General features: G+C 41.9%; 2 protein-coding genes across 2 annotated transcripts in view; one reads left to right on the forward strand and one right to left on the reverse strand.

The window, feature by feature from the left end:
* The first annotated feature begins 3609 nt into the window (after positions 1-3609).
* Positions 3610-34855, forward strand: LOC138650928 (sialic acid-binding Ig-like lectin 13). The gene is made up of 10 exons (XM_069740811.1): positions 3610-3737; positions 8680-9042; positions 14255-14617; positions 18632-18925; positions 21203-21445; positions 24106-24211; positions 28156-28213; positions 30977-31056; positions 31388-31445; positions 33349-34855. The coding sequence occupies exons 1-10, from the start codon at positions 3683-3685 to the stop codon at positions 33454-33456; spliced, it is 1728 nt and encodes a 575-aa protein (XP_069596912.1). The 5' UTR covers positions 3610-3682; the 3' UTR covers positions 33457-34855.
* Positions 34856-66272: 31417 nt separating this feature from the next.
* LOC138652005 (phospholipase A2 inhibitor and Ly6/PLAUR domain-containing protein-like) overlaps positions 66273-72089 on the reverse strand; it is a 36548-nt gene continuing 30731 nt past the window's right edge. Inside the window, exon 5 of the mRNA XM_069742683.1 lies at positions 66273-67192. Coding sequence (XP_069598784.1) covers positions 67002-67192 — 191 coding nt within the window. The 3' untranslated portion in view covers positions 66273-67001. The remainder of the gene's footprint in view (positions 67193-72089) is intronic.

The following is a 72089-nucleotide window of genomic DNA, read 5'->3' on the forward strand; positions in this document are numbered from 1 at the left end:
AATTCTGTCTGGGGGAAATAGTAGACAGGCTTCCCTGGACGTGTAGATGTTAATTTTGGAGCTGTTCTGCAGTACTTGGCAGCGACTACTACACATTGAGTAGAGTGTGTGTGCATCCGTTCAATGTGTTTACGTCTCACCACCATCGGCGCTAATAATAGATGATCGTTATTGGTACAAGGTGTAAGATTCCCACCGATCTGATATTAATGACTTATTCTAAGGCTATGGTCACACCAGCGTATATTTCCTCATCTGAGAGAATCGGGTCAATTATGCAAGTCACACTCTGATCAGTGTGTAGTCATAGCGTAATCCGACTCTTTCAGATGAGTAGAAGAGGGAGAACATTTTTTTTCCATCTTTTACATTGTCAGTCCATGGAAATAGGATTTTATTTGAGTGTTGTCTATTGTTTTCCACAGAATATTGACTTCTGAATATTGGATCAAAGTTGGGCATGGTGGAATTTTTTGCTCAATGGAAAAAATCCGACATGTACATGGCCCCGTAGCATAACATGGCCCCAATGTTTTATCGGACCGGAGATGTGTATCAAGTGCACGAGCCCTAAGTAAAGGTCATTCATATCTTCTGACCTTGACCATCCCATTAGGATATTCTAATTGTAGATGGTGATTAGGAATCACCACTGAGTCCGGAGATTGGGTGCAGATGTTATGTGTACTGACTTCACCTCAAAAATATTTCACAAATCCGTACATTCTTCAACAAAGAATCTGCAAAAACCCTAGTCCATGCCCTCATCATCTCTCGCCTTGACTACTGCAACCTCCTGCTCTGTGGCCTTCCCTCTAACACTCTCGCACCCCTCCAATCTATTCTAAACTCTGCTGCCCGACTAATCCACTTGTCCCCCCGCTATTCCCCGGCCTCTCCCCTCTGTCAATCCTTTCACTGGCTCCCCACTGCCCAGAGACTTCAGTACAAAACCCTAACCATGACATACAAAGCCATCCACAACCTGTCTCCTCCATACATCTGTGACCTCGTCTCCCGGTACTTACCTACACGCAACCTCCGATCCTCACAAGATCTCCTTCTCTACTCCCCTCTTATCTCCTCTTCCCACAATCGTATACAAGATTTCTCTCGCGTATCATCCCTACTCTGGAACCCTCTACCACAACACATCAGACTCTCGCCTACCATCAAAACCTTCAAAAAGAACCTGAAGACCCACCTCTTCCGACAAGCCTACAACCTGCAGTAACCACCGATCGACCAAACCGCTGCATGACCAGCTCTATCCTCACCTACTGTATCCTCACCCATCCCTTGTAGATTGTGAACCCTCGCGGGCAGGGTCCTCATTCCTCCTGTACCAGTTATGACTTGTATTGTTTAAGATTACTGTACTTGTTTTTATTATGTATACCCCTCCTCACATGTAAAGCGCCATGGCATCTCTGATTTTATTTTTATTTCTCTTTAGGATCATGCGTGAGGGCAGCATATAATAGAGGGGACACTGAGCTGGACAAATTATCATTTATTTAGGATTCCTTTTTATGAAAAGTACTGCCCATAGAGAAGAAAATCTGTAAGTTCTGTTTTCTCCTCCTATCCACATTGATTGACAAATTACTTTTATGTGAGAGTGATAAGCGGGACGCACAGGATTATTCCATAAGTCCTGGGGGCAGATAATACTGTATCAAATTATAAATGGTTACCTATTTCCGAGATCAGAGCATCCCCCTTTTATCTTAGGGGGCATTCATAGAGGAGATGAACGATTTATTTGGGCCCATTTTAAATACAATATTCAGACAAATGATGTTGTTTCGAGGTTTTTATCATTGGCTATGGTTTTTTTTTGCTTTTTACAGCAGAAGAATAAATTAACAACTTTATGAAAGTTCCGTGAAATGTTTCAAGAAATCTTCATGTTTTTAGCAGTTTCTTATTTGCATTTGCAAATAAGGAAATCGGAGATGTTCTGAGATATCCTGTAACCACTTCTCTAAAGTGAACACAGGAAGGTTTATGTGGATATTGCAGCTATTTTTCAGTGTTAGAAAGAGCAGAGGAGTAAGAGGACGTGAGTATGAGCTGAATTTTATGATTTTATGGACAGCTATAGTATTTAGAGGATAGACTTGTTACTGTCTGCAAATGACGAAGAAATAGAGACAAGTATGGAGCATGTGCTATAGACAGAAATCCCCACACTTTCAGCCTCAACTGCTATAAATGAGGTTATTCATGGTCATCTGAGGACCTTTCTGCCATGCTAAATGCACTTGTGCAAATCATCAATATTGGCTGCCGACAGATCCCTGTTCCATTGTCTACCAATAATAACCCAGATATTCACTATCGGAGATAAGTCCAGAGAAGCAGCAGGGCACTCAGGCTGCTCACAGTCTGGCAATGTCATGTTGAAAAATGTCTCCTGGGACACTTTCACAATCTTCATAGAGTTGCCCATGTGGTCTCCAGGCCTATCGTAAGCTATCATTGCATTCAAGACAAAAGTGGGGCTCATCGCTGAAGAGGATAGACCTCTATTCCAGCCTCCATTGCTGTCTTGCTCTGCACCATGATAGTCTTTGAGAGTTGTTGTGTAAGGTCAAAGGAGCATCTGAAGGTGAACGCCCAACCTCGTAGCCCAATGTCATGCCAAACCTTCTAATGGTTTGTATAGATACTGATTTTTGCTCTAGGCTTGGTGTGTACTGTTTAATTTTGCATGGTGTACAGAATGGATCCCTATCAACCATTCTTTGGTTCTGGAAAGACCACATGGGCATTTCCTCAAAAAGGTCTTCATGAGAGAACGTCACAATGGTTCTTCTCCCATGATTATGGTGTGGCATAAGGTACAGTAGTCACGCCTCTCTAATCTTCATTTCAGTACACTAATATCTGAGCATACGTTCATTTGGTGGTGCAATCAATGTAATGGCCATTTCTTCAAAGTGATTCTTCCCACATTCTGGCATAGAACAGTTGTTCGATAGGACTCAGCAAATATTTTGCAACACAACACACCTGGTGGCCACAAACACTCTCTGAAGAGCAGTGATTCCACAGGTGATCTGTTAATGAGGCATAGTTCTTCATTGGAAGCCATTCCAAGTGAAACCTGAAGAAGCTGTTGGAAGGAATAGGAAGTGGGGGTAAAACCGTCATCAGAGCAAACGGGAGAAACTTTAAGGTGTACTCACATTCTAGTTTCTTTCACACATGTTTCTTCACTGCTTGTTTCTGTATTTGTTCCTTTGTGGTTTCCTGCCTTCAATCTGAATCAACAATATGTGCATTCTAATAAGAACAAGGAAAGCTATTGCCTAAACTGGTGGGTCAAAACTTGTCTCTGGTCCAACCCTCCTTGTGTCCCCTACCATTTTCCTGACCTGGTAAGTGACCAGTGGCTCATGCTTTAGTCATTGATTGGTAGCAGTACTGAATGTCGAAGAATTAATGCTACCGACTATGGTGGGTCCAGATTTAAAGAATAAAATGATTAGACAAGTGGACAACCACTTTAAGTCAGATAATCGGGTAAAATTAAGTTGGTACGTAGCATTTATATGTGTTCTTCACCCTTGAGTTAAATTTGGTTTTCATTTTTAGTTTCTCTATAAGAAACAAAGCAGAAGAGATCAATTTCAAACAAGGAAAGAAGATTAAAGGCTTCATTAATTTTGGAAGTATGACCCATCATTTCTTCTTTCTAGGAGGGTTGTTTCTGCTATTACTTACTTCGGGTATGTGAATTTTTATTGTTTCATTATTATGTCTGTGTTTCCTGTTACAATGTACTTAACTTCAGATAAGTGACTCCTTTATAAAATATATAGGCTTCGTTTCATTAACACCATTTGCAATTGTTTTTTTCTTCATTTGAAAAAGATGCCATTCCGGCATCAAAACGCGTTGTGAAGTAAAAAAGCATTTAGCTCATCCTAGTATTTTATCGCGGCATTGTCCTTATTTGATCAGAAAAACATTCCAGTCGGACTGGAGTATATTCAGTATCTGAAGGATACATCAAACTTGTTAATAAACACAGACAGTCACTTACGAAGTTGACGTATCTTCTTCCAATGCACACTTCATTAAGACTGATGTGAAAAGCATCGGTCTTTATGATTCAGTGCCTATGTGTCTAAAATATCTAGCAAGATGGACCAAATTTATCACAAAGACTGTGCCACTGTGATAAATTTGTCAGGATGGAGCATGCATTTTCTATTTAATGTTAAACCATGTACCAAGTAGAACACTGATGATCAGTTTATCTGGAAATTCCCTTTATTAACCCCCTTACGACCAATGACGTATATATTTACTGCCTTTGATGCAGGCTCCAGCACTGAAGCCCATATCTTTTCCCGCACTTGATGGCTGATTTAATTAGCCACCAAGTCCCTCTAAGAGCCGAGTCTCAAACCCTTCCCATCGGCGCTCTATCCAGAAGTGAGTCATAAAGCCTGCCCATCAGCGCCCCGTCCAGAAGCGAGTCACAAACCCTTCCCATCGGCGCCCTATCCAGAAGTGAGTCATAAAGCCTGCCCATCAGCGCCCCATCCAGAAGGGTTTCACTGTTAGGGTTGGCGGAATGCACCGAGTATATACAGTGGGGCAAAAAAGTATTTAGTCAGTCAGCAATAGTGCAAGTTCCACCATTTAAAAAGATGAGAGGCGTCTGTAATTTACAACATAGGTAGACCTCAACTATGGGACACGAACTGAGAAAAAAAAATCCAGAAAATCACATTGTCTGTTTTTTTAACATTTTATTTGCATATTATGGTGGAAAATAAGTATTTGGTCAGAAACAAACAATCAAGATTTCTGGCTCTCACAGACCTGTAACTTCTTCTTTAAGAGTCTCCTCTTTCCTCCACTCATTACCTGTAGTAATGGCACCTGTTTAAACTTGTTATCAGTATAAAAAGACACCTGTGCACACCTTCAAACAGTCTGACTCCAAACTCCACTATGGTGAAGACCAAAGAGCTGTCAAAGGACACCAGAAACAAAATTGTAGCCCTGCACCAGGCTGGGAAGACTGAATCTGCAATAGCCAACCAGCTTGGAGTGAAGAAATCAACAGTGGGAGCAATAATTAGAAAATGGAAGACATACAAGACCACTGATAATCTCCCTCGATCTGGGGCTCCACGCAAAATCCCACCCCGTGGGGTCAGAATGATCACAAGAACGGTGAGCAAAAAGCCCAGAACCACGCGGGGGGACCTAGTGAATGAACTGCAGAGAGCTGGGACCAATGTAACAAGGCCTACCATAAGTAACACACTACGCCACCATGGACTCAGATCCTGCAGTGTCCCACTGCTTAAGCCAGTACATGTCCGGGCCCGTCTGAAGTTTGCTAGAGAGCATTTGAATGATCCAGAGGAGTTTTGGGAGAATGTCCTATGGCCTGATGAAACCAAACTGGAACTGTTTGGTAGAAACACAACTTGTCGTGTTTGGAGGAAAAAGAATACTGAGTTGCATCCATCAAACACCATACCTACTGTAAAGCATGGTGGTGGAAACATCATGCTTTGGGGCTGTTTCTCTGCAAAGGGGCCAGGACGACTGATCCGGGTACATGAAAGAATGAATGGGACCATGTATCGTGAGATTTTGAGTGCAAACCTCCTTCCATCAGCAAGGGCATTGAAGATGAAACGTGGCTGGGTCTTTCAACATGACAATGATCCAAAGCACACCGCCAGGGCAACGAAGGAGTGGCTTCGTAAGAAGCATTTCAAGGTCCTGGAGTGGCCTAGCCAGTCTCCAGATCTCAACCCTATAGAAAATCTTTGGAGGGAGTTGAAAGTCCGTGTTGCCAAGCGAAAAGCCAAAAACATCACTGCTCTAGAGGAGATCTGCATGGATGAATGGGCCAACATACCAACAACAGTGTGTGGCAACCATGTGAAGACTTACAGAAAACGTTTGACCTCTGTCATTGCCAACAAAGGATATATTACAAAGTATTGAGATGAAATTTTGTTTCTGACCAAATACTTATTTTCCACCATAATATGCAAATAAAATGTTAAAAAAACTGACAATGTGATTTTCTGGATTTTTTTTTCTCAGTTTGTCTCCCATAGTTGAGGTCTACCTATGATGTAAATTACAGACGCCTCTCATCTTTTTAAGTGGTGGAACTTGCACTATTGCTGACTGACTAAATACTTTTTTGCCCCACTGTATATATATATATATGTATTAATAGGTGCGTTCGCAACCCGGGGTCCACCGTGCAGGAGAGGAACCTGCTGCTGGTAAATGGCGGCACTATATGGTGGTATAAGCGAACTCTGTTAACTCCACAGATTCACTAGAAACAAGATGCTGTACCCTGTTAACCTCACAGAGGTACACAGCTACCAAACAGAGCAAAACTGTGGTCATGCAGTCAGAGAAACAGGCAAACAACTCCTCACCGGAGGGGCCGGTATTCTAGCAGCTTATTTCAGCCAAGGCCCTGAATACACACATACAAACTCCTCACCGGAGGTGCCGGTATTCTAGGGGCTTATTTCAGCCAAACCCTAACCACATCCAGACATGACCACACTGGTGCTGAGCTCATACACTTTGGTTTGATACTAGCACATGGCCGTGCGGCCATGTGAACCTATTATAGCTGTAGCAGACAAGGACCTTCCAAGTGGTCCAATAGGAGTTGCTACAGGGCCTGAGTGTGTGACCCCCGACCTCCAATGAGAGGTCCTCCCTTGGGCATGCTCAGTGTGTGCAAAGCAGTCCCAGAAAAGCCTGCACACCGCTGACCAGTGCTGGCTACAAAACCAGAACCTGGAAAGGCAGCAGTAACCCTTTGCACAGTATCAAGCTGAGTGAGATGCTCGGACCGACGTCTTCACTGAGCAGGCTCCACTGCGGCTGAAGCAGAATGGGAGACCGCAGCAGACATGGCTCCAGATGCCCCATGTGCACCGGCGGGAACTCGACTCCTAGCAGTCACAAACCCTGCACATCGGCGCCTCATCCAGAAGCAAGTCACAAACCCTGCCCATCGGCACCCCTATCACATGATCACATGGTTTCGATGGGTTGTCATGACAGCCAGGGGTATGCAGAAGAACCATGTGGCTGTCATCATGGCTTCTGTGAATGCCGGCTCCTGGCCGACGTTCACAGGCAATTGAGATTGTTGCAATATATAGCAGGGCTTAGGCACCACTACGTATAGCACAGGTGATCGGATGATCCCTGCTTCAAGTCTCCTAAGCCGATTGCTCAATAAATTAAAAAGTTAAAAAAGTTTTACAAAATATTAAAATGATTAAGAAAACATAACATTTCAAATTACACCTTTTTTTGCCCAATTAAAAATAAAACAACAAAAAATACACATATTTGGTGTCACTGCATTTAGAAATGTCTGATCTAGCAAAATATTTTGTAAATTGGTCAGATTGGTAAATGGCGTAAAAAGAAAAAAAAATTGAAACGCCAGAATTAAATTTTTGGGTTGCCGCAACATTGCAATCAAATGCGATAACAGGCAATCAAAGCATTATATCTACCCCTTAAATGGTATTAATAAACATATCAGCTCATCCCTAAAAAAATAAGCCTACACCCAGCCATAAATTTTGAAAACTGGAAAGGTTATGGTTTCAGAAAATGGCATCAAAAATACAAAAACTTTTTTCATAACAATTTTTTTAAGTTTTTTCACCACTGAAATAAAAAAGAACCTATACATGTTTGGTATCTACGTGCTCATACTGACCTGGGGAATCATACTACCAGTTTAGAGTTACCAAATAATGAACTTGTTAAATAAAAAAAACAAAAAAAAAACCAATTGTTGAATTGCACTTTTTTTGCAATTTCACTTTACTTAGCATTTTTTTTTCACATTTTGCAGTACACTATGTGGCAAAATAAATGCTGTTATTCGAAAGTACACCTTGTATCGCAAAAAACAAGCCCTCATCTAAGTTGAAGAAAAAATAAAAAAAAAACTTATTGCTCTTGGACGAAGGGGAGGAAAAAAACAAAAAGTTAAAAGCAGAAAATTGAGAAAGGGTTAAATATCATTGTTCAAAATGTTTCTGATCATTCTTTCTTCTCAGTCCTTTTGCTTAACAAATATGAATTTGCTGACTAGTGTCCAATCAGAAATTCTTCCAAGGACTGCCTCCAAGGAGCATAAAAAAGTAATATTTGACGTAATACTAACATCTTCAATACTTGTTTGTTGTTTGGATTAAAATAATCAATGGGAAGAGGCTCCTTTACATTTTTTTCTGTTATATATTTCTTATTTTAAATATTTTGATTCAAATGCTTAGCTACTAGTGATGAGTGAGTATGCTCGGTACTCGGGTTTTCCGAGTATGTTTGGGTGGTCTCCGAGTATTTTGGCGTGCTCGGAGATTATGTTTGAGTCGCAGCTGCATGATTTGAGGCTGCTAGACAGCCTGAATACATGTGGTGATTCCTTAGCAAACAGGCAACCCCCACATGTATTCAGGCTCTCTAGCAGCCTCAAATCATGAAGCTTCGGTGACTCAAACATAATCTCTGAGCATGCCCAAAATACCCAGAGATCACCCGAGCATGCTCGGAAAACCCAAGTACCGAGTACACTCGCTCATCACTAGTAGCTACATTTCAGGATTTTTTTTTTTAATTACTTTCAATATCCAGAGAGTTTTGCAGAAGAATATGAAGTTGATTGGACATTTACTTTCCCGCAAATCATAAAAGCAAGAAAACATTCTGATGTGGAGATTCCCTGCACGTTCACCGCCCCCGCTGACTACGGAGAGGTCCGTATTGTGTGGTTTAAGTACAAGGAATTCTCATACCCGAAAGTCTACAGTGATGACTCATCGGAAGTTCTCCCGGAATACGATAATCGCACCTCACTGATAAGAAATGGAACAAACGGCTGCTCTCTAAGAATCAAAGATGTGAGATATACAGCGTGGTACTACCCAGGAATAAATAAGAAGATCAATTCCTACGATTTAAAGAAAGAGGAGAAAACAATTAAAGTCCTCATCTCAGGTATGCCATAGATTTCGGAAAATTTTAAAATTGTCTGTTTTATGGTAATTTTTTTTTTTTTAAACAATAAATTTTTATTGAAAGTTTTCGGTTTACATATAAGAGATAATCAAGATAATCAAGAAAAATCAGAATAAATCTTTACATACATTCAGAACAATAGTGCATGTGATTAACTAACATGCAATCATACAACCTAACCAAAGTAAGGGAAAGGGGGAGTGGGGGGGAGCCCGAGTGAAAAGGTGTATAACGTCTGAAGAGTATGGTAGGTTATTCTGAATCCGACTGAATGTAGTTGGTTGCGTATAGTACCGGTGTGGCAAAAGGTGTATGGTTGGTGTATTCCGCCCAGGGGAGCCATATTTTCTCGAATTTACCAACTTTGTCCATTAGTATAGCCGACAATTTCTCATTGATCATGTACCAAGTGAGGCGTGTTTTGACCACGGAAAAGTCTAAGTTTGTTTTATTCCATGCCAAAGCAATGGTTTGTTTCGCTGCCAAAAATATAAATACGATAAGGGATCGGGTATGATTAGGGATGTTGGGGATGCGTTTGTTAAGTAGTGCCTCCCATGGGTTTTTTTTAAGGTTAATGTTTGCTATGGAAAAAAACAAATGGTATATCCTAATCCAGAACCTTCTGACAATCGGGCAAAGCCACCATATATGGAACATGTCTCCTGTTGAATTGCAACCTCTGAAGCAATTTGGGGAGTGGTTAGCCACTGCTTTAGCTACTCTAGCGGGGGTCAGATACCATCGGGTTAACACTTTGTAGTTGGTTTCTAGCATGAGTGTATTTAATATTCCTCCAGTAGAAGAGGACCAAATTTGGGACCATTCCGAATCTGTCAGGGTAGATCCGATGTCCGACTCCCAACGAACGGTATATTTCAAACAATGCCTATGAGAAGGGGCATTGATATATGAGTAGAGGAGAGAAATAATTCCCGAGGCATGTGGGTTTTGACGACACTTTTGTTCAAAAGGGGTCATGGAGTAGGGAGGGGTAGAATTTTTTAATAAGGAGTTGACAAAGTTTTTTAATTGTAGGTAACGAAAGATTTCTCCGGAGGAAAGTGGTACTTTTCCTATAGGGCCGAGAATGGGATTATCCCGTCAATATTGAACAGCTGGTGAACCCTGGTTATGCCCACTTCGACCCATCAATAAAAACTTTTGATAGATCCCACGCCTTGGGGGAATAGGGTATTACCCCAAATGGGAGCGAGGGGTAAAAAAGGTGAGATCAGTTGTGAGGAATATTTTAAAGTGTCCCAGATTGTAAGAGAATGCTTTATAATGGGGTTCGAGATATGTTTGCGTTGAGTTGGGAGGATCCATAGTACTGTGTCTAGAGTACTGGGTTGCATTTCGAATGCTTCTAAGGATAGCCATAATGGGGGTTCGTTATAAGCATGGTATAAAGTCAGTTGGCCTAATTGGGCTGCGCGGTAATATTTCAAGAGGTTGGGGACTCCCAAACCCCCCTTTAGACGATGGCGGTATAAAGTAGTCTTGTTAACCCTCGGGATGCCTCCCCTCCATACGAAGGTGTCTATAAATCTTTGGGCCATTTTAAGGAAGTGTGAGGGGATAGGTATAGGCAGAACGCGAAATAGATAGAGCAGTTTGGGGAGGATTGTCATTTTTAGCGCACGTATTCGGCCCAACCAAGAGAGATGCAGTTTCTCCCATGATTGGAGCAGAAGGCGAAGTTTCCAAAGCATAGGAGGATAATTAGCCGCGTAAAGGGAGTCCAGGTTAGCTGTTAGTTTAACCCCCAAATAGTCCAAGTGGTCAGTGACCCATTGGAACGGAAAGTTGTGCTGAAGTAGTGATACAGTAGGTCTTGAAAAGGATATGTTCATAGCGTAGGATTTGCTGGTGTTTAAGTGAAGGCCGGATATAGTTTCGAAGCTTTCTAGGGTATGTAAGAGGGCCGGCAAAGATGTCTTAGGAGACGACAAAAGTAATAGCATGTCGTCGGCAAATAAAAGAAGTTTGTGAGAAACTGACGCCATTTCCACTCCCTGAATTCCAGAATTAAGGCGCATATAGATAGCTACAGGTTCAAGCGCCAAAAGAGACAACAGGGGTGAAAGGGGGCATCCCTGCCTGGTCCCCCTACTAATAGGGAAATATGTGGAAGAAAAGCCATTATAACGTACGTAGGCCGATGGGGCGCTATAGAGAGCGTAAATCCAAGAGAGAAAGTGGTCGGGAAACTTCCATCTCCGCAGCACCGCAAACAAATATGGCCATGAGATAGAGTCAAAGGCTTTCTTGAAGTCTAGTGACAGTAGCATACTTGGTATGTCACGGTGTTTGCAGAGGTGCAACAGATGGGAGACCCTCCGTATATTGTCTGAAGCTTGTCTCCGAGGGACAAACCCCACTTGATCTTTATGAATTAGGGTGCCTAGGCCAGAGTTCAATTTTTGGTATAGTATTTTGGCTAAAATTTTGAGATCTATGTTGATAAGGGATATTGGTCTATAATTAGACCAGAGTAGATGGTCTGTGTTGGGTTTAGGTATCATAGATATTGCAGCAATTAGAGAAGCTGCACCTGGTTTGTTGCCTTCTCGCAAAGAGTTAAAGTAATTAGTGAGGTGGGGGATCAGAATTGGAGCATATTTTTTGTAGTAGAGAGCCGTAAAACCATCGGTGCCAGGTTTTTTATTGGTTTTCAGGTGTTGAATGGCTAGTTCGATATCACTTAGAGTTACGGCTTGGTTGAGGAGTTCAATCAAATCGGAGCTAAGAGCCAGAAGGGGAATAGAGTCTAAAAATGTCTATCGTTTCCGAGTTCGAGGTAATAGGGGCCTTGTACAGCTGCCTAAGTTTTTGTTGGAAAAAGTGGGAAATTTGTTGTGGATTAGATGTGGTACCAGCAGGTGTGCGTAATCGAATAGGGGGTCTAGGTAAGGGTAGGTATTTTAAGGATCGAGCTAAATTAGAGTTATTTTTGTTGTTGAGGGCGTAAAAGCGTTGCTGTGACCATCGTATGGCCCGGTCTGCGATCTCAGTGAGACTAAGATCTAATTCAGTACGAGCATGGAGAAGGTCGACTCGCGATACATAGTTGGTGAAGGAGTGTTCTTCATCTGAGACTCTAAGGCTGACACCCTGCCCTCCAGTTCAGCTATCTTCGCGTTCCTGTCTTTTTTTTGCGGGAGGCCTCTTGAATGCAGAGACCTCTAAGCACTGCTTTATGTGCTTCCCAAAGGGAGATTGGCGATGAAGCTGAATGTTGATTCTAGGAGAAATAATCATCAATGTGATTTTTCAGCCTTTGAGAAATATCGGGATAAGAGAGCAGTGAGTCATTTAGAGCCCAGTTGAATGAACGGGGCCGTGGGTGGAGCGTCGAGCATGTGAGAAGACTTGGGGAGTGATCCGACCAGGGTGTAGAAAGAATGGATATATTAGAGATGTTTGGGAGGAAGGATGGATTAGCGAATATGTGGTCGATTCTAGTGTACACTAAGTGGCATGCGGAGAAGTATGTGTAGTCTCTATTGGAGGGGTGGATCTCTCTCCATAAATCCACCCACTGGTGTTGGGCGAGAAGCTTATTAAGAGCGGTTGAATCCGCAGAAGGGTAAGGCTGCGGGGGATTAGGGGAATTGGGGCTTGAGACTTATCAAGGCTAGCTTTAAGTATACAATTGGAGTCTCCACATAGTATTGTGGTGCCTTGGGCATGTTCCGAGACTAATTCCAGTAACTGGGAAAAGAAGGCAGCTTGGTGGGAGTTGGGAGCATAATAGGAGACAAAAGTGACCAGTTCATCTGATATATCGTCCTTCCTTATCAGCCACTGACGACTTAAAAACGAAGGGGACAGATTTTTTAAAACAGACCGCGACTCCTTTGGTTTTGTTTGGGGCATTCACCATGTAGAAAAGTGGATAAGAAGTGGACATAAATCTGGGTTAGGAGCTGGTTGAGAAGTGCATCTCTTGGAGGCAAACCACGTCTGCCTGTTGGGATCTATAATAACAGAAGGCCTTAGTGCGTTTGTGGGGGGAATTTAGGCCCCTCACATTGTGTGATAAGATCGTTAATGGCATGATAGATGGTTGTTAAGCTTGCTTATGTTGACAGTTAGTTTTGGGTCGTTGGCGGAGTTAGAGAAATTATTGTTAGATGGACCAAATTGGTAGAGTATACTCGGGCGAGTAGTGGGGATGGAAGAGAGGGTAAGTTGAACAATAACTATAATTAGGAGAGGGTAGGAAGAACTCGTTGGGGAGGAAAGGGTGAGACTGTTGTTGGCTAAGCACATAGTGCGAAGCATCAGTTTACAAGGACACTGTGGGGTCATGAGTGTCCGCTAGGGGCGCAATTAAGCATATTTAAATGTCGTGAAGAACGGGAATGTGAACTAGATAGTGGGTTAAGTTAAACTGGAAATTCAATTCCGCAGGTTAGGAGTGGGCTTTTCATAGCGCCGGGGAAATTAGGGATAGAGGGCGTAGTGCGAGACCAGAAAATAACCACTATATTTAACATAGTTAATTAACGCCTTAATATGGCCTAGTGAAATATTTGAAACCTGGCTGCCCAGTTAAAGGCTTGACAGAATTCTACAACTTAACACTCTGTAAAGAGGAGAAAAGAGAGAAAAAAAAAAAACCACTGTATAAACTCGTATAATAAACATAGTCACTTGTCTGAAGTGAAGAGCAAGTCGAATGGTGCTGTCGGTCCGGAAATTCGGTTGAAGCGAAAGCTATAACGGCTTCTGAAGGGTAGATAGTGGAGCTGTACGCTCCAAGAACGCCTGTAACAATAAACTGGAAAAAAACACATATGAACAGTTTGTCCCATTGAACATTATAAAGTATAGGCTAGCGTGTTGTATCTGGGACTACGCTATGAGGTTGTCTTAAAGAGAAGCCTATGGAGTAGTATAGGCATGAAATAAAGTTAGTGGATATCCGGCACATCATGGGGGGGGCAGAGGATCTCGTGGTCTGGGACGGAGGGTCGCAAGTTGAGGCCTCGAGGAAGAAGGTGGGGGGGATGATGGGAGGTCCATGAGTTGTAGTTTAGACAAGCAACGGCTCGCTCCTTCAGGGGAGAGAACTGTGTGGACCATATCGAGATGTTTTATGGTAATTTTAAGTTTATTGTTTTTTACAGGATCAAGATTACAAATAAAATATTAATACATATTTCCTTTTTTTAATTTTTAGGTTGCAATGAAGAAACCCCATGCAAGGATTGGGGCTTCTTCTTCCCTCGCTATATAGATGTTTTAAAGGGATCTTGCGTGGAAATTCCCTGTAGACTCACTTATCCAAACGATGCTCATAATTTTAGCTTGTTTTGGTTCCAGAATGTATTGATAAGATATCCACAGATATTCAATAGTAGAAACCCGACCAATGTGGAAAAGAAATACAAAGGAAGAACGTCTCTAGTGGGAAATTCAATGGACAACTGCTCCCTAAGAATTAATAATGTGCAAGAACCAGTGGAGATCTATCCCGGGATCAATGAAGATATAAACTCCTATCACATCAATAATGAAAGATTCTGCAGACTCTATATCATAGGTAAATTGGGCATTCTTTAAAACCTGGGCATAAATTCCTTCTCTGAAACACTGATAGCCAAATAGGTTATGTTCACACGTTGCTTTTTTTCTGCAGACAAAACCTGATCTCTTGGCAGTAAAAAAAAAAATAGCTGCAGACAAAAAGCAGGTTTTGCTGCCTTTTTGCTGCATTTTGTTGTTGCATTTTTCAGTATCCCAAAATTCAGCTTTGTTTCCACCATGCAAGCTTGAGCAATACAAACTGTAAGGCCAGATGCAAGGTGTATGTGAAACCATAAAACATTTTTTGGAAAAAAAAGGCAATTTGATGAAACTATTTACAGGAAGAAAAAAAAATGTCTGAAAAAAATAGTGACTATTCTGACCAAAAAGGCTCGTATGAGTTCATGAAATAAATACACAACTGCATATGTAAAAACAGTGGGGGGAGTTGAATTGGTTAGGCATTACTTTTACACATTGATCCAGCATTGAGTTGGTAGGGCTTTGTTTACTTTCATACATTGATTGAGCATTGTGTTTGTGGGGCATGGTTTACTTTTCCACATTTATCAGGTATTGAGTTGGTAGGACATTGTTTGCTTTCACACATTGATTGGGCATTGAGTTGGTAAGACATTGTTCACTTTTACACAAAGATCAGGTATTGAGTAGGTAGTGTATTGTTTACTTTTATACATTGATCAAGCATTGAGTTGGTAGGGCTTTGTTTACTTTTATACATTGATTGGGCCTTGAGTTGGTAGGGCATTGTTTAGTTTTATACCTAGATCGGGCATTGAGGTGGTAGCACATTGTTTACTTTTACACATAGATCAGGCATTGAGTTGGTAGGGCATTGTTTACTTTACACACTTATGGAGCATTGAGTTGCTAGGGCATTGTTTACTTTTACACATTGATCGAGCATTGAGTTGGTAGGGCTTTGTTTACTTTTATACATTGATCAAGCATTGAGTTGGTAGGGCTTTGTTTACTTTTATACATTGATTAGGCATTTAGTTAGTAGGGCTTTGTTTACATTTATACATTGATCACGCATTGAGTTGGTAGGACATTGTTTACTTTACACGCTGATCAAGCATTGAGTTGGTAGGGCTTTGTTTACTTTTATACATTGATCAAGCATTAATTTGGTGGGGCATTGTTTAGTTTACACACTGATGGAGCATTGAGTTGGTAGGTATTTGTTTACTTTTATACATTGATTGGGCATTGAGTTGGTAGGGCTTTGTTTACTTTTATATATTGATCAAGCATTGAGTTGCTAGGGCTTTGTTTACTTTTATATATTGATTAGGCATTGAGTTGGTAGGGCTTTGTTTACTTTTATACATTGATTGGGCCTTGAGTTGGTAGGGCATTGTTTAGTTTTATACCTAGATCGGGCATTGAGGTGGTAGCACATTGTTTACTTTTACACATAGATCAGGCATTGAGTTGGTAGGGCATTGTTTACTTTACACACTTATGGAGCATTGAGTTGGTAGGGCTTTGCTTACTTTTATACATTGATCAAGCATTGAGTTGGTAGGGCTTTGTTTACTTTTATACATTGATTGGGCCGTGAGTTGGTAGGGCTTTGTTTACTTTTATACATTGATCGAGCATTGATTTGTTAGGGCTTTGTTTACTTTTATACATTGATCAAGCATTGAGTTGGTAGGGCTTTGTTTACTTTTATACATTGATTAGGCATTGAGTTAGTAGGGCTTTGTTTACATTTATACATTGATCACGCATTGAGTTTGTAGGACATTGTTTACTTTACACACTGATCGAGCATTGAGTTGGTAGGGCTTTGTTTACTTTTATAAATTGATCAAGCATTGAGTTGCTAGGGTATTGTTTACTTTTACACATTGATCGAGCGTTGAGTTGGTAGGGCTTTGTTTACTTTTATACATTGATTGGGTATTGAGTTGGTAGGGCTTTGTTTACTTTTATACATTGATCACGCATTGATTTGGTAGGGCATTGTTTAGTTTACACACTGATGGAGCATTGAGTTGGTAGGTCTTTGTTTACTTTTATATATTGATCAAGCATTGAGTTGCTAGGGCTTTGCTTACTTTTATATATTGATCATGCATTGAGTTGGTACGGCGTTGTTTACTTTACACACCGATCGAGCAATGAGTTGGTAAAGCTTTGTTTACTTTTATACATTGATTGGGCATTGAGTTGGTAGGGCTTTGTTTACTTTTATACATTGATCAAGCATTGAGTTGCTAGGGCATTGTTTACTTTTATACCTTGATTGAGCATTGAGTTGGTAGGGCTTTGTTTAGTGATGAGCGAATATACTCGTTACTTGAGATTTCTCGAGCATGCTCGGGGATCCTCCGAGTATGTTTTAGTGCTCGGAGTTTTAGTTTTTAGTGCCGCAGCTGAATGATTTACATCTGTTAGCCAGCATAAGTGCGTGTGGGGGTTGCCTGGTTGCTAGGGAATCCCCACATGTACTTATGCTGGCTAACAGATGTAAATCATTCAGCTGCAGTGCTAAAAACAAAAACTCCAAGAACTAAAAAACACTCATAGAACACCCAAGCATGCTCGAGAAATCTCGAGTAACGAGTGTATTCGCTCATCACTAGCTTTATTTACTTTTATTCATTGATTGGGCATTGAGTTGGTAGGGCTTTGTTTACTTTTACACATTGATCTAACATTGAGTTGGTAGGGCATTGTTTACTTTTATGCATTGATCGAGCATTGAGTTGGTAGGGCATTGTTTACTTTTACACATTGATCTAACATTGAGTTGGTAGGGCATTGTTTACTTTTATGCATTGATCGAGCATTGAGTTGGTAGGGCTTTGTTTACTTTTACACATTGATCTAACATTGAGTTGGTAGGGCATTGTTTACTTTTACACGTTGATCGCGCATTGAGTTGGTAGGGCATTATTTACTTTAACATATATGACTGATTAAACTGTAATAATACTAACATCCATGCTCATGTAAGCATATCAAGACATTACGGGTTAAACTTGGTAAAATGTTAAAAATAAATGGGTTTCATATCCTGCTCTAACAGTGTTTTTTCACCAAAAACCGATTGCTTCAAAATCTAATGGCAATGTTTTTGCTGCGTTTTCGCTCGTCGCTTTCTATCTGTGAAAAAAATGCTAAAAGAATTGACGTGCTGCAGATTTAAAAAATGCAGCAGTCTTTTCAAATCAGTCAGGATAAAAAAAAACAAGCACATGCATGAGATTTTAGAAATCTCTTAGCTTGTGCTGGTGCGGTTAAAAGCAGCTTTCAATTTGCATAAAAACGCAAAAGAAAAAAAAAAGCTTAGCAAAAATGCACCTTGTGAACTTAACCTAAAGGGTGGCTCTGAATCGTTTTATAATTACTATTCTTTATGACCGGTAGAGAGAACTGAATTGAATCTGTCTCAAATTTTACAAAAATTTGGAATCTTATTTTCTTTTTATTTGCTTTTCGGAATGTAGCAAAATGGTGCCAGCTGTGAAAGGGGTTAATAATCAAAATTCTGTAGTTTCATCACATCACCACTCTTCTGTCTTGTTCTGCAGCTTCCTTACTGGTCCTACCCTGGCTTCCTCTGGTTCCAGGATCTTCTGGTCTTTCTCCACTCTGCATAGGTGCGTCCTGCAATGAGTAAGCTCTAGCAATGCACAGCAGGACGCTGTGATGTCAGAACGTGGCAAGGTCCATTGATCAAGGCTCACTCAATGCAAAAAGTGCAAGATTAGAGGAAGTGCAAGTGCAAGATTAGAGGAAAACAAATAAGAGACTGGAGCTGGAGGAAGCCATCTTAGACCAGCCATAAAGCTATGGGACAAGTGAGTGACAAAGTGAGTATACTATTTTGTAAACTTTTTAACTGCTACTGTTCTCATATTATGGGCTTTGGAGGGACCCCAGAGCACATTAAGGTAAGTTCAATACACAGTTAAGATATTTGCCCAAGGTCAGACCATAAATCACTCTTTACTGGACTCATGTTTACTTTGTCTCAACCCGTTTCTTTCAGAAGCTCCACCTAGTCCAATAATTAATGGACCTGACCACATGAAAGAGGAGGAATCAGTCAGCATCATATGTTCAGTAACTCACACCTGTGCTTCAAGCCCCCCAAATATTACATGGAATAAACCTGACTTGGACTTGACCATGAGCCATGAGGATCTGGATCGAGGAGTTTGGAGAATGAAGTCTACCATTAAATTCATTCCTTCATACAGAGATTATAAAACACAACTTACATGTACGGTCACTTTTCCAAATAGGAAAATCTCAACCCAATCTGTAAGTCTGGATATTCAATGTAAGTAACTTACAACTGTACAGAATATTTCATAATTGAGAATTCAACTCAATATCCTGCTTAATCGTAGCCAGTACCTGGGAGTTTTTCTAACAAAAAAGTTAGAGATCACCCAAAGTAGAGATTTAAGATCCAAAAGATCAATCCAGAAATTTGAGAAATTTCCTTAATGTAATGTATGTAGAATAGGTCGGAGGTGCACATGTAAGCATAGGAACAATAACCAACCTTAAAAAAAATGCAATATTATTACAAGGGACACCTGTAATGGTGGATCATCCACTGTTACTGGAGTAATGGTGGAACATTCTGTTTACATTTTTTTTTCACAAGGAAGTAGTTGCAGTAGTTAGTTACAACACTTGAGAAACAATCAGTAAGTTTTTGTTGCATGACCAAAATTTTTGCAAGTACTGGGAGACGATGCGCGTTCCATTTGACCTCCCTTTCCAATGTTGTCAAGATCCTTGGCTTGACCAGATCTTATTTGCCTCTGGCTGGTCCAGAGTTTTTTTTCTTTTGAAAATAATTAACTTGGTTGTAATCAAACGCAAAAGATATAGAAGTCACAGATACTTAGTAACAACAACAAGCTAAAAATTAAACCTATTTAAATGAGTATTGCATAACTAAGAAATTGGAGAAGAAACATGGTCAAGAAGTCCAGAAGTTGACGGCAGGAGTTAGGTAGCTAGATGATAGAGAGAAGAGCAAGGCAACAGGTCAAGCAGAGCAGAATATATGAGGGTCAGTAATAGTGATAAAGAACAGCTGGGTATTCCATACACAGTGAGGAGTGAAAAAATCTGGAAGTCCAAAGTCCAATAAGTAAGCTTGAATCATGAGTCTACAAAAAAAATTGGCAACCGAATACAAGCCAAGCACGGGAACTAGCATTGGGTACAATGTGTTTGCCTTAGAGGTCCTCTGATCCTGGCATCCCAACATCCAAGACCCAGCATGAGATTCATTGCATTAATGGCTGGTGTCAGTGACTAAAGGTGCTGGATTGTGGGAGTTTCACATGGTTTAACCACTGGGCTACAAATCAACAATTCTCATAACCCCCAAAACCCTAACCCTTGAGGACACATGGTAAAACATGGAGTTTAAAATACACTAGAAATTCTGGAAAAATGTATCTTGAGTTTTCTGTCAATTATTAAAAAATTGTGCAAATATAATAAAAATGCTGTAAATCAAGAAAGGATGATGTACTTAAGAGTTATATCCCACTCCATTCCGGTAGTCCCTTCTTCATTGACTGCTCTTATGATGTCCCATCTCAAGAGTAAAAAGAAAAGAACTGGGGAACGCAAAAGTGCAATAGGGTCTAATCCGATATACCAGGGTTATCACAGAAATGAAAATAACTCACCTGATAAGGTTGCACAGAAGCAACGTTAAAAACACATGTATATCAGTCGCAAAAGGACCAACTTGGAAATGAAGATGGGAATGAGTTGTCGTACAAAGCTTTACTGATGAAGGATCCAAACCAAAAAATACCTGGAAGGATTTATTCTACAGGTTTTTAAGAGTCAAAGCATTTCGAGCTCAAACAGGACCTCTTCGTCAGGACAAAAACCTCAGGAACCAAACGGAAGACTACTTTAAAGGATTTATTGTGCAGGTTTGCAAATTGTCTCTTCAGAGAGGAAGAGGACTAGAACTCTAGTGCCACCAATTGGAAGTAGCAATTCTAAAAGTCAATGTTGACCCTTTAACGAGCCTTGTCACATGACAAGCCAAACCAGAAGCTCAATTTGCAGACACTGTGTTTCTGTTTGCAAATCCAGTAGGTGGCACTAGAGTTCTAGTCCTCTTCCTCTCTGAAGAGACACTTTGCATATTTCCCAGAGGAGCATTGCAGCTTTAAATCTGCCACCACCTCCAAAGAAGCATTTAAAAGGGTTCATTATGATGAGCTTTTGAACTTCGAAGGACACATGTAGTGTTGTTGCACAGTGGCCTCTCCTGTCTGTTTCCATCACTGTCCCATCTATCCACATGTCAACTGCAACCAATTACCCACTTGTGCTGTACACCACTGAGACTAGTAATTGGCTGCAGCGGTCACATGTGTAGATGACTTGTTGCATCTGCAACCAAGCAAACAAAGACTGTCGGGGAGCTCTAAAGCAGCTGCACTAGAGAACTGGAGGTATGTATCTAATAATACTATTTCCTGCCTTGTACAATTTTCCTGAAAAACATTTTGATAGAGACAAAAACTAGCAATTGTGGGATTATAAAATTTTTCTTTTGTTCCAACAGATAAGCCAAAGAATGTAACTATTAGAGTCCAAACAAAGGAAGGTGATGATATCACTTTACAGTGCACAAGTCATGGCAATCCATCCAAAACCAACTACACGTGGTACAAAGGTGAAAAGAAGACATTAGCCGGAATCGGTGAAAACATAACAGTGTTTAACTTGACTTCGGACACTTATATCTGTTCAGCAACCAATGATGTTGGAACCCAAAACTCATCCATGTTCTCCTTTACCAATCAATGTGAGTATTAGGCCGGGAACAAACTTGCGCGAGTCTCTCGCATCAAGTCCCCGCACTGTCGCAAACTCCGGACCCGAGTTCCGGCAGCACTGCCGGGACTTGATGCGAAAGACTCGCGCGAGTTTCTCGCATTGAACTCGCAAGTGGGTCCTGGCCTTAGAGAAAGTACTTTTGGTGGATGCCCCAGAAAGGCTCCAATGTACCGTGAAGGTTCACACCCTTGGGGCCATATATAAGGACTCAGTGCTAGATTTTAAAATCCTTGGTTGCTCAGTTTCATAAATGAACTTTGGGTTCCACCAGGTGTTTTATGATATGGCGTCCAGTGTCAGTCATGTTAGGGAACTGTTCTTTGTGACACTATTTTTGGCCATTATCCACCAGTTTTCCCATTTGTAGGCTCAATCTCTGGTTGTCAGTTGTTATACACTGCTCAAAAAAATAAAGGGAACACTCAAATAATACATCCTAGATCTGAATGAATGAAATATTCTCATTAAATACTTTGTTCTGTACAAAGTTGAATGTGCTGACAATAAAATAACACAAAAATCAATGGAAATCAAATTTATTAACCAATGGAGGCCTGGATTTGGAACGATGCTCAAAATCAAAGTGGAAAATCAAATTACAGGCTGGTCCAACTTCAGTTGAAATGCCTCAGAACAAGAAAATTATGCTCATTAGTGTGTGTGGCCTCCACGTGCCTGCATGACCTCCCTACAATGCCTGGACATGCTCCTGATGAGGCGGTGGATGGTCTCCTGAGGAATCTCCTCCCAGACCTGGACTAAAGCATCCACCAACTCCTGGACAGTCTGTGGTGCAACGTGACGTTGGTGGATGGAGCGAGACATGATGTCCCAGATGTGTTCAATCGGATTCAGGTCTGGGGAACGGGCGGGCCAGTCCATAGCTTCAATGCCTTCATCTTGCAGGAACTGCTGACACACTCCAGCCACATGAGGTCTGGCATTGTCCTGCATTAGGAGGAACCCAGGGCCAACCGCACCAGCATATCGTCACACAAGGGGTCTGAGGATCTCATCTCGGTACCTAATGGCAGTCAGGCTACCTCTGGCGAGCACATGGAGGGCTGTGCGGCCCTCCTAAGAAATGCCACCCCACACCATTACTGACCCACTGCCAAACCGGTCATGCTGAAGGATGTTGCAGGCAGCAGATCGCTCTCCACGGCGTCTCCAGGCTCTATCACGTCTGTCAGATGTGCTCAGTAAGAACCTGCTTTCATCTCTGAAGAGCACAGGGCGCCAATGGCAAATTTGCCAATCCAGATGTTCTGTGGCAAATGCCAAGCGTCTTGCACGGTGTTGGGCTATGAGCACAACCCCTATCTGTGGACATCGGGCACTCAGACCATCCTCATGGAGTCGCTTTCTAACCATTTGTGCAGAAACATGCACATTTGTGGCCTGCTGGAGGTCATTTTGCTGGGCACTGGCAGTGCTCCTCCTGTTCCTTCTTGCATAAAGGCTGAGGTAGCAATCCTTCTGTTGGGTTGTTGCCCTCCTACAGCCCGCTCCACAGCTCCTGGTAGCACCTCCAGCCTCTGGACATTACGCTGGCAGACACAGCAAACCTTCTTGCCACAGCTCGCATTGATGTGCCATCCTGGATGAGCTGCACTACCTGAGCCACTTGTGTGGGTTGTAGAGTCCGTCTCATGCTACCACGACTGTGAAAGCACAACCAACATTCAAAAGTGACCAAAAAATCAGCCAGAAAGCATTGGTACTGAGATGTTGTCTGTGGTCCCCACCTGCAGAACCACTCCTTTATTGATGGGGTCTTGATAATTGCCAATAATTTCCATATGCTGTCTATTCCATTTGCACAACAGCATGTGAAATTGATTGTCAATCAGTGTTGCTTCCTAAGTGGACAGTCTGATTTCACAGAAGTTTGATTTACTTGGAGTTATATTCTGTTTTTTTTTTGAGCAGTGTATATTCATGATTGGAAATTATGATGTCTCCCATACACAATACCGAGTGATATGAGGGATACCTACTCTCCCGTATTTTTGTATCTTATGTTCAGAAGCAGCAGGAGGTTGGAGGACATTATAAAGATCTGGGGGAGACAAAACCCTTACTAGAAAGGAGCTGTCTGTATTACTTAATGTCTGTCACTGGGGTCCTCCCCTCCACATCACACTACACTTCAATGGGCAGCTGTAACCTGATCCCTCAGTGTGTTCGTAGATCGTCCTCTTTTGACCAAGCATTTTTTTCAGAGAAGAAGTGGAGAATAAGCCAAGTTCTCGGAAAAGATAGATTGTAGAGGTTTTTTGCACAATTGATTTAGGTAACGTTGCTTGAAACAACCACTAATTTTACTTTTTCCTTGGCCGCAGAAGTTTTTCGTAAACCAATGAGCTGCTCACAAGAATAGAATTTATCTAAAATCTTCTCCTTAGGTCATCAAACTCCTCAATGTCCTGAAGGCCACATGTTCCTCCACCAGGTGGCTGCCACGACCTGCACATCACAGGTGGTCACACAAGTCTCTGCTCCCCATGTTGTTTTCTTCTCTCACCGTGGAATAATTCTGAATAAAGATGAATATAAATAGAGATGAGCTCAATCGCTACTGTGGAAGTCTGACCTCATTTTGCAATTTTATTTTTTTTTTGACAGATGACAAAAAACAAAACTCTGAAAACATTTTGATAATTGGAGGAACATTTGGATTGTTGGCTTTGGCTATAATAGTTCTGGCAGCTATTTTCTGCATCATAAAAAGGTAATCTGCGGAAAAAATAGGCGCAAAAATATGATAACAACGTATCAGGCAGAATGTTTACAACAGTAATTTCACCTCATAATAATAATTTTATTTCTATAGCTCCAACATTTTCCGCAGCACTTTTCAATAATAAACACACAATAAAGAAAATACAAAGTAACATCCAGTTCACCAGTTACAGGAGGAGCGAGGACCCTGTAGATCTTGTGTTATCTACTGTATATAGAGATGTTATCAGTCATTGTACAGGAGGAGGAGGTGAGCTGTGACATCACCTATTGTGAATGGTGGATCCTGTGTTATCTACTGTATATAGAGGTGTTATCAGTCATTGTACAGGAGGAGGAGGTGAGATGTGACATCACCTATTGTGAATGGTGGATCCTGTGTTATCTACTGTATATAGAGGTGTTATCAGTCATTGTACAGGAGGAGGAGGTGAGCTGTGATATCACCTATTGTGAATGGTGGATCCTGTGTTATCTACTGTATATAGAGATGTTATCACTCATTGTACAGGAGGAGGAGGTGAGCTGTGACATCACCTATTGTGAATGGTGGATCCTGTGTTATCTACTGTATATAGAGGTGTTATCAGTCATTGTACAGGAGGAGGAGGTGAGCTGTGACATCATCTATTGTGAATGGTGGATCCTGTGTTATCTACTGTATATAGAGATGTTATCAGTCATTGTACAGGAGGAGGAGGTGAGCTGTGACATCACCTATTGTGAATGGTGGATCCAGTGTTATCTACTGTATATAGAGGTGTTATCAGTCATTGTACAGGAGGAGGAGGTGAGCTGTGACATCACCTATTGTGAATGGTGGATCCTGTGTAATCTACTGTATATAGAGGTGTTATCAGTCATTGTACAGGAGGAGGAGGTGAGCTGTGACATCACCTATTGTGAATGGTGGATCCTGTGTAATCTACTGTATATAGAGGTGTTATCAGTCATTGTACAGGAGGAGGAGGTGAGCTGTGACATCACCTATTGTGAATGGTGGATCCTGTGTAATCTACTGTATATAGAGGTGTTATCAGTCATTGTACAGGAGGAGGAGGTGAGCTGTGACATCACCTATTGTGAATGGTGGATCCTGTGTTATCTACTGTATATAGAGATGTTATCAGTCATTGTACAGGAGGAGGAGGTGAGCTGTGACATCACCTATTGTGAATGGTGGATCCTGTGTTATCTACTGTATATAGAGATGTTATCAGTCATTGTACAGGAGGAGGAGGTGAGCTGTGACATCACCTATTGTGAATGGTGGATCCTGTGTAATCTACTGTATATAGAGGTGTTATCAGTCATTGTACAAGAGGAGGAGGTGAGCTGTGACATCACCTGTTGTGAATGGTGGATCCTGTGTTATCTACTGTATATAGAGGTGTTATCAGTCATTGTACAGGAGGAGGAGGTGAGCTGTGACATCACCTATTGTGAATGGTGGATCCTGTGTAATCTACTGTATATAGAGGTGTTATCAGTCATTGTACAGGAGGAGGAGGTGAGCTGTGACATCACCTATTGTGAATGGTGGATCCTGTGTTATCTACTGTATATAGAGGTGTTATCAGTCATTGTACAAGAGGAGGAGGTGAGCTGTGACATCACCTGTTGTGAATGGTGGATCCTGTGTTATCTACTGTATATAGAGGTGTTATCAGTCATTGTACAGGAGGAGGAGGTGAGCTGTGACATCACCTATTGTGAATGGTGGATCCTGTGTTATCTACTGTATATAGAGGTGTTATCAGTCATTGTACAGGAGGAGGAGGTGAGCTGTGACATCACCTATTGTGAATGGTGGATCCTGTGTAATCTACTGTATATAGAGATGTTATCACTCATTGTACAGGAGGAGGAGGTGAGCTGTGACATCACCTATTGTGAATGGTGGATCCGGTGTTATCTACTGTATATAGAGGTGTTATCAGTCATTGTACAGGAGAAGGAGGTGAGCTGTGACATCACCTATTGTGAATGGTGGATCCGGTGTTATCTACTGTATATAGAGGTGTTATCAGTCATTGTACAGGAGGAGGAGGTGAGCTGTGACATCACCTATTGTGAATGGTGGATCCTGTGTAATCTACTGTATATAGAGGTGTTATCAGTCATTGTACAGGAGGAGGAGGTGAGCTGTGACATCACCTATTGTGAATGGTGGATCCTGTGTTATCTACTGTATATAGAGATGTTATCAGTCATTGTACAGGAGGAGGAGGTGAGCTGTGACATCACCTATTGTGAATGGTGGATCCTGTGTAATCTACTGTATATAAAGGTGTTATCAGTCATTGTACAAGAGTAGGAGGTGAGCTGTGACATCACCTGTTGTGAATGGTGGATCCTGTGTTATCTACTGTATATAGAGGTGTTATCAGTCATTGTACAGGAGGAGGAGGTGAGCTGTGACATCACCTGTTGTGAATGGTGGATCCTGTGTTATCTACTGTATATAGAGGTGTTATCAGTCATTGTACAGGAGGAGGAGGTGAGCTGTGACATCACCTATTGTGAATGGTGGATCCTGTGTTATCTACTGTATATAGATGTGTTATCAGTCATTGTACAGGAGGAGGAGGTGAGCTGTGACATCACCTAATGTGAATGGTGGATCCTGTGCTATCTACTGTATATAGAGGTGTTATCAGTCATTGTACAGGAGGAGGAGGTGAGCTGTGACATCATCTATTGTGAATGGTGGATCCTGTTATCTACTGTATATAGAGGTGTTATCAGTCATTGTACAGGAGTAGGTGGTGAGCTGTGACATCACATATTGTGAATGGTGGATCCTGTGTTATCTACTCTATATAGAGGTGTAATCAGTCATTGTACAGGAAGAGGTGAGCTGTGACATCACCTAATGTGAATGGTGGATCCTGTCTTATCTACTGTATATAGAGGTGTTATCAGTCATTGTACAGGAGGAGGAGGTGAGCTGTGACATTACCTATTGTGAATGGTGGATCCTGTATTATCTACTGTATATAGAGGTGTTATCAGTCACTGTACAGAAGGAGGAGGTGAGCTGTGACATCACCTATTGTGAATGGTGGATCCTGTGTTATCTACTGTATATAGAGGTGTTATCAGTCATTGTACAGGGGGAGGAGGTGAGCTGTGATATCATGTATTTTGAATGGTGGATCCTGTGTTATCTACTGTTTATAAAGGTGTTATCAGTCATTGTTCACGAGGAGGAGGTGGGCTGTGATATCACCTATTGTGAATGGTGGATCCTGTGTTATCTACTGTATATAGAAGTGTTATCAGTCATTGTACAGGAGGAGGAGGTGAGCTGTGATATCCCTTATTGTGAATGGTGGATCCTGTGTTATCTACTGTATATAGAAGTGTTATCAGTCATTGTACAGGAGGAGGAGATGGTGAGCTGTGACATCACATATTATGATGCTACTTTGCTACCAGCCTATTTTAAGACCCTCACCCAAGCATTGGCCCATACAACGATATATAGAGTGTATTCTGTGCTATCTAGTCTATATAGAGGTATTATCAGTCATTGTACAGAAAGAGGAGGAGGTGAGCTGTGATATCAGTTGTAGTCCTGTTATCTGCTGTATATTCTGTATCTTGTCATCACCTCAATACTAAAAAAAACTCCTGAAAACGTGATCTGTTGGTGGCTCTTGAGGATTGTAGTTGGCGACCACTGTCCTACATGTCAAAGTATCATCATTTTTTCTTTCTTTACTAACACTGTGATCTTTCTTCGCCCAGCCAAATTTATCCTTTCTCTTTCTCTTTTTCCCTATCCCATTACCTTTTCCTTTTTCTCCCTTCCTTATGCCCTTACTCTCTCCCTTCCTCATTCACGCTTGCTTTTTCCTTCTCCCTTTCCCTTTGTAGGTCCTAAAAATGTCATCACCTGCCGTAAAACAAAATATCTTTTTTTCTTAGAAGAAGAAGTAGAACATTAGCTCATGGAAAGGAGAAAAGGACTCAGGACAGCGATAAGGTATTCACACACACACACACACACACACACACACACACACACACACACACACACACATTTATTTATTTTTTTAAGAAACATACCCCAAATACATTTGTCTCACCTTGTTATTTGTATGTAAAATCTTATTTATTATGAAATGGGTTGTCCTCTTTTTAGAAAACTTGATGTCACGTGCTTCCTGAGTACTACTTACCTTCTCCGAGTCTAGCACCAGATTTCCACCTACAATTAACACACAAAGTACTTTATATCTAGGAGGACGCAATTCCTCCACAATGTCATCAAGTTTCTTCGTGTAGGCAAACAACTTCTGTCTCGGAGTTTCAAACCAGAAGAAGGTATCAAATAAAGTGCACGTGGTACAGAGAAGAACCAGAATGGGTGTCCTGGCTCACCACTTCCTCCCAAATGCACGACCACAATGATGAAGAGCAATGGTTGAACATGCTTTGCGCCACACTGTTCCACATCTTTGTGGTCAATATAAATGCCAAGTGCCATACTCTGCTTTCACTGTAAAGCCCATAGACTTTAGTTTCAATGACTTCCATTGTTGGACAACCTTTATAACCAAACTGGGGACCTTTAGATGGTTGATGGATTAGTGATGGTAATCAATGAGTATAACAGACTGACACATGACTTGGTGAGTTCTATTTCAATGGAAGTCTTCAAACAAAGGCTGGACAGACATATGTCTGAGATGGTTTAGCGAATCCTGCATTGAGCTGGTGTTAGACACAGCTATTCTTGAGATCCCTACCAAATCTATCTATCTATCTATCTATCTATCTATCTATCTAATAAATTCAAAAAAAGGAAAAGCAGCACAAAAAGAATTGAATTTTGTGCTGCTTTTCCTTTTTTTGAATTTATTATTTATGACCATTGGATTGCTGGTCGGAAGAGCTCTGCATGTCTTGTAAGGTAGTATTTGATGCTGTTCCATTTTTTTACATTATCTATCTATCTATCTATCTATCTATCTATGTATCTATCTATCTATCTATCTATCTATCTATCTATCTGTGGTGAGTTCTCCTTCAATGAAAGTCTTGGAACAGAGGCTGGACAGACATCTGTCTGAGATGGTTTAGGTAAATCCTGCATTGAGCCGGGGGTTGGACACGATGACGCTTTAGATCCCTGCCAAATCTAACATTCTATCTATCTATCTATCTATCTATCTATCTATCTATCTATCTATCTATCTATCTATCTATCTATCTATTATCTGTCTATTATCTATCTATCTATTATCTATCTATCTATCTATCTATCTATCTATTATCTATCTATCTATCTATCTATCTATCTATCATGTATCTATCTATTGTCTATCTATTATCTATCTATTATCTATCTATTATCTATCTATCTATTATCTATCTATTATCTATCTATCTATCTATTATCTATCTATCTATCTATCTATCTATCTATCTATCTATCTATCTATCTATCTATCATCTATCTATTATCTATCTATCTATCTATTATCTATCTATGTATCTATGTATCTATCTATCTATCTATCTGTGGTGAGTTCTCCTTCAATGGAAGTCTTGGAACAGAGGCTGGACAGACATCTCTCTGAGATGGTTTAGGTAAATCCTGCATTGAGCAGGTGGTTGGACACGATGACGCTTGAGATCCCTGCCAAATCTAACATTCTATCTATCTATCTATCTATCTATCTATCTATCTATCTATCTATCTGTGGTGAGTTCTCCTTCAATGAAAGTCTTGGAACAGAGGCTGGACAGACATCTGTCTGAGATGGTTTAGGTAAATCCTGCATTGAGCCGGGGGTTGGACACAATGAGACTTTAGATCCCTTCCAAATCTAACATTCTATGATTCTATGACCTTTGGACTTCCAATAAACACATTCCTCTCAAGTGGTCGACATTCGAGGGTCTTTCTCTGTCCCCATCTCACTTTATTTGATAGTTTTTTTCTGATTTACTCCCCTAAGACAGACTGATAATAAAAAAGAACTTTGGAGACACTGCAGAGGAAATAGAAAACTTCTAGATGTAACGCACTTGGAACTATATGGAGGTGGATGGCTGTGGATAAAGGCTACAACAGTTGGTCAGTGCTGGAATGTATCTCTTCTTAGAAGTCCACAAAGCTAGCTATCCATCCTAATATCCACAAGTTTTCCTTCTTTTCACACATACAAATACATTAATAATATCTACATATGGATACTGAAGGTATTCCCAAAACCACTCACGCATATAAAATATAAAACAATTTTATTAAGAAAAGTTAAAAGTACATGTAGTAAAACACATAGGGTCTCTAGAGAGAATCAAGCAAAAACGAGATTGTACCCCATAAAAAGCATTATCCACAGGGGCAGATGTAACAATAACAAAGGGCTACCATATATATCCACAGAATAGTGCTGATATATATGAAAGGAAGGATCAGGTGTATAAAAGGTATCTGAAACCGATATGTCACTGCTTATCCTTATTATGTGTAGTATGGAGACCACCATAAACATTGCAATGCATGTTTCGCATGATGTGCTTTCTCAAGAGGAGGGCCACCTTATGCTAAAGCCCCTTCTGTGAAACAGGTTGATTGGAGTGGTGTCACCCGCCACATTGTCCAACTAGCTCATAGAAATATGTTTCTTTGACTGTTCGGTTTATTCCTATTTTAATGACAATATTTATTTGTCGAATATGAATGAAAGCATTCAATCATTAATTCGTTCCTAACCAACGATCCTCATCCGTACAGGTTACAGAGAAGATAATGATGGATAATATTTTGTATGAAAACATTGCTGATGTTCCAAAACAAGACTCTCCAAGAACACGGTATGCTCTAACCTCAAATTTGATGATTGGGCTTTTCTGTAGGAAAACATCATGGTCCTGGATTTAATAACCAAAGTAAGGGAATACGATCTGTCAATATGAATATTTATTGGAGCAGAGAGGTTGGTCCACCCCTGATGACCGGAGATCAACATTGAGGACCACCGCAGTGTGAATTCAATACTTTTTTTTTATTACTATGTGACAAGGAAAATACAACAATATGTAACGACTTTAATCTGTGTTTTACCTGTATTTTATGATCAATAACAAATTCTGCACAAACTTGGGTAACTGTTTAATGGACCGTGATATTATACTCATGTTACAGTAATCAAATATTGGGAGAAAATAACAATGGAAAAGAAAGAAATAGCCGTCGGGACAAAGTAAGTACACAATGGCGCAGGGTGATTTTGCAGAGCCTGATTGCCATCCTGTAGATGTAATCTAAGGAGCCCCATGCACAATACATTGCTGTTGAATGAACAATGCTTTCAGCTGTCAGTTATCTCCGCTACTCTTTGGTGAGCCCTCCTGTGTTCTCTAGGAGAGGTCTGCTGACAGAGTCCTCTGGCGGTGGCTTATCTCGCCAAGAATAAAAGGATCCAAAATCAGACATGATACAGTCCAAAATTAGACATGATCCAGTCCAAAATCAGACATGATCCAGTCCAAAATCAGACATGATCCAGTCTAAAATCAGACATGATCCAGTCCAAAATCAGACATGACCCAGTCCAAAATTAGACATGATCCAGTCCAAAATCAGACTTGACCCAGTCCAAAATCAGACATGATCCAGTCCAAAATCAGACATGCGCCAGTCCAAAATCAGACTTGACCCAGTCCAAAATCAGACATGATCCAGTCCAAAATCAGACATGCGCAAGTCCAAAATTAAACATGATCCAGTCCAAAATTAGACATGATCCAGTCCAAAATCAGACATGATCCAGTCCAAAATCAGACATGATCCAGTCCAAAATCAGACATGATCCAGTCCAAAATCAGACATGACCCAGTCCAAAATCAGACATGATCCAGTCCAAAATCAGACATGCGCCAGTCCAAAATCAGACATGATCCAGTCCAAAATCAGACATGCGCCAGTCCAAAATCAGACATGCGCAAGTCCAAAACTAAACATGATCCAGTCCAAAATTAGACATGATCCAGTCCAAAATGAGACATGATCCAGTCCAAAATTAGACATGATCCAGTCCAAAATGAGACATGAGCCAGTCCAAAATTAGACATGATCCAGTCCAAAATTAGACATGATCCAGTCCAAAATTAGACATGATCCAGTCCAAAAACAGACATGATCCAGTCCAAAGTCAAACAGGATCCAGTCCAAAATTAGACATGATCCAGTCCAAAATCAAACATAAGCCAGTCCAAAATTAAACATGATCCAGTCCAAAATCAGACATGATCCAGCCCTAAATCAGAGATAATGCAGTCCAAAATTAGACATGATCCAGTCCAAAATCAGATATGATCCAGTCCAAAATCAGACATGATCCAGTCCAAAATCCAATATGATCCAGTCCAAAATTAAACATGATCCAGTCCAAAATCAGAAACTTTGACTAAAATCACTGATGAAACTTGGTCAGCTTTTCTCATACCTGAAAAAATCTGAAATGTGAATGAATAGGATCCTATCCTATCATGGATCCTATCTCTGCCAATTTTCATTTGAGACCCTGGTAGAGACACAGAGAGCGAGAGGTAAATCACTAAGGTTAGGGACCATCCTGACTGGGTACACCTTGTCATGGTTGGATGACTTTTGAGCTTTTTGATAAAAAAATATTATGTGCTAAATGTTTTAATATGTGTAGAATTATAGGTATTTTTGCAGTTATTTACCATGGTGTAACTTGTTATCATGTATTTATAATTTGTGTGAGGGTCTTTACTAGTACCTTTACCCATTGCGTTTGGCTTACTTGGTTAAAAAAGTTAGCCACCTTGGACATAGTCACTATTTAGGTAACTAATATTAACACAAACCATCTTTATACAAGTGTTGGTGATAGAGAAATAAGATGTGATTCCAAAGGTAAAGCAGGACAATGTTACCGAAAACAGAGAGTAAAGTAGTCATTAATTTGAGGATAAAATGGCCAGAAGAGGACTTATAGAGAACACATGGATTGTTCAAGATGGAAGGTAATCAGAACTAGTTTATGGAACATCAGGCTGAGATAAACATATATGGCCCAAACCTAATGCGTTTACATCTTGAAATATTTTTTTTAAGACATGAATACTTTTTTTTAGGTAGAGATGACCGAAGACTCCATTTTCTACTGCTCGGTGGAGCTGCTCCCAGCAAGACATGTTCCAAGAAACACTGAAGAAACAGAATATGCTCAGCTGAAAATTTAGACATCCCATGATGTAGATACTACAGATACAAGAGGAAAGTGTCCTCAAATGTCCCTGAAGATTCCATGGCTACTCACTCATGTCCTGCCATCGAAACGCTTGGAAATTGACGTGAATGGTCCCGAAACCATCACAGTTGTTTCTCTTCAGTCATACAGATGTAGACGACTTTACATTTGGATCAATGCCTTATTGGAAAACCTAATTATAGTTCTGCTTCCCCTTGTGAATTTTTGGTACAGAGAAGAATTTAAGGGTCCATCAATAATAGCTTATTACCCAGAAGTTTGTCACCACCATCATGGATGACCGGTGGAATAATCTCTGAAGAACATGGAGTTTACTTTTCTATATCCAGAATGAGAATTGTGTTATTTATGGAAAGAATCATCAAACTTCGATTCATAGGATCACAATGGATGCTTGGCTTGGCTAGGAATTGTCTACCTGCCTAAATCACTTCTATTTTCCCTTTTTGCTTAGACTGAAGGAAATAAGAGTTGAGAGTAAAATGGCTGAAGATATATGAATGTGTTTGGAATGGTCTTCTAGAATAGTTTTGGTTAAATTGACGGAAGATATATAAAAGTGTTTGGAATGGTCGTCTGGAATATTCCTGGTTAAAATGGCTGAAGATCTGTGAATGTGTTTGGAATGGTCACCTAGAATATTCCTGGGTAAAATGGCTGAAGATCTATGAATGTGTTTGGAATTTCGGTCGTCTGGAATATTCCTGGGTAAAATGGCTGAAGATCTATGAATGTGTTTGGAATGGTCATCTAGAATATTTTTGGTTAAATTGACGGAAGATATATAAAAGTGTTTGGAATGGTCATCTGGAATATTCCTAAGTAAAATGGCTGAAGATCTATGAATGTGTTTGGAATGGTCACCTAGAATATTCCTGGGTAAAATGGCTGAAGATCTATGAATGTGTTTGGAATGGTCGTCTGGAATATTCCTGGTTAAAATGGCTGAAGATCTGTGAATGTGTTTGGAATGGTCATCTAGAAAATTCTTGGGTAAAATGGCTGAAGATCTATGAATGTGTTTGGAATGGTCGTCTGGAATATTCCTGGGTAAAATGGCTGAAGATCTATGAATGTGTTTGGAATGGTCATCTAGAATATTCTTGGTTAAAATGGCTGAAGATCTATGAATGTGTTTGGAATGGTCGTCTGGAATATTCCTGGGTAAAATGGCTGAAGATCTATGAATGTGTTTGGAATGGTCACCTAGAATATTCCTGGGTAAAATGGCTGAAGATCTATGAATGTGTTTGGAATGGTTATCTAGAATATTCTTGGGTAAAATGGCTGAAGATCTGTGAATGTGTTTGGAATGGTCATCTAGAATATTCCTGGGTAAAATGGCTGAAGATCTATGAATGTGTTTGAAATGGTCATCTAGAATATTCCTGGTTAAAATGGCTGAAGATCTATGAATGTGTTTGGAATGGTCGTCTGGAATATTCCTGGGTAAAATGGCTGAAGATCTATGAATGTGTTTGGAATGGTCACCTAGAATATTCCTGGGTAAAATGGCTGAAGATCTGTGAATGTGTTTGGAATGGTCATCTAGAATATTCTTGGGTAAAATGGCTGAAGATCTGTGAATGTGTTTGGAATGGTCGTCTGGAATATTCCTGGGTAAAATGGCTGAAGATCTATGAATGTGTTTGGAATGGTCGTCTGGAATATTCCTGGTTAAAATGGCTGAAGATCTGTGAATGTGTTTGGAATGGTCACCTAGAATATTCCTGGGTAAAATGGCTGAAGATCTGTGAATGTGTTTGGAATGGTCATCTAGAATATTCTTGGGTAAAATGGCTGAAGATCTATGAATGTGTTTGGAATGGTCACCTAGAATATTCCTGGTTAAAATGGCTGAAGATCTATGAATGTGTTTGGAATGGTCACCTAGAATATTCCTGGGTAAAATGGCTGAAGATCTATGAATGTGTTTGGAATGGTCACCTAGAATATTCCTGGGTAAAATGGCTGAAGATCTATGAATGTGTTTGGAATGGTCACCTAGAATATTCCTGGGTAAAATGGCTGAAGATCTATGAATGTGTTTGGAATGGTCACCTAGAATATTCCTGGGTAAAATGGCTGAAGATCTATGAATGTGTTTTTAATGGTCATCTAGAATGTTTTTGGTTAAATTGACGGAAGATATTTAAAAGTGTTTGGAATGGTCGTCTGGAATATTCTTGGTCTTCTACAATGTTCTTGTTAAATGCTTTATGACTTCTTGGATTAGATGTTATATTTTTATGATACCTGGATGCTCAAAGCCTTGACCATTTCAAATCAACGGCGCTCAATCTTTTTCTGGGAGTCAGAGAAGTCAAAAAAATGTATCGGTCTAGAATGTGAAAAACTTCAACAATTCTGAAACTTCCTTAGACCATCAAACTTCTTCTTCGAGAAACTTGAATTGTTCAAAATTCTGGTAAGGTATCATCTATGACAATTTGATTAGTTGTTTGAAGAAGTTTGGAGAACTTTGGTTTTCAATAAAATATAAAAGAAATAAAAATTTATAATTTACCAAAACCTTCTATATGGCTGACCGGATTGCAATATGGCATTCGCATCGAAAAAATTTTAAAAAATAACATTATGCAGATTTTTTCTCATTTGATTGGCGTCATAGTATTTTTGGATTACCTATGTATTGACTGTTTGGGCTTTGGCTCCGTTCACATCTGTAATGCGGAATGATAATATTATGATTATGAAACAAGCCCAGAAAAAGTCATTGACTTTTCAGGGATTCATTCTGGTGGTCGTTGCTTCAGCATTTCTCATTTATCGGTAAAGATACTAATCGCGTAGTAAAAGTGGAATCTACATATGTGTACATTAAAATATCTGTAGGGAAGGCTTCAGTTCTCAAAGTGCCCCGGGGAACGATCCAGTTCCTGCAACCTGCATTATTCTTTGTCTCATTGTCTCGTTTCTCTGTTGTCTGGAAATACCACGAAAATAGATTGCAACATACTGAACAAGCGACACTGAGGACACGAGACTCATGTAGACAATTAGCTTCAGCCCCGAGTGACATCTGTAAAATTAATTATTTATTTACTATAAACCTATAAGGGATCACATTGAATAGTTTAATCCTTCATCATCATGTTACAGTTTCCACATACAGTAGATAGAATCCTAACATCGAAACACTGTTTACACTCATTACACGATTTATCCTGTACTGATCCTGACTTACATCTGGATTTATACCCCAGAGCTGCACTCTGTATTCTGCTGCTGGATTCACTGTCTACACCAGCTCCAGGACAAGGGGTAGACAGGGTAGCCATTGGCTTGGGGCCTTGCCTCTTTGAGGGGGGCAAACTTGGTTAAAAAAAAATGACATGGCTGAATGTCTGCGGCCCCCTAGCATGTTGCACTGGCCGCAGACATTCAGCACATTGACGGCTGGGGGCGGGCACGCAGGTGGGCAGTGTCAGTCTCCTTTCCTGCACTCAAGTGCGTTCGCAGTTCAATAGTTCCCACTAGTACCTGTCAATCCCTAACTTCCTTGCCAGTACTTGCCTTGCTAGTATGTATATCAGCTGGGCCCGCCCGCACCAGCCTTGCCAGTCTCTTTATCGGTTGGACCTGACTGCACCAGCTGTGCCAGTCTGCACATCCGCATACACCTGCCATGCCAATCTGTACATCAGCTGGATCCTGGTGACAGTCTATCCATCAGCTGGACCCGTCTGCACTTGTCATGCCAACCTGTGTATCAGCCGTACCAGTCTGCTCCTGCTAGAGCCAGCCTGCATCATCTGTCTTCTCCCTCCGGGTCTTTCAAGGTACCAGTCCCTAGGGGGTCAGCTGACATTATAAAGCTGACAGCAACCCTAATTTATTACTTACTGCCACACCAAGGCGAGTAGGAAGAGCTGAGGCTAAGCGCCGAAAATGGCGCATCTAATGGATGCACCATTTCTGAGGGCTGGTGGTTTTTGTCTAGGAGAGGGCGAATATCCATGGCCCTTTCCCAGTCTATTAATAACAGCTCGCAGCTGTCTGTTTAGCCTTTGCTGGTTATTAAATGTAGGGAGGACCACACATCACTTTTTGGTGGTCTACCCATTTTAATGACCAGTAAAGGCGAAGCAGACAGCTGCAGGCTGATTTTAATAGCTTGGGAAGCTCCATGGATATTGGTCCCTTCCCAGAATAATAACACCAGCATCCAGCTTGTTAATACAAATAAGTACAGTAAAATACACATGTACTGCACTGATTATATATCTCACTGACATCTTTATTATGTACACAGTGACTGCACCAGCAGAATAGTGAGTGCAGCTCTGGGGTATAATACAGGATGTAACTCAGGATCAGTAATGTAATGTATGTACACAGTGACTGCACCAGCAGAATAGTGAGTGCAGCTCTGGAGTATAATACAGGATGTAACTCAGGATCAGTAATGTAATTTATGTACACAGTGACTGCACCAGCAGAATAGTGAGTGCAGCTCTGGAGTATAATACAGGAGGTAACTCAGGATCAGTAATGTAATGTATGTGCACAGTGACTGCACCAGCAGAATAGTGAGTGCAGCTCTGGGGTATAATACAGGATGTAACTCAGGATCAGTAATGTATGTGCACAGTGACTGCACCAGCAGAATAGTGAGTGCAGCTCTTGGGTATAATACAGGATGTAACTGAGGATCAGTAATGTAATGTATGTACACAGCGACTGCACCAGCAGAATAGTGAGTGCATCTCTGGGGTATAATACAGGATGTAACTCAGGATCAGTTATGTAATGTATGTACACAGTGACTGCACCAGCAGAATAGTGAGTGCAGCTCTGGAGTATAATACAGGATGTAACTCAGGATCAGTAATGTAATGTATGTACACAGTGACTGCACCAGCAGAATAGTGAGTGCAGCTCTGGGGTATAATACAGGATGTAACTCAGGATCAGTTATGTAATGTATGTACACAGTGACTGCACCAGCAGAATAGTGAGTGCAGCTCTGGAGTATAATACAGGATGTAACTCAGGATCAGTAATGTAATGTATGTACACAGTGACTGCACCAGCAGAATAGTGAGTGCATCTCTGGGGTATAATACAGGATGTAACTCAGGATCAGTAATGTAAGTACACAGTGACTGCACCAGCAGAATAGTGAGTGCAGCTCTGGGGTATAATACAGGATGTAACTCAGGATCAGTAATGTAATGTATGTGCACAGTGACTGCACCAGCAGAATAGTGATTGCAGCTCTGGGGTATAATAAAGGATGTAACTCAGGATCAGTAATATAATGTATGTACACAGTGACTGCACCAGCAGAATAGTGAGTGCAGCTCTGGGGTATAATACAGGATGCAACTCAGGATCAGTAATGTAATGTATATACACAGTGACTGCACCAGCAGAATAGTGAGTGCAGCTCTGGAGTATAATACAGGAGGTAACTCAGGATCAGTTATGTAATGTATATACACAGTGACTGCACCAGCAGAATAGTGAGTGCAGCTCTGGAGTATAATACAGGATGTAACTCAGGATCAGTAATGTAATGTATGTACACAGTGACTGCACCAGCAGAATAGTGAGTGCAGCTCTGGGGTATAATACAGGATGTAACTCAGGATCAGTAATGTAATGTATGTACACAGTGACTGCACCAGCAGAATAGTGAGTGCATCTCTGGGGTATAATACAGGATGTAACTCAGGATCAGTTATGTAATGTATGTACACAGTGACTGCACCAGCAGAATAGTGAGTGCAGCTCTGGGGTATAATACAGGATGTAACTCAGGATCAGTTATGTAATGTATGTACACAGTGACTGCACCAGCAGAATAGTGAGTGCAGCTCTGGAGTATAATACAGGATGTAACTCAGGATCAGTAATGTAATGTATGTACACAGTGACTGCACCAGCAGAATAGTGAGTGCATCTCTGGGGTATAATACAGGATGTAACTCAGGATCAGTAATGTAAGTACACAGTGACTGCACCAGCAGAATAGTGAGTGCAGCTCTGGGGTATAATACAGGATGTAACTCAGGATCAGTAATGTAATGTATGTACACAGTGACTGCACCAGCAGAATAGTGAGTGCAGCTCTGGAGTATAATACAGGATGTAACTCAGGATCAGTAATGTAATGTATGTACACAGTGACTGCACCAGCAGAATAGTGAGTGCATCTCTGGGGTATAATACAGGATGTAACTCAGGATCAGTAATGTAATGTATGTACACAGTGACTGCACCAGCATAATAGTGAGTGCAGCTCTGGAGTATAATACAGGATGTAACTCAGGATCAGTAATGTAATGTATGTACACAGTGACTGCACCAGCAGAATAGTGAGTGCAGCTCTGGAGTATAATACAGGATGTAACTCAGGATCAGTAATGTAATGTATGTACACAGTGACTGCACCAGCAGAATAGTGAGTGCAGCTCTGGGGTATAATACAGGATGTAACTCAGGATCAGTAATGTAAGTACACAGTGACTGCACCAGCAGAATAGTGAGTGCAGCTCTGGGGTATAATACAGGATGTAACTCAGGATCAGTAATGTAATGTATGTGCACAGTGACTGCACCAGCAGAATAGTGATTGCAGCTCTGGGGTATAATACAGGATGTAACTCAGGATCAGTAATATAATGTATGTACACAGTGACTGCACCAGCAGAATAGTGAGTGCAGCTCTGGGGTATAATACAGGATGTAACTCAGGATCAGTAATGTAATGTATGTACACAGTGACTGCACCAGCAGAATAGTGAGTGCAGCTCTGGGGTATAATACAGGATGTAACTCAGGATCAGTAATGTAATGTATGTACACAGTGATTGCACCAGCAGAATAGTGAGTGCAGCTCTGGGGTTTAATACAGGATGTAACTCAGGATCAGTAATGTAATGTATGTACACAGTGACTGCACCAGCAGAATAGTGAGTGCAGCTCTGGGGTATAATACAGGATGTATCTCAGGATCAGTAATGTAATGTATGTACACAGTGATTGCACCAGCAGAATAGTGAGTGCAGCTCTGGAGTATAATGCAGGATGTAACTCAGGATCAGTAATGTAATGTATGTACACAGTGACTGCACCAGCAGAATAGTGAGTGCAGCACTGGAGTATAATACAGGATGTAACTCAGGATCAGTAATGTAATGTATGTACACAGTGATTGCACCAGCAGAATAGTGAGTGCAGCTCTGGAGTATAATACAGGATGTAACTCAGGATCAGTAATGTAATGTATGTACACAGTGACTGCACCAGCAGAATAGTGAGTGCAGCTCTGGGGTATAATACAGGATGTAACTCAGGATCAGTAATATAATGTATGTACACAGTGACTGCACCAGCAGAATAGTGAGTGCAGCTCTGGGGTATAATACAGGATGTAACTCAGGATCAGTAATGTAATGTATGTACACAGTGACTGCACCAGCAGAATAGTGAGTGCAGCTCTGGGGTATAATACAGGATGTAACTCAGGATCAGTAATGTAATGTATGTACACAGTGATTGCACCAGCAGAATAGTGAGTGCAGCTCTGGGGTTTAATACAGGATGTAACTCAGGATCAGTAATGTAATGTATGTACACAGTGACTGCACCAGCAGAATAGTGAGTGCAGCTCTGGGGTATAATACAGGATGTAACTCAGGATCAGTAATGTAATGTATGTACACAGTGATTGCACCAGCAGAATAGTGAGTGCAGCTCTGGAGTATAATACAGGATGTAACTCAGGATCAGTAATGTAATGTATGTACACAGTGACTGCACCAGCAGAATAGTGAGTGCAGCACTGGAGTATAATACAGGATGTAACTCAGGATCAGTAATGTAATGTATGTACACAGTGATTGCACCAGCAGAATAGTGAGTGCAGCTCTGGAGTATAATACAGGATGTAACTCAGGATCAGTAATGTAATGTATGTACACAGTGACTGCACCAGCAGAATAGTGAGTGCAGCTCTGGGGTATAATACAGGATGTAACTCAGGATCTGTACAGGATAATTAATCTAATATCACACAGTAAACACTAACAGTAGAGTATTGGATGCTTCCCAGGATTATTTGGGCAACTTTTGTTTTCAACAGAAACTGTATAATTCTTTGTTTCTCTTTACATGTTGCAATAAAGTTAAAAAGTTATGAAGTTTCCTCAAATATCTGAGGACGCTAGTAATGAGCTTAATTACGAATTGCTTACATTTTTATTAAAAAAAACCACAAGAATAGAATCTCTTTAAAGCAGAAAACATATTCCAAGTGAAATGTATAGAGATCACCGGGATAATGACTTTTCATGTGTGATAATACAAACATTCCATTAACATTCCACGCTAGAGCAACATCAAACAACAAAAATATCATTATCACAAGACTCTTGGCCTAAGATATACATTGAAAAAGTAAAGTCTTTAATTATTTCCTGTATATCTGATAATATTGTCATCACTCGGTCATTACAGGATGTTTTATAAAGAGTGAAAATGGAAGCAGTCAATCTAAAGCTATACATTGTCATTCTAGTTAAAAGGCCGGGAAGAGTTCAACAGGAAACCTGGAAATAGGGCATGTGGAACAAGAGGAACCTTACCACTTCTTGTTGATCCTTGTAAGAAATGCTGGAGGAAACGCCATTTAGAATCGTCTGGAAGGACACTTAGTAGGAGTCACAGTTACATTCTTATCTCACGTCTGCACTGATTTTTACATTTTAAAAGCTTCAAAAATGTTGGCATTGAGTCACCAGGAAGATGTATATAGTGTTGCCGAAATTTAAGAACACTTCCTTCCAATCATACATTTAACTCGTCACTACCAATCGGCTGGCAAAACAGCATGATGTTGGCTCATCGGATTGTTCAAGCATGGACTAAAATAAAATCTTGAAAAGTATTATGGCTCTTTGGGGAATATTTTGACCATATTAGTTGAAAAAATGATGCACAATCAAATTGAGGATATACTCCATGCGTTTCATTCCCTAAAAAACGTTTCAGCCATGTTGCTTCTGGCATTGTCATTTATTAAGTTGCCAACTTGTAGTTGATGAACAGCTTTCAAGTGTGATCATTGATATAAGGTTCTGCCTTGTTGCTGTTGGGAATGGGGAGATAGGGAGATATCCATTGAGGAGAATGTGGTGGAGCTGCTTGGTGTGGAAGTGTCACCGGTCACCTCTTGCGGTAATGTATTCCAATTCAAAACACTGACTCAGTGGGTTGTGTAAGACAAGTAAAGTCCCTGGTCATATTTGCTGTTGACGATAGTAAAGTCTGCATAGCAGGACAATGATAGATACAAAGGGTGTCCCAAGGTCTTGACCATGTGAACTGTTGTGTTGTGAACTGTTGTGAATTCTGCTCTTGGGCTCCCTCCGGTGGTTGTTGATGGTAATGCAGTTGTTCCTGAGCAGCAGTCTTGGACAGGTGTTTCTGCTAATTGCAATTCGGACTGGGGTATTTAGCTGTGCAGGACTCATTAGTCCTTGCCAGTAGTCAATGTTCCTTTGGAAGTGTTGGTCCTCTGCCTGGCCCCTCCTGCTTGCTGCCAATTCAGCTAAGATAAGTGTTTTCTTCATTTTTTAGACATACTGCTGTGTGTTTATTTTCTGTGCTTATCTTGTTTCAATTTTGTTCCTGCTAGACTGTGCCTGATGTTTTTCTCAGTCTAGTTGGACTTGCTGGAGTCGCAGATATACTCTCCACATCTTTAGTTAGGTGGTGGAGTTTTTGTATTTCTCTGCTGTGGATATTTTGTAGTGTTTTATGCTGACCGCATAGTATCCTGTACTATCCTTTCCTATCTAGGTAGAAGTGGCCTCCTTTGCTTATCCCTGTTTTCTGCCTGCGTGTGTCTTTTCCTCTCCCACAGTCATTATTTGTGGGGGGCTACCTATCCTTTGGGGGTCTACTCTGAGACAAGAGAGTTTTCCTATTTCCATCTTTAGGGATATTTAGTCCTTAGGCTGTGTCGAGGTGTCTAGGTCTGGTTAGGCACACCCCACGGCTACTTCTAGTTGCGGTGATAGGATCAGGGTTTGCGGTCAGTAAAGTTACCACTGCTCCAGCGAAGGTCATTTCATGCTGCTCCAAGGCCACCTGATCATAACAGTGAACCTACAAAGCAAGTGTGGCTTCCAGAAATAATATCGACAAGGTATCCTCCATTGAGGCTGAGATCATGCCAAAACTATGCAAAAGGACAAAGAATCTAGTAACGGTAGCAAACTTGAACACTTGGGAGGGGAGTTAATACATAAAGTACTTGACATATCATTTCTGGTCACACATATGGCTAATTTACAATGCAATGGATGTAGTGGAGGATGAGGAAGGAGAGTGCAGAAAACAGTAGATAAGGAACACGATGGTGATACTGACAATGGCCAAGCACTCCTTGAGAATGTCTCATGGCTACCAGAAAGGAGACCATGCAGAGAAGTCGTAGGGTGAGAGATTGAGGCTTGCTCAAAAAACTGTGGACAATTTGTATTTCCCACATGAACGGGTGATGTTGCTTGATATTCAGACAGAGAACTACAGTTCCTAGTCAATTTGTGCCAGGACATGCGCACTACAACAGATCATTTTTCTAGAAGCATAGAAATCATAAAAAGGAATCCTCATACCAAAAATGAAAACACCTAGAATTTGTTGTAGAATTTTCTTCCTTCAGAAATAGCAGATGTGTCCTCACCTACTCGGGAGCTGGCCACAGGAAAAGCAGAGTTTCCATAGAATTCTTTTGGTTGGACATCAGCTACCAGTTCCATCACCCTCCTACTTTGATTATATCCTCAACCCATCAACCTGATCTGATTTTCAGGTTCTGTCTACCACAACAACATCAATATCTTCATCATCAGCATTATTATCCCTGATTGAGCTGAAAGTTTTCTCAGCGTGGAAAATGTCATGGGCCCCAGGCTGTCGCCCCATGATTCCCACTGCCAGATTTGTCTTGACATATATTGCCACTACCACCAAAGCTACCCCTGCCAGTGTCCCTGGTGGTTGACCGAGCTACCAACGGTGGTTGACAAAGCTAAAAACACATCGAGACATTTAAATCACACGCTCTATCTTCTCTACCATGATATCATTAAAGTCCAAATTTTGACTGTTCATCTCATCCATTACATCAACTGGAAAAGTTGCTATTTTGAAACATCTTCCTTAGCACATGAATTACTACTGTGAGTGAGGCAACTATAGAGGTGAAAAGACAGAGATATCAACAATTATGGAAATTAAAGTTTACAAAAGAAAATAATAACTCTTATGGTGACAGGAGAGGCCTGAGCAAAACATTTCCTCAAGCTGATAGTGTCGCTGTCAGAGATAACGTCATCCTTTTAAAACAGAGATCAGAGACCTTCAATGTTCTCCATAATGACCTTTGCTTTCTTCCCATCAATATGCATATCAGAGACAAAAGAAGAGCAACATAGGTATGACTCTCAAAAAGCAACAGCAACAACAATCCACAATATTAATGTGGCATATATACAGTAGATGTCAAATTTGACTATTAAGATGTGTAAAAAAAAAACAAAAACAAAAAACAACGGTAACAAGCCACAATATTGATGTGATGTATTTGTACTTTATCTTAAATTAATAAAATGAGTGTTTCCAAGTACTATACTTTATATGGCCATCATAGAGATAGATTTTTTCTTCTTTTAGCAATATTGTTGGCTTGCTCTTGCATGAAGATTGAAAACAATGTTACTTGAAATGTAGAAGCAGCCTTAAAATCACAGTGATCAATCATTTACAGCTTCCCTATCTTTCATCCTCCCTTTCAATCTCTGCGTTATTCTCTATTCTTCACACACGATACGCTTATCTTTTTCATTGCTGTGCTACATCTAAAACGATCTAATGTTTCCAATGTTTTAAGCTGTGTGATGCGACGACATCTCACTATCCAGATTCACCACAAAATGGCTGCATAATGCTCTGCCTTTACTTTCAGGAAGATTAAGATAGTTCCTCCTGGTTAACTTGCTGTAAGACATTATGGTGGAGTTCACCCTTCTGAACCTGAGGTCACTTAAGCCTTAAATGAAAGGTTTATTCTCTAGATCTTTAATTAGTAACATTCCAATGTGCTTGAAAAACAAGAAAATGAGCAGTTTACGTTCTCAAGAATGAAGAGGATTTTTTTAAATATATTGTTCACCCTGTAGTCTGTCATCTGTGCAGTAGAATGCTTCCAATCGGTTACCAATACAGCTTAGAAGCGCTGCTCTGAAGCTGGAAAAATCACTGGATGCAGCCAGCCTCTATGGACTTTAACTCCTTTGATGCCCTGCCTTTGCATGCAGCTTCAGAGAGTCCACAATGTGTGCCAATGGTGGGGCAATGTATTTGGAAATTCTGCCTCTGCTTGCAACGTCTGAGAGTCCACAATGTATGCCAGGGGTGTTACAAAGTAGCAGGAAATTGTGCCTCTTCTTGCAGCCTCCAAAAATCTACACTATATGCCATGGGTGTGACAATGCAGCTGGAAATTCTGCCTCTGCTTGCAATGTTGGAGAGTCCACAATGTATTCCAGGGGTGTTACAAAGTAGCAGGAAATTGTGCCTCTGCTTGCAGCTTCAGAAAGTCCACAATGTGTGCCATTGGTGTGACAATGCCACTGGAAATTCTGTCTCTACTTGCATCTTTGGAGAGTCCACAATGTATTCCAGGGGTATAACAGTGCAGCTGGAAATTCTGCCTCTGCTTGCAACATCGGAGAGTTCCCAATGAATGCCAGGTGTGTGACAATGTAGCAGGAAATTGTAGCTCTGCTTGCAGCATCCAAAAATCTACAATATATGCCATGGGTGTGACAATGCAGCTGGAAACTCTGCCTCTGCTTGCAACGTTGGAGAGTCCACAATGTATGCCAGGGGTGTTACAAAGTAGCAGGAAATTGTGCCTTTGCTTGCAGCTTCAGAAAGTCCACAATGTGTGCCATTGGTGTGACAATGCCATTGGAAATTCTGCCTCTACTTGCATCTTTGGAGAGTCCACAATGTATTCCAGGGGTATAACAGTGCAGCTGGAAATTCTGCCTCTGCTTGCAACATCGGAGAGTTCACAATGAATGCCAGGTGTGTGACAATGTAGCAGTAAATTGTGGCTCTGCTTGAAGCTTCCAAAAATCTACAATATATGCCATGGGTGTGACAATGCAGCTTGATATTCTGTCTCTGCTTGCATCTTCGGAAAGACCACAATGTATGTCAGGGGTGTAAAAATGCTGCTGGTAATTCGGCCTCTGCTTGCAGCTTCAGAGAGTCCACAATGTGTGCCTGTTGTGTAACAATGCAGCTGGAAATTCTGCCTCTGCTTGTAGCTTCAGAGAGTCCACAATGTATGCTAGGGGTGTAACAATGCTGCTGGAAATTCTGCCTCTGCTTGCAGCTTCAAAGAGTCCACAATGTGTGCATGTGGTGTAACAATGCAGGTGGGAATTCTGCCACTGCTTACAGCTTCGGAGAGTCCACAATGTATGTCAGGGGTGTAACAATGTATCTGGAAATCCTGTCTCTGCTTGCAACTTCAGAAAATTGACAATATATGCCATGAGTGTGAAAATGCAGGTGAAATTCTGCCTCTGCTTTCAGCTTCGGAAAGTCCACAGTGTATGCCAGGGGTCTGACAATGCAGCTGGAAATTCTTCCTCTGCTTGCAGCTTTGGAAAATTGACAATATATGCCATGGGTGTGATAATGCAGCTGGAAATTCTGCCTCTGCTTGCTGCTTTTGAAAATCGAAAATATATGCCATGGGTGTGATAATGCAGCTGGAAATGCTGCCTCTGCTTCCAGCTTTAGAGAGTCCACAATGTTGCCAGGGGTGTGCTAATGCAGCTGGAAATTCTGCCTCTGCTTGCTGCTTTTGAAAATCGAAAATATATGCCAGGGGTGTGCTAATGCAGCTGGAAATTCTGCCTCGGCTTGCAGCTTCGGAGAATCCACAATGTATGCCAGAGGTGTGATAATGCACCTGGGAATTCTGACACTGCTTGCAGCTTCAGAGTGTCTACAATGTATGCCAGTGGTGTGACAATGCACCTGGAAATTCAACCAATATCAATCAGCCCCCTGCAAGCAGGAGCCAGAAATCTGGGCACAGCCCCCGGCTGGTAATCTATCATAAGACAAAGCCTTTAAGAAAATCTAATGTGTCAAAAATAAAGTGCAAACAAATAGAGGTGCCCTCTAAATGTAGGGTTCTTCCAGGAAAGTAGAGTCTAAAACTATTTTCCCTTTGCAGTTTTCATGAAGATGATACCTCAAAGCAATGTTACCGTATCACTGTCAGTGCAGGTCCAGGTGGAATGTCAATTATTTTTTGTTTTTGCATTTATTGTTTTTCTTTCACTCAATGGATAAATATATGTAATATCGAGCAACAAAGCCAGGAAGCACTGAAAAAAATACTATTGTTTAGCAAACGCTTCACACACGATCCAACGTCTCCCAGACCCAAAACATGATGTCATCCCCCACAGAATAAGAGCGTTTTATGTACAAGGTCAGTACGAGTTCACAAACAAATCATGTCGTAGTGTGCAAAGGATATAACTCAGGATCAGTAATGTAATGTATGTACACAGTGACTGCACCAGCAGAATAGTGAGTGCAGCTCTGGAGTATAATACAGGATGTAACTCAGGATCAGTAATGTAATGTATGTACACAGTGACTGCACCAGCAGAATAGTGAGTGCAGCTCTGGAGTATAATACAGGATGTAACTCAGGATCAGTAATGTAATGTATGTACACAGTGACTGCACCAGCAGAATAGTGAGTGCAGCTCTGGAGTATAATACTGGATGTAACTCAGGATCAGTAATGTAATGTATGTACTCAGTGACTGCACCAGCAGAATAGTGAGTGCAGCTCTGGGGTATAATACAGGATGTAACTCAGGATCAGTAATGTAATGTATGTACACAGTGACTGCACCAGCAGAATAGTGAGTGCAGCTCTGGGGTATAATACAGGATGTAACTCAGGATCAGTAATGTAATGTATGTACACAGTGACTGCACCGGCAGAATAGTGAGTGCAGCTCTGGCGTATAATACAGGATGTAACTCAGGATCAGTAATGTAATGTATGTACACAGTGACTGCACCAGCAGAATAGTGAGTGCAGCTCTGGAGTATAATACTGGATGTAACTCAGGATCAGTAATGTAATGTATGTACACAGTGACTGCACCAGCAGAATAGTGAGTGCAGCTCTGGGGTATAATACAGGATGTAACTCAGGATCAGTAATGTAATGTATGTACACAGTGACTGCACCAGCAGAATAGTGAGTGCAGCTCTGGAGTATAATACAGGATGTAACTCAGGATCAGTAATGTAATGTATATACACAGTGACTGCACCAGCAGAATAGTGAGTGCAGCTCTGGAGTATAATACTGGATGTAACTCAGGATCAGTAATGTAATGTATGTACTCAGTGACTGCACCAGCAGAATAGTGAGTGCAGCTCTGGGGTATAATACAGGATGTAACTCAGGATCAGTAATGTAATGTATGTACACAGTGACTGCACCAGCAGAATAGTGAGTGCAGCTCTGGGGTATAATACAGGATGTAACTCAGGATCAGTAATGTAATGTATGTACACAGTGACTGCACCGGCAGAATAGTGAGTGCAGCTCTGGCGTATAATACAGGATGTAACTCAGGATCAGTAATGTAATGTATGTACACAGTGACTGCACCAGCAGAATAGTGAGTGCAGCTCTGGAGTATAATACTGGATGTAACTCAGGATCAGTAATGTAATGTATGTACACAGTGACTGCACCAGCAGAATAGTGAGTGCAGCTCTGGGGTATAATACAGGATGTAACTCAGGATCAGTAATGTAATGTATGTACACAGTGACTGCTCCAGCAGAATAGTGAGTGATGCTCTGGGGTATAATACAGGATGTAACTCAGGATCAGTAATGTAATGTATGTACACAGTGACTGCACCAGCAGAATAGTGAGTGCAGCTCTGGGGTATAACACATGATGTAACTCAGGATCAGTAATGTAATGTATGTACACAGTGACTGCACCAGCAGAATAGTGAGTGCAGCTCTGGAGTATAATAAGTATGTAACTCAGGATCAGTAATGAATGTACACAGTGACTGCTCCAGCAGAATAGTGAGTGCAGCTCTGGAGTATAATACAGGATGTAACTCAGGATCAGTAATGTATGTACACAGTGACTGCACCAGCAGAATAGTGAGTGCAGCTCTGGGGTATAATACAGGATGTAACTCAGGATCAGTAATGTAATGTATGTACACAGTGACTGCACCAGCAGAATAGTGAGTGCAGCTCTGGAGTATAATACAGGATGTAACTCAGGAACAGTAATGTAATGTATGTACACAGTGACTGCTCCAGCAGAATAGTGAGTGATGCTCTGGGGTATAATACAGGATGTAACTCAGGATCAGTAATGTAATGTATGTATACAGTGACTGCACCAGCAGAATAGTGAATGCAGCTCTGGAGTATAATACAGGATGTAACTCAGGATCAGTTATGTAATGTATGTACACAGTGACTGCACCAGCAGAATAGTGAGTGCAGCTCTGGGGTATAATACAGGATGTAACTCAGGATCAGTAATGTAATGTATGTACACAGTGACTGCACCAGCAGAATAGTGAGTGCAGCTCTGGGGTATAATACAGGATGTAACTCAGGATCAGTAATGTAATGTATGTACACAGTGACTGCACCAGCAGAATAATGAGTGCAGCTCTGGAGTATAATACAGGAAATTATTCTGGATTATTGTATCCTGTCTAATACATTGTAAATGTACAGATTCATTCTGCTTTTATCCTGTAACATTCACATTTATTCTAAAAAAAAGTTCACCAAAACCAACTTGAAATACAGGATGATACATTTTCAGCCATTATTCTGTATATGTCGTGAGGACGATTGCTCTTTATTGTGACATCTGTCTTTCACATTTAATCAAATGTATCTGAGAATTATCCGGTGAAGGGTCATTCATTGTTGGGTCTTCTCTTTGTTACTTTGTTGCCAGTCATCAACCTGAGAACATAATTCTCATTGAGGCTATAGCAATATCCACCAATCCGTGTGACACATTAGTGCAGTCGTCTTCTGCTCGCTGCGCCCTCCCTGGCATTGTGCCCTGGATCTACATGCCCAGGTACTTCACCCTCCAGATCACACACAGGTGCTGCTTATCTCCAAGGAAGCTCACTCATCTTGGTTTCTCTAAGGTAACGTAATATTTATTAAGGTGTTTGTCCAAGAAGCAAAAAATAAACTTTCACAATGGGCATCTTCGTATTGAGAGGTCATTGTGATATGAAGGTCTAAAGAAGGAGTCCAACCCAAGTGCCGACGCTTGCGGAGTCCGGTGGTCATCTGCTTGTCTGGGAAGTTCACAAAAAAGCAAAAGGAGTCCACAAATCACCAATCATATTTTTCTTGGCCTTTATCATGGGGAGATAGGAGCAACGTGTTGATTGGATGGAAAATTGGCATAGATTGGGTAGAAAGTGTCAATGGGGAGTGGCTTAAACCAAAACTTTGTGGTTGTACGCTGTATGTGGCAGAAGGTTAATTCTCTCCCACCAAATGGAGGTGATCAAGTGGAATCTAGGAATGTTTTGGATATTGATGATACATTCTGATGATGGGATCGTTGAGGCTCTGACGCCACTGGCTGGGGATGTATGGAGGGCACAGAGTCTCTATACCACAGCTCCGTGGCCTGCGTAGTGGCTGTTCTTGGGTACTGCAGCTCAGTTTCCAATGAAGTGAAAGCATCAGTATCTGGGAAAGTCGACTACACAGTGTAAGAGGCTCCTCCGAGTCTGTAAACTATGGTTTTTGATAGTGAAAAGTAAATTACAGAATTCATTTACGAAAAGGGGTTTTGTACTAATGATCTTTCTCCAGGATAGGCTTCCAATATCAGATTTTGGGGGGTAAGGCATCGGACACCTCATCCAATCCACTGATTGGCCAGTACACCATGTAAACAGATGATTGATGGGTGTACCAAGGGCCAGATCTTCACCAGCCCATCTTGGAAATGGGTTATTTATTCCTTATTCTTCGAAAACCTTTTTAATCTGTGAATTCTATAATTTAACTAATACTGTCCAAAAGGATAATTTACAAATAGTCAAAGGAGACATAGAGGAGCCACCAGGAGCCTCCATGGAGCCGCCAAGGAGCTGATAAGGAGCCGACAAGAAGCCACCAAGGAGCTGATAAGGAGCCGACAAAGAAGCCACCAAGGAGCTGGTAAGAAGCCGACAAGAAGCCACCAAGGAGCTGGTAAGAAGCCGACAAGGAGCCTCTAAGGAGCCACCAAGGAGCTGATAAGGAGCCGACAAGAAGTCGCCAAGGAGCTGATAAGGACTCGACAAGAAGCTGCCAAGGATCTGATAAGGAGCCGACAAAGAAGCCACCATGGAGCTGGTAAGAAGCCGACAAGAAGCCACCCAGGAGCCTCCAAGGAGCCACCAAGGAGCTGATAAGGAGCCGACAAGAAGCCGCCAAGGAGCTGATAAGGAGCCGACAAGAAGCTGCCAATGAGCTGATAAGGAGCCGACAAAGAAGCCACCAAGGAGCTGGTAAGAAGCCTCCAAGAAGCCACCAAGGAGCTGGTAAGAAGCCTCCAAGGAGCCTCCGAGGAGCCACCAAGGAGCTGATAAGGAGCCGACAAGAAGCCGCAAAGGAGCTGATAAGGAGCCGACAAAGAAGCCACCATGAAGCTGGTAAGAAGCCGACAAGAAGCCACCAAGGAGCTGGTAAGAAGCCTCCAAGGAGCCTCCAAGGAGCCACCAAGGAGCTGATAAGGAGCCGACAAGAAGCCGCCAAGGAGCTGATAAGGAGTCGACAAGAAGCTGCCAAGGAGCTGATAAGGAGCCGACAAAGAAGCCAATAAGGAGCTGGTAAGAAGCCGACAAGAAGCCACCAAGGAGCTGGTAAGAAGCCGACAAGGAGCCTCCAAGGAGCCACCAAGGAGCTGATAAGGAGCCGACAAGAAGCCGCCAAGAAGCCGCCAAGGAGCTGATAAGAAGCCGACAAGGAGCTGCCAATGAGCCGCCGAAGAGCCCCTTCATCTGATATTATGCCATTGGGTCCCATTATAACTATCAGACTCCTATCATCTAATGCGACATCCAAAAACTCTTATGGTGTCTGCAGAATCCCGAGGTCTTTCTTCTTGTGGTCTGGATGCACAAAACAGGAAATGGACCCACTAATCTCCAGATATTTATAACTGGGAAACAGACGGTCCCGGATGGAAAGTTCCTCCAAAGTCTTTTCTGTCCAAACCGAGAAAACAATATTTTCGCTGCTGGTAAAAGCTCTGCTTGCAAAAGAGGTGAAAGTCTGGGGGAACCAGATGAACTGAAAGCTGAGCTCTATGTGTGATACTGTCTGCTGAGCTGTGTATCTAATCCTATTATGTAAGGTACTGCCTACTGAGCCATGTATCTAACCCTAACATGTATGGTACTGCCTGCTGAGCTGTGTATCTAACCCTAACATGTAAGGTACTGCCTGCTGAGCTGTGTATCTAACGTGTATCTAACCCTAACATGTAAGGTACTGCCTGCTGAGCTGTGTATCTAACATATATCTAACCCTAATAAGTAAGGTACTGCCTGCTTAGCTGCGTACCTAACCCTAATGTGTAAGCCACTGCCTGCCGAGCTGTATATCTATCATGTATCTAACCCTAACATGTAAGATACTGCCTGCTGAGCTGTGTATCTAACGTGTATCTAACCCTAACATGTAAGGTACTGCCTGCGGAGCTGTGTATCTAACGTGTATCTAACCCTAACATGTAAGGTACTGCCTGATGAGCTGTGTACCTAACCCTAGTATGTAAGGCACTGCCTGCTCAGCTGTGTATCTAACCCTATCATGTAAGTATTGCCTGCTGAGCTGTGTATCTAACGTGTATCTAACCCTAACATGTAAGGTACTGCCTGATGAGCTGTGTACCTAACCCTAGTATGTAAGGCACTGCCTGCTCAGCTGTGTATCTAACCCTATCATGTAAGTATTGCCTGCTGAGCTGTGTATCTAACGTGTATCTAACCCTAACATGTAAGGTACTGCCTGCTGATCTGTGTATCTAATCCTAATATGTAAGGTACTGCCTGCTGAGCTGTGTATCTAACCCTATCATGAAAGGTACTGCCTGCTGAGCTGTGTATCTAATCTTCTCATGCAAGATGCTTCCTGTTGAGCTGTTTATCTAACCCTAACATTTGTGTAATTGTATGTTGAGCTATGTACCGGTATCTAAATATATCATGTAAGGTACTGCCTCCTGAGCTGCGTATCTAACCCTATCATGTTAGGTACTGCCTGCTGAGCTGTGTATCTAACCCTGTCATGTACGGTACTGCCTGCTGAGCTGTGTATCTAACCCTGCCATGTAAGGTACTTCCTGCTGAGCTGTGTATCTAACCCTGCCATGTAAGGTACTTCCTGCTGAGCTGTGTATCTAAGCTTATCATGCAACATACTGCCTGCTGAGCTGTGTATCTAGCCCTAACATTTATGTAATTGTATGTTGAGCTATGTATCTAAATATATCACGTATGGTTCAGGCTTCGGAGCTGTGTATCTAATTCAAGCATGTATCATTTTGACAGCTGAGCTGTGTATTTTATTATTAGCATGTGTAATCCTGGCTGCAGATCTTTATATATAATCCTACTATGTGTGATATCTGCTGAGCTGTGTATCTAATCTATTATGTGTGATACTGTGTATTGAGATATGTTTCTAATATATCATGTGTGATACTCTATGTTGAGTAACATACATAAGCAATAAAGTGATATTGTCTCAGCCAGTGGCATCACAAGGGTCTGATCCACCTGGGTCCCCTTCATGTTGGTCAGATGTACGGACCCTGGTACCTTTCTAAATTCTACAAGGACAAAGGTGTTGGTCTCCCCTCCCCCATAATGTAGTAATGGCTCCCATCATAGGCCCCTTCCAGCTACATACGTCCTCCATCCTGGGCTCCTTCATGGTAAAATGTTCCTCATCCAGGTATATATGTCTCATATCCTGGTTTGTATGTCCCCCATCCTCAGCCCATCCTGGTATAAACAGTATGTCCCAAATCCTGGACCCTTTCCTGGTATATATGTCCCCCATTACTGGGCTCATTCTGGTATATATGTCCCTCTTCCTAGTAAATATGACCCCCATCCTGGACCCCTTCCTAGTATATATGTCTCCCATCCTGGTTTATATGTCGCCGAACCTGGGCTATTTCGGGTATATATGTGCTCTATTCTGGGCTCATCTTTGTATATATGTTCCACATTCTGGTATATATGTCCCTCTTCCTAGTAAATATGACCCCATCTTGGTTTATAGTGCTCCCAACCTGGGCTCGTCTAGGTATATACTGTATGTCTCCCATCCTGGTATATATTATTATTATTATTATTATTATTTATTTATATAGCACCATTGATTCCATGGTGCTGTACATGAGAAGGGGTTACATACAAGTTACAAATATCACATACAGTAAACAAACTAACAATGACGGACTGATACAGAGGGGCGAGGACCCTGCCCTTGCAGGCTTACATTCTACAGGATTATGGGGAAGGAGACAGTAGGTTGAGGGTTGCAGGAGCTCCGGTGTTGGTGAGGCGGTAGCTCCGGTGTTGGTGAGGCAGTAGCTTCGATAGTGATGAGGCAGCAGCGGTGTCAGTGCAGGCTGTAGGCTTTCCTGAAGAGATGAGTTTTCAGGTTCCGTCTGAAGGATCCGACTGTGGTTGATAGTCGGACGTGTTGGGGCAGAGAGTTCCAGAGGATGGGGGATATTCGGGAGAAGTCTTGGAGGCGATTGGGTGAGGAGCGAATAAGTGTGGAGGAGAGAAGGAGGTCTTGGGAGGACCGGAGGTCACGTGAGGGAAGATATTGAGAGATTAGTTCAGAGATATATGGAGGAGACAGGTTGTGGATGGCTTTGTAGGTCAGTATTAGCAATTTGAACTGGATACGCTGAGGGAATGGGAGCCAGTGAAGAGATTTGCAGAGGGGGGAAGCGGAGGAGTAGCGAGGAGAGAGATGGATTAGTCGGGCAGCAGAGTTAAGGATGGACTGGAGAGGTGCAAGGGTGTTAGCAGGGAGGCCACAGAAAAGGATGTTGCAGTAGTCAAGGCGGGAAATGATGAGGGCGTGCACAAGCATTTTAGTAGATTGGGGGTTGAGGAAAGGACGGATCCTGGAGATATTTTTGAGCTGGAGGCGACAGGAGGTGGAAAGAGCTTGGATGTGTGGTTTGAAGGACAGGGCAGAGTCGAAGGTTACTCCGAGGCAGCGGACTTCGGGTACAGGGGAAAGCATGATGTCATTGACTGCGATAGATAGGTCAAGTAAGGAAGATTTGTGGGATGGAGGAAAGATGATGAGTTCAGATTTGTCCACATTGAGTTTGAGGAAGCGAGAGGAGAAGAAGGAGGATATGGCTGATAGGCACTCTGGGATTCTGGACAGCAGAGCGGTGACGTCTGGGCCAGAGAGGTAGATCTGAGTGTCGTCAGCATAGAGGTGGTACTGGAATCCATTGGACTTTATGAGTTGTCCCAAGCCAAGTGTATAGATTGAGAAGAGTAGGGGTCCTAGAACAGAGCCTTGGGGGACTCCAACAGAGAGAGGGTGGGATGAGGAGGTAGTATGGGAGTGGGAGACGCTGAATGTGCGGTTGGAAAGGTACGAGGCGATCCAGGATAGGGCGAGGTCTTTGATGCCAAAGGAGGAGAGCATCTGCAGTAGGAGGCAGTGGTCAACTGTGTCGAAAGCAGAGGACAGGTCTAGAAGGAGGAGTACAGAGTATTGTCCAGTAGCTTTGGTGGTAAGTAGGTCGTTAGTGATTTTGGTCAGGGCAGTCTCAGTTGAGTGATGGGGGCAGAAACCAGATTGTAGATTGTCGTACAACAAGTTAGATGAGAGGTTGGAGGAGAGTTCAGCATGGACGTGCTGCTCCAGGAGTTTGGAAGAAAATGGGAGCAGCGTTATTGGGCGATAGCTGGACATAGCAGTTGGATCGAGGGTTGGCTTTTTAAGGATAGGCGTGATTGTGGCATGTTTGAACGCAGAGGGGAAGGTGCCAGAAGTTAGTGATAGGTTGAAGAGGTGGGTTAGGGATGGGATAAGTGTGGTGGTGAGGTTGGGGAGGAGGTGGGATGGGATGGGGTCGAGCGCACAGGTGGTGAGGTGGGAATGGAGAGGAGACAATTAAGTCCCCCTTCAGTGATGTTGGATAGGGAGGTTATGGGGTTTGGGCATTGGTCTGGTATACAAAGGGGTTGTGGCAGTTGAACAATAAAGTCTTGCCTTGTCTGGTCGATCTTATTTTTAAAGTGTGTGGCAAAGTCCTCAGCAGAGATGAGGGAGGTTGGAGGGGGCAGTGGGGGGCGGAGGAGGGAGTTAAATGTTTTGAATAACTGTTTGGGGTTGTGGGATAGGGAAGATACGAGGGTTGTGAAGTAGGCCTGTTTAGCAGAGGTGAGTGCAGATTTAAAAGCGAGTGTTGCTTTTTTGAATACAGTGAAGTCGTCTTGCGAGTGTGTTCTCTTCCAACGTCGCTCCGCAACCCTGGATACTTGCCTTAGCTTTTTGGTGGTGCTATTATGCCAAGGTTGTCTATTGATACGTCGCGCTCTGCCATGGACGAGAGGGGCAACCGTGTCAATAGCTGATGCGAGAGTGGCATATGTCCCCCATCCTGGTATATATGTCTCCCATCCTGGTATATATGTCTCCCATCCTGGTATATATGTCCCCCACCCTGGTATATATGTCCCCCATCCTGGTATATATGTCTCCCATCCTGGTATACATGTCTCCCATCCTGGTATATATGTCCCCCACCCTGGTATATATGTCCCCCATTCCTGGTATATATGTCCCCCATCCTGGTATATATGTCTCCCCATCCTGCTATATATGTCTCCCATCCTGGTATATATGTCTCCCCATCCTGGTATATATGTCTCCCATCCTGGTATATATGTCTCCCATCCTGATATATATGTCTCCCATCCTGGTATATATGTCCCCCACCCTGGTATATATGTCCCGCATCCTGGTATATATGTCCCCCATCCTGGTATATATGTCTCCCCATCCTGGTATATATGTCTCCCATCCTGGTATATATGTCTCCCATCCTGATATATGTCTCCCATCCTGGTATATATGTCCCCCACCCTGGTATATATGTCCCCCATCCTGGTATATATATGTCCCCCATCCTGGTATATATGTCTCCCATCCTGGTATATATGTCCCCCATCCTGAGTCCATCCTGGTATATATGTCCCCATCCTGGTATATATGTCTCCCATCCTGGTATATATATCCCCCATCCTGGTATATATGTCCCCCACCCTGGTATATATGTCCCCCATCCTGGTATATATGTCCCCCATACTGGTATATATGTCTCCCCATCCTGGTATATATGTCTCCCATCCTGGTATATATGTCTCCCATCCTGATATATGTCTCCCATCCTGGTATACATGTCCCCCACCCTGGTATATATGTCCCCCATCCTGGTATATATATGTCCCCCATCCTGGTCTATATGTCTCCCATCCTGGTATATATGTCTCCTATCCTGAGTCCATCCTGGTATATATGTCCCCATCCTGGTATATATGTCTCCCATCCTGGTATATATGTCTCCCATCCTGATATATGTCTCCCATCCTGGTATATATGTCCCCCACCCTGGTATATATGTCCCCCATCCTGGTATATATATGTCCCCCATCCTGGTATATATGTCTCCCATCCTGGTATATATGTCCCCCATCCTGAGTCCATCCTGGTATATATGTCCCCATCCTGGTATATATGTCTCCCATCCTGGTATATATATCCCCCATCCTGGTATATATGTCCCCCACCCTGGTATATATGTCCCCCATCCTGGTATATATGTCCCCCATACTGGTATATATGTCTCCCCATCCTGGTATATATGTCTCCCATCCTGGTATATATGTCTCCCATCCTGATATATGTCTCCCATCCTGATATACATGTCCCCCACCCTGGTATATATGTCCCCCATCCTGTTATATATGTCCCCCATCCTGGTATATATGTCTCCCATCCTGGCATATATGTCCCCCACCCTGAGTCCATCCTGGTATATATGTCTCCCATCCTGGTATATATGTCTCCCATCCTGGTATATATATCCCCCATCCTGGTATATATGTCCCCCATCCTGGTATATATGTCCCCATCCTGGTATATATGTCTCCCATCCTGGTATATATATCCCCCATCCTGGTAAATATGTCCCCATCCTGGTATATATGTCTCCCATCCTGGTATATATATCCCCCATCCTGGTATATATGTCCCCCATCCTGGCATATATGTCTCCCATCCTGGTATATATGTCCCCCATCCTGGTATATATGTCCCTCATCCTGGTATATATGTCCCCATCCTGGTATATATGTCTCTCATCCTGGTATATATGTCTCCCATCCTGGTATATATGTCCCCCATCCTGGTATACATGTCTCCCATCCTGGTATATATGTCCCCCATCCTGGTATATATGTCTCCCATCCTGAGTCCATCCTGGTATATATGTCCCCATCCTGGTATATATGTCCCCCATCCTGGTATATATGTATCCCATCCTGGTATATATGTCTCCCATCCTGGTATATATATCTCCCATCCTGGTATATATGTCTCCCATCCTGGTATATATGTCCCCATCCTGGTATATATGTCTCCCATCCTGGTATATATATCCCCCATCCTGGTATATATGTCCCCATCCTGGTATATGTCTCCCATCCTGGTATATATATCCCCATCCTGGTATATATGTCCCCCATCCTGGTCTATATGTCTCCCATCCTGGTATATATGTCTCCCATCCTGAGTCCATCCTGGTATATATGTCCCCATCCTGGTATATATGTCCCCCATCCTGGTATATATGTCTCCCATCCTGGTATATATGTCTCCCATCCTGGTATATATGTCTCCCATCCTGGTATATATATCTCCCATCCTGGTATATATGTCTCCCATCCTGGTATATATGTCCCCATCCTGGTATATATGTCTCCCATCCTGGTATATATATCCCCCATCCTGGTATATATGTCCCCATCCTGGTATATATGTCTCCCATCCTGGTATATATATCCCCCATCCTGGTATATATGTCCCCCATCCTGGTATATATGTCTCCCATCCTGGTATATATGTCCCCCATCCTGGTATATATGTCCCTCATCCTCGTATATATGTCCCCATCCTGGTATATATGTCTCCCATCCTGGCATATATGTCTCCCATCCTGGTATATATGTCTCCCATCCTGGTATATATGTCCCTCATCCTGGTATATATGTCTCCCATCCTGGTATATATGTCTCCCATCCTGAGTCCATCCTGGTATATATGTCTCCCATCCTGGTATATATGTCTCCCATCCTGGTATATATGTCTCCCATCCTGGTATATATGTCTCCCATCCTGGTATATATGTCTCCCATCCTGGTATATATGTCCCCCATCCTGGTATATATGTCTCCCATCCTGGTATATATGTCTCTCATCCTGGTATATATGTCTCCCATCCTGGTATATATGTCCCCCATCCTGGTATACATGTCTCCCATCCTGGTATATATGTCCCCCATCCTGGTATATATGTCTCCCATCCTGAGTCCATCCTGGTATATATGTCCCCATCCTGGTATATATGTCCCCCATCCTGGTATATATGTATCCCATCCTGGTATATATGTCTCCCATCCTGGTATATATATCTCCCATCCTGGTATATATGTCTCCCATCCTGGTATATATGTCCCCATCCTGGTATATATGTCTCCCATCCTGGTATATATATCCCCCATCCTGGTATATATGTCCCCATCCTGGTATATGTCTCCCATCCTGGTATATATATCCCCATCCTGGTATATATGTCCCCCATCCTGGTCTATATGTCTCCCATCCTGGTATATATGTCTCCCATCCTGAGTCCATCCTGGTATATATGTCCCCATCCTGGTATATATGTCCCCCATCCTGGTATATATGTCTCCCATCCTGGTATATATGTCTCCCATCCTGGTATATATGTCTCCCATCCTGGTATATATATCTCCCATCCTGGTATATATGTCTCCCATCCTGGTATATATGTCCCCATCCTGGTATATATGTCTCCCATCCTGGTATATATATCCCCCATCCTGGTATATATGTCCCCATCCTGGTATATATGTCTCCCATCCTGGTATATATATCCCCCATCCTGGTATATATGTCCCCCATCCTGGTATATATGTCTCCCATCCTGGTATATATGTCCCCCATCCTGGTATATATGTCCCTCATCCTCGTATATATGTCCCCATCCTGGTATATATGTCTCCCATCCTGGCATATATGTCTCCCATCCTGGTATATATGTCTCCCATCCTGGTATATATGTCCCTCATCCTGGTATATATGTCTCCCATCCTGGTATATATGTCTCCCATCCTGAGTCCATCCTGGTATATATGTCTCCCATCCTGGTATATATGTCTCCCATCCTGGTATATATGTCTCCCATCCTGGTATATATGTCTCCCATCCTGGTATATATGTCTCCCATCCTGGTATATATGTCCCCCATCCTGGTATATATGTCTCCCATCCTGGTATATATGTCCCCCATCCTGGTATATATGTCTCCCATCCTGAGTCCATCCTGGTATATATGTCCCCCATCCTGGTATATATGTCTCCCATCCTGGTATATATGTCTCCCATCCTGGTATATATGTCTCCCATCCTGGTATATATGTCTCCCATCCTGGTATATATGTCTCCCATCCTGGTATATATGTCCCCCATCCTGGTATATATGTCTCCCATCCTGGTATATATGTCCCCCATCCTGGTATATATGTCTCCCATCCTGAGTCCATCCTGGTATATATGTCCCCCATCCTGGTATATATGTCTCCCATCCTGGTATATAATAATAATGCATTTCAGCTGAATATGTGCTGGAGTCATTAGGTCTCCTCCACCTCTGGGCCTGGTCACAATTTCACACTCTACAACTGCGATTGTTATACCCCTGGTCTGTGCTGTGTATTCAATTGATATTTGATGAGTTGCTGCATCTAAGCTGATCAAATGTGATACTCTAGTGAGGTACACAGTTTCATAGGGTATAATGTATATCCTTTCATGAGGAGCTGTATCTAAGCTTACAATGAGTGATACTCTCTGCCTAGCTGCTGTTTCATGGTGGATCAGAAGGCAGTAGGGATAAGCCAGAGTGATCAGATCATCCGAGTATGCTCGTGTCCTAAGAGAATACTTTCGGCGCACTCGAAAGAAATGGTCGAGTGCCTGCGGCTGCATGTCTCATGGCTGTTTGACAGCCACAAGAAATGCAGGGATTGCCTGTTTGTTAGGTAATTCCTGCATGGGTTGCGGCTGTCGAACAGCAGGGGCGCCTTGAGAATTTTTTTTCGAGCACGTCGAAAATACTCGATTAGGACACGAGCGTGCTCGGATAACAGCTCATGTAATAACTTTGTGTTACTGGGGTCTAAGGATCAAATCCCACCAAGGACAATATCTGCACAGAGTTGGTATGCTCTCCCCATGTTTGTGTGCTTTCCTTCCACACTCCACAGACACACTGATGAGGTATATAGATTGTGAGCCCCGATGGGGACAGCGATGATGATGTCTGCGGAATTAATGGAGTTATATAAGTGAGTAAAATAAATAAAGTGTTTACAATGTTTCCACTTTGTTGATTCATTTTACAACGCTCCTTTTAATAATTGTGACCTGTGTTATACCCGCGCGACTCATGAGGTTTACTCGCAGCGGCGCGGAGCCGTAGAAGGACGGGATCACACGATCTCTGCTGAGAACGAGCGGCTGCAGATGTGACGATCCGCGACGGACACAGTCATAAAACTCGCTGATAAAATAAGTCTGAACTTGTCCTCCGTGATTCATTTCACCTGCTCCTGGAAAGCTGTCTGACATTGAAATATTTAGATTAATTAATAAAACAAAATAATCGCCTTTATCATCAGAAAACTTCCAAGAGCACAACCGGTAATGTGGCGGGGCAGGTCTACATCACAAGAATGTGGGATTACTGCAGAAAAGAAGACCACTCCCAAAGGTGAAATGCATAGGCACTAAGGAGGCAGCACGACTGAGAGATATTGTGCTGCAGAATTATGAATACAGCTCAGCTGAAAAATACAGGCTGCATACAACTCTGGATAACTACAGGATCAGTAATGTAATGTATGTACACAGTGACTGCACCAGCAGAATAGTGAGTGCAGCTCTGGAGTATAATACAGGATGTAACTCAGGATCAGTAATGTAATGTATGTACACAGGGACTGCACCAGCAGAATAGTGAGTGCAGCTCTGGAGTATAATACAGGATGTAACTCAGGATCAGTAATGTAATGTATGTACACAGTGACTGCACCAGCAGAATAGTGAGTGCAGCTCTGGAGTATAATACAGGATGTAACTCAGGATCAGTAATGTAATGTATGTACACAGTGGCTGCACCAGCAGAATAGTGAGTGCAGCTCTGGGGTATAATACAGGATGTAACTCAGGATCAGTAATGTAATGTATGTTCACAGTGACTGCACCAGCAGAATAGTGAGTGCAGCTCTGGGGTATAATACAGGATGTAACTCACGATCAGTAATGTAATGTGTGTAGACAGTGACTGCACCAGCAGAATGGTGAGTGCAGCTCTGGGGTATAATACAGGATGTAACTCAGGATCAGTAATGTAATGTATGTACACAGTGACTGCACCAGCAGAATAGTGAGTGCAGCTCTGGAGTATAATGCAGGATGTAACTCAGGATCAGTAATGTAATGTATGTACACAGTGACTGCACCAGCAGAATAGTGAGTGCAGCTCTGGAGTATAATACAGGATGTAACTCAGGATCAGTAATGTAATGTATGTACACAGTGACTGCACCAGCAGAATAGTGAGTTGAGCTCTGAGGTATAATACAGGATGTAACTCAGGATCAGTAATGTAATGTATGTACACAGTGACTGCACCAGCAGAATAGTGAGTGCAGCTCTGGGGTATAATACAGGATGTAACTCAGGATCAGTAATGTAATGCATGTACACAGTGACTGCATCAGCAGAATAGTGAGTGCAGCTCTGGAGTATAATACAGGATGTAACTCAGGATCAGTAATGTAATGTATGCACATGTGGTGCCCCATGGTCCTGGTCGTCCCAGTGGTATTGCTTTCCTCACGGGGAGAGTTATGTTACGCTTGAAGGCAAGAAGGGATAACGGCAACCAGGTAACTCAAGCATGCAACACATTCACACTCCAGGCCACGAGGGGGAGCTTTTGATCCTATTTACTAGGTGACTAACCATATATATGGTAGTCTGTAGGGAAAGTCAGTGAGTTCTTGCCAGGAAACATACTGGATTAGTCAGAAGCAGAAGAGGGTTTACGGAGCTGTGTAGCCACAGGGCAGCAGATCCTGGAAAAAGACATTCAGAAAGCCAAATACATTGCAGTGAACGTGCAGGAGAGCAAGCACAGGAGAAGATACCAGGGGGAGACCAGCCCCGAGCAGGCCGCCTCCTTCTGAGGTGCAGAAAACGGTAGCCGGAACACCGAGGATTGTAAGTCCCTCCACGACTTACATCAGAGACCGGCAGGACAGCTGAGCTCCACATTACCTGTCCGCCTTAGTACCCAGGAGGCATGGTGACACCCATAGAGGCTGGGGTGTGCTAGAGTCCCTATAAACCGCCTCAAGTCACCAGTCATATGGGTCGTGTCCTATCCTATATGGGGGATAGAGAGAGCAAGAGAACACCTGAGAGGACCTTATGTGAAATCATAGGCAGTAAGGGACTACAACACCATGGTGCTAGAGGAAGGCTTTGATTTCCACCTGGATAAGGGGACTCCTAACTTGCCTCCAAACCGGCTGGACCCTGCCTGGCCTGTGATCTGGTGCGCTGGACTGTGGCTGCCTGAAGTCGATAGTAAACAAGGTAAAGAGACTGCAACCCTGTGTCCTCATTCTTTACTGCGCCATTCACCATCTACACACCAGGAAGCCCTGGGGATATACTTCACCTGTAGGAAGTTATACCACCTAGCTGCCATAACATCACCCCAGAGGATCCCTTAAAGCAGCGCCGGTCCCCACTGACCGAATACCACAGGTGGCTTCAAGAACAAAATCTTTATTCCCTTTAAAGGCCTTTCCCCTTTTACATGGGCGCCAAGGGCCATGGACCGGGTCACCATCGTGACATCGCCCTGTGAACCGCAGGACCCGGTACCGAATACCCCACGGCCCTGGCAGAGGAGAGACACCAGACCCCACAATGCAGATGAACTGAAGGCTGCTTTCAAAGCTACCTGGGCTTCTACAACCCCTCAGCAATGCCACAGGCTGATCGCCTCCATGCCACGCCGCATTGATGCAGTAATTGATGCAAAAGGAGCCCCAAGTATTGACTGCATTTACTGAATACACATTTCAGTAGACTAACATTTCAGAGCTGGTGTTATAAAGTATTCTAATTTACTGAGATAATGACTTTTGGATTTTCATTGGCTGTAAGCCATAATCATCCACATTAACAGAAATAAACCCATGAAATAGATCACTCTGTTTGTAATGACTCTATATAATATGTGAGTTTCACTTTTTGTATTGAAGAACTGAAATAAATAAATTAATTAATTTTTGTAGATATTCTAATTTTGTGAGAAGCACCTCTATAACATAGGATCCATTTTACATAACGTGATGTCGCCATCGATGAGTTGTATTCATGTCACAGGGTGAAACGCGCGTCGGGGTGAGGGGAAACACCTTTTTTTATCCACCTACAGTTAATTTGCGGTCCCATTTGCTCAAGGTATTGTGGTCTTGCATTTATTTATTTAGCTTTACATCTTTGTCTTCTGTGGGGCTTATCTTGGCCCCCCTTATGTTGTGTCTATAGGTGCAGAATTGTTAGAGGATGCCATTGGCAATTCTACGCCCTATTCACTCCTAATACGTTTTTTCATTTATACCTTTTTAATTATGGCCGCTTTATTTTCCTATACTAGACACTAAATTCAATGGGTATTTTGTGTATGATTATCTTCTGGTTTTTACTCATTATTATCTTTATTGATCATTAATAAAATAATGTTTTTATATATGGATCTCTTGCCTGCTGTTTTTATGGGTCCGGTTCTTTGTTGTTATATGTCACAGAGTATACCCACAGAGCCCTCCTACAGAAGTCAATGGACATGTACAGCTATTGCCATCTATGGTCCATGTGGCTGCTGTAAAGCATAACCCTAAATGCTATTGCCAACAGTGGAGACGGCCATCCTATAATCAAGAACAGAAATAAAAAATAACAATACATCAATTAAAAAAATACAATAAAAAAAAAGAGATTGCAAAAAAATATTTAGTTTCACTGAGTGATTTTAACTTTTCTAATAATATAGGTGATACATTCCCTTTAAAGTGGTTTTCTCACCATTTCCTGGCTCACACGGGTGGTAGAAAGCGCACAGACAAAATAAAATTACTGTTACAATTTATGACATTAGTAACCAAAGTCCACTGATTCTGCATTAATGATTAGTCTTTTTAATGAAAAAGCTGTGCAGGAAACATATATATTAAATATTAATCTTTCACATTATATTTTCAGTGTCCCGCATAAGTGGCAAATATATGGAGTAGGCTCCGATCAGTACATACATACTTTGCTTTGGACAAGGACCAACTGTCCAAAAAGTTACAAACATTTTATTAATTGGCTTCTCGATGACCATACTGGTAGATTGACTTATAAACCTCCCAATCCCCCAGTGGTGATTGTGTCGACGTTTAAGAAAACTAAGCTTTGGCGATACAGTCCTACAAATTGACAAGGACCGACTGTCCAAAAAGTTACAAAAATTGAATTAATTGGCTTCTCTATGACCATACTGGTAGATTGACTTATAAACCTCCCAATCCCCCATTGGTGGTTGTGTCTAGGTCTGAGAAGACTACGCTTTGGAGAAATGGTCCTACAAATTGACAAGGACCGACTGTCCAAAAAGTTAAAAAAATTGAATTAATTGACTTCTCTATGACCATACTGGTAGATTGACTTATAAACCTCCCAATCCCCCATTGGTGGTTGTGTCTAGGTCTAAGAAGACTAAGCTTTGGAGATATGGTCCTACAAATTGACGGAATGTGAGTTTTTCATTTTTTAGGTCCTTTATGAAGCATGTGATAAATGAATTCTTTGAGACCAGAAACAATGAGGAATCCAATACGTCAACATCACCAATCGATGTCCTTAGTGCGAGTATATTGATAGGATGATGAGCATAGCCAGGAATGGTGGAAGAAGGGCATTTTGTCTCAGGGGTTTCACATTATTTCTGTTCTCCATCCTATGTACAGAGACTGAACATCCACGGAAGGCAGCTGCTCCTCGAGATTTTTCCATGCTCTCCGAGGCACAACCAGCCACTCTGATGGTAGATCCTAGAAGAGAACATATTAATCAGACATCATTCTTCAATCTTAAGGCTGATATTACATAATGGTGGAAATGATCTAGATCACAATACATATAGCAAACAAAAAAATGGAATATAGAGGGAATTTTCACCACTAAAGGGGTTTACCAGTGATGGAAGAGTCACCATTAATTTTCATTTTTCTACCAAATAAGGCTGATTGGTAGATCGTTGGGGATCTGATAGAACACAGAGCCCGAAATTCTTGCGCAAATGGATTTGTGGTTGAGCATACGCCTTCTCTCTATTTACTGACAATGGAACACTGATAAAGATATCCAAGTACAATAATATCTTCCAGCAGTTCTATGTACTGTGAATAGAGTAATAGAGCTCATTCTCAACCTCCGAACTATTAAGAAAATGTAGGACTAGTGACTGGTGACGACCCCAACCGATCTACCATTTTTCACCTATGCAGTGAAAAATGGCAATATTGCTTCACAATTTGAATACCCCTTTATACCCTTCCAATAGGCTTTTAAGATTGGGCTGTGTACATAAAAAAATAGTAAAACTACTCCACTAACAACAGAAGATGGGAACAGCTTAGCTCCTCCTTCCTCCTCTCCCTCTCTGCGCAGTCACCTCTGCACATATCACAGAGCATGCCAATTTTACTCTACCATAAAATCTAATAGGTATTTTTTATATTATTTATCATACAATAAAAATCAAATTAGTAGGTCTTCAAGTTCTAAAAGAAAAGAAGGAATATTAAGGTTATTTTCACCCTTTAAACAAGTGAAGTTTGAAGCCTCCAATTATTGAAGTTCTCCATAGGCTCCTCTCTTATATTTATAACCCTGACTTGTACAGGTATATCTGAGGTTAAAAAAAGCTGTTATTACTCATGTATTAGATTAACAAGTTGTTACACAGGGTGTGACCTGTGAATGTATGACACAGAAGAAAGGTTAAGAGATTTGTGAGATCAATACTTCTTCTAAAATCTGTTGGGAAATCCTTACAATTACAAATCTTTATTGTGGTAATTAGTAGTTACGACATGGCTCCTAACAATAAAAAGGCTTCTGTGAAAAACTCCTGTGAGCTCAAGCTAATCATTAGTTCTTACTTACAAGGCAGTAGCACCTCCTAGCTACAGATGTCAATGTTAATGGATGTGGAAGAAGACTTTGGACTTTGTCTCACCACCACATTGGCTTCACTCAGCCAGACACTTATTCCACCCGGTCCAACGATAACCCTTAAGATCTAGACATAGTTGACGACATTCGATACCACTAACTGTTTTTTTTTTACTGTGGTCCACAGAAGGCTCTAATGAACATGGATTTAAGTGTAAACACCATGAGGTTAAAGAAATTGTCCTGGTTGACTATTGGCCATTTTTATTGGGTTGCTCTATGGCTACCACTGTTGCCTTGAAGCGCAGGGGTCTTGAGTTAAAACCCCACCAAGAACAAAATCTTGCACACTGGGTATATGTACTAAGAGTAGAAGTAGATTGGCTACCATAATCTCGTTGTCCAAATTAAGCCCCACTTGCCAATTCTCCTAGAACATTTGTCTCTTGGACAAAGGTGAAACCTCTTGGACTCCAGTAAAAGTTGTCAACTTGTCCGGGACCGACCTAAACTAATCGAAACATCTAGGAAATTAGTTATTTCTGGAATGTTTCAAGTATCCTGGAAATGTTACCAAGACGTGTAGAAGCCATAAAATAGGTAGGAATCAAGGTGGAATGGCCTTGACTATGGCAGAAAATTCCAGCAGTCAGAGCAACCAGCCATTAAGAAAATTACAAGTATGAATTAAGACCCTAAAGAAAAATGTATTTGATGCTTGACCTCCTCAATCTTTCAGATGTTTGATCCAATATGTGTCCTACTAAAATGGGCATGGCATAGGCATTGATACATTGATCCTATCCATATTGCTAAAAATTGGATTTTGCGAGAAACCCCAGTGGACACGAATCCCCAATTTTTCTACAGTAGGTATAATCAGTGCAACAGTAAGAAACGTACACCTTCTACTCCACAGAGAGACCTTTTACACAGGTTTGTTTTGTCTTATTTGGCAGGTAATATTATTGTGGTTGTCACATAACACTTGGAGAATCATGTATAGGCCTGTGAATTCACTCTATAGGACACGGCCGGTGGAGAACTGCAAAAACAGAATAGTTTGCGTTCCGCATATTTTTCCTTTTGTGTCTGATCAAATCCTGGCAAACACCTCCTGCAATAGAGGAGAGTGGATCCAACAAGTTCAAGCAGAGAAAGAAAGAAACTCAACGAATAGGCCACGTATGATTAATTCACCAATTTTTTAGTGCATGAACAAATGTTACCACTTTTATCAGAGCCTGCGCTGCATTCCACAGACTTGTATATTATCTCATAATTCCCCCTGTATAACACCAAAAATACTTTTAAACTGCTCCCATCCTGTATGTAAATCCGGACGGTCCGGTACAATGAGCGTCAATGCTGAGGCATCTGTCTTTCCTCTTCGCAGCTTATCGCCATCCTTCTCTTTTGATTGATGTGGATGATGAAATTTCGTGCCTGCGAAAGGACATATCCGGCTAACGTAGACGAACTGTGCTCTGCCCTATTGTGAGCAGCATTGTGGTATATCACAGTGAGAATGTGCAAGTCGGTTATGTCCTTTCGCAGGAGCGGGATTTTGTCGGGCTATGTGGATGATGAAGGATGCGTCATCCACATCATTTAGAGCCACAGAATGACTATTAGTAGCAGAGAGGAGGCACAGATGCTGCAGCAATGACGCCCATAGGACCAGACCGGCCGGATTTACATACAGAGGAGGAGCACTTCAAAATGTATTTTGAGGCAAGGCTGCAGTGCTAACCACTGAGCCACCATGTTGCACTGTAACTACTATAATACTGCTCCTATGTACAAGAATATAACTACTATAATACTGCCCCTACATACAAGAATATAACCACTATAATACTGCCCCTAGGTACAAGAATATAACTACTATAATACTGCCCCTATGTACAAGAATATAACTACTATATTACTGCCCCTATGTACAAGAATATAACTACTATAATACTGCTCCTATGCACAAGAATATAACTACTATAATACTGCTCCTATGCACAAGAATATAACTACTATAATACTGCTCCTATGTACAAGAATATAACTACTATAATACTGCCCCTATGTACAAGAATATAACTACTATAATACTGCTCCTATGTACAAGAAAATAACTACTATAATACTGCCCCTATGTACAAGAATATAACTACTATAATACTGCTCCTATGTACAAGAATATAACTACTATAATACTGCTCCTATGTACAAGAATATAACTACTATAATACAGCCCCTATGTACAAGAATATAACTACTATAATACTGCTCCTATGTACAAGAATATAACTACTATAATACTGCCCCTATGTAAAAGAATATAACTACTATAATACTGTCCCTATGTACAAGAATATAACTACTATAATACTGCTCCTATGATCAGGTATATAACTACTATAATACTGCTCCTATGTACAAGAATATAACTACTATAATACTGTCCCTATGTACAAGAATATAACTACTATAATACTGCCCCTATATACAAGAATATAACTACTATAATACTGCCCCTATGTACAAGAATATAACTACTATAATACTGCCCCTATGTACAAGAATATAACTACTATAATACTGCTCCTATGTACAAGAATATAACTACTATAATACTGCCCCTATGTACAAGAATATAACTACTATATTACTGCTCCTATGTACAAGAATATAACTACTATAATACTGCCCCTATGTACAAGAATATAACTACTATAATACTGCTCCTATGTACAAGAATATAACTACTATAATACTGCCCCTATGTACAAGAATATAACTACTATAATACTGCCTCCTAGCTGTGAGGTTGTGTGTTGGTAGCTCTCCTGATGTCTGGAGCAAGCCCAGGGAGGGGCCACCCTGGGCAGGGAAGCTCCCCAGGCAAGGCCCAGGCTTCTCGGCCTACACTGGGACAAGGCTCCCAGACCTCTCTGAATGGGAATGCTAATCCCAAAGCCACTGTGAGACCAGTGAATGCAGCGGCCAAAGCTGCAGCAGTTCTGTGAAGGAAGAAAAACCTGCAAGTAAAGTTTTGGGAGGAAAATCTACTCCAAGTCCAGCAAAGAAGCCAGAAGGTAAAGTGTTGGTGAGTGATGTTCCACAGCACAGTATGAAGCCCTGTAACTCCCCGGTCAGTCAGCAGCCCCTGCCTGAAGCTCAGGTGAGATCGGTCTCAGGTGTGCAGATCACCTCTCCTGCATCCAGGCAGAGACGGACGTCTTTGGAAAGACAGACCATCCAGGAGAACTTACAGCAACATGGCAGTATGGCGCTGTCAGGACGCACCCGGTCATAGTCAGGTGGCAGCGATAAACCTGCTGCGGAGCCGGCATCCAGCCGAGGAGCCACAAAGCCATCTGTGGTGGAACCGCACAAGTCTGTATTCAAAGCCCCTGCACCCGTGGTGAAGGCAAAACCTGTGCAGCCGGCGCGTGCACCCGAGCTGCAGCTAGCGGACGAGATACCGGGACTTGTCAGAAAGCTGGGTGAGTTACAGCAGCAAAAAAAAGCGCTGCAAATGGAGGTAGACTTTATCTATAGTCTAAAGACCACTAACCCTGCCAGTAATGATGTGTATGACCTGAGACTGAACACACTGGGGGTGCAGCTGGCAAGTGTGGTGCAGGACATTGAATCTGTGCTGGAGGGCATGGGGCCCCTGGCGGAGACCTACAGGAACCGTGAGCGGTTCGCCTCCTATAAGCAGGACTGTGCTGTAGAGAGCAGGACCCCCCAGCAGCGGACACGGCCAGT

This window comes from Ranitomeya imitator, chromosome 10, assembly GCF_032444005.1.
Source record: "Ranitomeya imitator isolate aRanImi1 chromosome 10, aRanImi1.pri, whole genome shotgun sequence".
Taxonomy (NCBI): domain Eukaryota; kingdom Metazoa; phylum Chordata; class Amphibia; order Anura; family Dendrobatidae; genus Ranitomeya; species Ranitomeya imitator.

Excerpts from the sequence above, each read along its gene's own strand:
- LOC138650928 (XM_069740811.1), top strand. The coding sequence starts at position 3,683 with ATGACCCATCATTTCTTCTTTCTAGGAGGGTTGTTTCTGCTATTACTT. Across the intron at positions 14,618-18,631 it reads CTGCAGACTCTATATCATAG|AAGCTCCACCTAGTCCAATA; the intron begins GTAAATTGGGCA and ends CGTTTCTTTCAG. Across the intron at positions 31,057-31,387 it reads CAAGACTCTCCAAGAACACG|TAATCAAATATTGGGAGAAA; the intron begins GTATGCTCTAAC and ends CTCATGTTACAG.